Source organism: Staurois parvus, unplaced genomic scaffold, assembly GCF_062004578.1.
Source record: "Staurois parvus isolate SC_StPar_1 unplaced genomic scaffold, SC_StPar_1.0 ptg001234l, whole genome shotgun sequence".
Classification (NCBI taxonomy): domain Eukaryota; kingdom Metazoa; phylum Chordata; class Amphibia; order Anura; family Ranidae; genus Staurois; species Staurois parvus.
The window spans coordinates 310,583-382,671 of NW_028319030.1; the positions used below are offsets into that span (position 1 = coordinate 310,583).

At 48.0% G+C, this 72,089-nt stretch overlaps 1 protein-coding gene across 1 annotated transcript; it reads right to left on the reverse strand.

The window, feature by feature from the left end:
• Positions 1–16,401: 16,401 nt before the first annotated feature.
• LOC149437977 (uncharacterized) lies at positions 16,402–38,435 on the reverse strand. Its single transcript, XM_089660380.1, has 4 exons — positions 38,056–38,435; positions 34,616–34,742; positions 27,459–27,532; positions 16,402–17,553 (listed from the first exon to the last, which is right to left on the reverse strand). The coding sequence occupies exons 1-4, from the start codon at positions 38,369–38,371 to the stop codon at positions 17,180–17,182; spliced, it is 891 nt and encodes a 296-aa protein (XP_089516506.1). The 5' UTR covers positions 38,372–38,435; the 3' UTR covers positions 16,402–17,179.
• Positions 38,436–72,089: the final 33,654 nt, after the last annotated feature.

Consider the following 72,089-nt stretch of genomic DNA (forward strand, 5'->3'; position numbering starts at 1 on the left):
GGATTTGTCAATCTTAATTGAAGACGCTAAGTGTTTTTAAACATGATTTTATTTTTTTCATATGTACACTGTGCTTATGTTTAACCTCCCCATGATCTATGTGATCAAATAAAGTATTGTTAAATTCATTTGAATTCATACTACTCCGCGTGGATCTTTTAGAAACCTTCTTTTTCAGATAGGCGTGTTCTTGTCACACTATCATATTGTTTAGTATGCTGTCCCCTGGGTTTATGTATCCACACTTGTACAAGTGAGTCGGAGAGGTGCTTATGACATTAACAATTAGTGTCATTTTTGGTGGCTTGCTTTTGCTTTATTGTTGTGGTCTCCCTTTAAGTGCTGCTGCTTCATTCTCCTCAATCTCCTTCAGCTCTTCCTTGGCATCTGGGACTTCAGCCACCACTCCACACCACTTCCAGCTCCCCGCAGGCCTCCCGCTGGCTCCACAGCTCACAGGCGGCTGACTGGAACGCACTGCCAGGCACCCTCCGCTGCCACCAGCCACCAATGGGAGACAGAGCCACAACAGCAGCACGGGCAGGACCCAGGTAGGCTGTAAGGGTTATCCCTCATGGAGCTCATGACGGGTGTCCGGAGCTCCCACGCTCTGCTGCCTCACATCGTCATGTTCCGGTCCCTGCATTGCTTTTTCATTTACATGGTAATAATATATTCTTGCTAGAACATCATGTGGGACTGCGTCTGGGAGATAATGAGGTTTTGGTAATCTGTGGTTACCTCATACTTCTGTAGGTCGGGCACCAATGTGTGCAATAGTTGCAAAAATATATAGAGTTTAGCAGTGGAGATGGACTCAAGCACCGCTCTAAACTTGATGCTGCATCTGGATCTATCTTCCCAATCAGCCAATTTAATTTGAATGGCCTTCAACTCAGCCTGCTGCTCTTTACATGTATCCACCAGACTATTATGGGCGATAAATACATCCTCCATTTCATGTTCCATGTGCACCACTCGGCCTTGTAGATGTTATTCCTAGATTGTAAGCTCTAACGAGCCGGGCCCTCTGTTTCCTCTTGTACCAAATTGTATTGTAGCTGTAATGTCTACCTTCATTTTGTAAAGCGCTGCGCAAACTGTTGGTGCTATATAAATCCTGTATAATAATAATAAGAAGAAGAATAATGTTGTACGTCAGCATTAATCTTTGCCACCATATTCACCATATCTATATGTAAAGAATCACGTAATGAAATCAATATTCCTTTGAGATCAGATACTGACACAGACTGAGTAGATGCTGCGAAATGCTCAAGAGGGGGATGTTGTGGTTGAAAAATCTGGGAATCATTTCCCTTAATGTTATCATCCTGTGGGAGTCCTTTTCTAGCTTTCATAAGTTTGGCTGGGCTGTTGGTGGATGGACTGTCTGGGGGCGAGATCTCTCCAGAGCTGGTCACAGGCAAGTGAATTGCAGTGATGGTGGAGGTGGAGGAACCACTGGTGTTTGAGGCAGAGTCCTCCACTGCTGAGGTGCACATAGATGGGTCGGGGCCATCTTGGGTTTCCCATTCTCCTGCCACCTGGAAGAAATCTGTCAGCTTTAGCGGCAGTGCTTCCTCTTTTAGGCATCCTGACTACCTCTTTTGGGCATCGCAGCTGGCAGTGGGCACCCTAGTGAGCCTCTGGAGGACAATGCTCACAAGCACCACCGTTGCTGAGGGTAGATGCTGTGAAGATCGGGAGACCAGTGCTCCTTAGAATGCAGCCATTCCAGAAGCCAGAAGGATATGCCCCCCTTTTTTTTTAAACTTTTAAGAACAGCCTCTGATTTTTGGGTCTCTCAAAATGTGACAGACAGTTTCCTGACTATTTAACATCTTTCAAGACCCTGTGTGAGAATGGTGAATATGTGCCCTAGACTGTGCCATATGCTGTACCCTATACTAATACTCTACTACTGTGTGGTAGCAACAGAAGCAGTTCTTGAGGCAGAGACCAGGTTGGCCAGGACAGGAGGGACAAAAAAAATGGGTGCTGAATCGTATTCCATATCTGCTACAGACACGACATCTTCTTTGAGGTGACCTTCGAGTTGGGGTACCAGAGATGACATACAGAAAATGCCTCCCATGTTGGGGATTTGGGCCACAGCGCCTTCTGGATACAAAAGGGCCATGATGATCTCTTCCTGAAATTTTAGGAAGGATACACTTCATCCAATTGCTTTGTAAATTACAAACACGTTATACACTGCTCAAAAAAGTGAAAAGAAGACTTTTTAATCAGAGTCTAGCATCAAGTCAATGAAACTCCTGGATATGAATCTGGTCAGTTAAGTAGCAGAGGGGGTTGTTAATCAGTTTAAGCTGCTTTGGTGTTAATGAAAAAACAGGTGCACTAGATGGGCAACAATGGGATGACCCCCAAAACAGGAATGGTTTTCAGGTGAATGCCACTGACATATTTTGTCCTTACTCATCTTTTCTGACTGTTTTTCCCTAGTTTTGCATTTGGCTAGGGTCAGTGTCCCTACTCGTAGCATGAGGCGATACCTGGACCCTACAGAGGTTGCACAGGCAGTCCAACTCCTCCAGGATGGCACATCAATACGTGCCATTGCCAGAAGGTTTGCTGTGTCTTCCAGAACAGTCTCAAGAGCATGGAGGAGATTTCAGGAGACAGACAGTTCCTCTAGAACTGGACAAGGCCATAGAAGGTCCTTAACCCATCAGCAGGACCGGTATCTGCTCCTTTGTGCAAGGAGGAGCAGGATGAACACTGCCAGAGCCCTACAAAATGACCTCCAGCAGGCCACTGGTGTGAATGTCTCTGACCAAACAATCAGAAACAGACTTCATGAGGGGGACCTGAGGGCCCGACGTCAATATATCAAAAATAGTGCTGTGCTAGTCTCACCATAACAAATGTGATCCTAAACATCATGAAATGTTCCACATACTATAACTAATATAATACCATAATATATTGCTATGCATATAAATTAACGCATGTATATGTGTTTATGTGTTTAGTGCCAATTACAAATGTCCCAATCTCAAAACAGAGTCCAAATATAGATCCAATTGTGAACTAGAAAAATGCTTCAAAAGAAAACTTCACCTCCGGGTAGAAATATTCAACAGGAATTCCAGTGCCAAACCATCACCAGCTGAGCTCTCATCTTAAAAATATGACCTCCCACCAAGTGTTCGGTCAACACTGCTTTTTGGTCCTGCCAACAGGACCGAAATCGATTCCTCCTCTCCAGTTAATGCTCCAATGTTTCATACATATCTCCTCCTCCTCTCAGCTCCACCCCATGACATGAAAGAATGTTGTAGATAGTGTCTTATCCTTATTATACTTTATTAATAAAACCAACAAACATATTGCACTCACATGTATAGGGTGCCAGCCCACACTGAGGTATACATCCAATGGATAGATATAGCAATGTTCATAATTGCCTCTGTGTGCTATTCAGACTGATTTCCGTATGGACGTGGTGATGTAATCCAAGCCCCGCCCCAACACTTTTCATCACAGGGCACGTGACTTTTTCAAGGGGAATGATTGGATCATCACATACTCCACTGTACTTGTATATGCTAGCTGGGCGCCATTTTCCTGTAGTCATATAATGATTGACAATATTGCTGAAGGCCCACGTACTATTTTTGCACATGTAATCCTTTTTTTTGGCAATTCTTACTGCCTATCCTAAATGAGTATATTAATATAAAAAACCCTACAAGGTAAATGTAAATATGCAAATTATAATAATGTCCCACATCCATACTTAGGCAGAAAGAGCACAGCGTCAGATAACTAAACTGCCACATCTTCACAGTCTCTAGTGCAGGGGTATAAAACTGGTGGCCCTCCAGTCCCATCATTCTTCTGCCTTTGGGAGTCATGCTTGTAACTGTCAATCTTTCAATGCCTCATGAGACTTGTAGTTTGGCAACAGCTGGAGGGCTGCCAGTTTGATACCTGTGCTCCAGTGGATCCTGTGCTCACTGCCCGGCACTATAGAGCACGACTGACATTTGCCATTGAACCCCAGAATTGGCAGGTCCACCACGGGCCCCCTGTGCTTTTCACAGATGAGAGCAGGTTCACCCTGAGCACATGTGACAGACGTGAACGGCTCTAGAGAAGCCGTGGAGAACATTCTACTGCCTGTAACATGGTTCAACATGACTGTTTTGGTGGTGGGTCAGTGATGGGCTGGGGAGGCATATCCATGAAAGGTCGCACAGACTTCTACAGGCTAGACAATGGCACCCTGTCTGCCATTAGGTGTCGGGATGAAATCCTTGGATCCATTGTCAGACCCTATGCTGGTGCAGTGGGTCCTGGGTTATCCTGGTGCACAACAATGCCCGGGCTCTTGTGGGGAGAGTATGGAGGCAGTTCCTGGAGGATGAAGGTATTGATACCATTGAATGGCCCCCACGCTTGTCTGACCTAAATCCAATAGAACACCTCTGGGATGTCATGTTTTGGTCCGTCCAACTCTGCCAGGTTGCACCTCAGACTGTCTAGGAGCTCAGTGATGCCATGGTCCAGATCTGGGAGGAAATACCACAGGACACCATCTATGGTCTCATTAGGAGCATGCCTGAAAGTTGTCAGGCATGCATACAAGCACATAGGGGCCATACAAACTGCTGAGGACCATTCTGAGTTGCTGCAATGACATTTCAGCAAAATGGACTCGCCTGCTGCATTATTTTTTCACTTTGATTTTCGGGGTGTCTTTGAATTCAGTCCTCTGTAGGTCGATCATTTTCATTTCCATCAAGCGATGGGACATCACATGATCCAGTCCATTTCAGTAGTGATGAGCCAAACACCCCCCTGTTCGGTTCACAGTTGAACATCTGAACCTACAGAATGTTTGACTGCGAACTTCAAACATGAACAATTTAGTGAGTGGCATCTTAGCGCATCTGAGTATATGGTAAGACATCGCTTAGTTGCTAAAATCCAGATTTTATTATGAAGTCATGTGGTATTTTAGTAGTGAAATCACAGAAATGCATGAAGCTCATTATCGTCTCATATCTATGCCTGGCCATGGTAGCAGAGCACACAGGTATATGATGAATCAGGTCTGTGGACCAATAGGACCGCAACTCATTCTTTTTTGTAATAGGCAGGTTGAGGGTTAAGCAAAAAAAATTTTAAATTCAGAAACCATAATAGGTTTCTATCCAAATTGTCCGGCAAGAGCTGAATTTGGGTTTGTAGCGACATATTGTTGTGCATGTAAATTGCTTTGGCCCACAATCAAATTGTACAAATCTTCCTAGAAAAACACCTCCATAAAATCAAGGGGAGTAGTTACATAGTTAGTCTGGCTGAAAAAAAGACAAAAGCTAATCCAGTTCAACCATTACAAAAAAAAAAAGTCCTATACCCACAGTTGATCCAGAGGAAGACAAAAAAACCCAGCAAAGTATGATCCAATTTGCTCCTGCAGGGGAAAAACTTTCTATCCTGATCCCCTGAGAGGCAATCGGATATTCCCTGGATCAACTTTACCTATAAATGTTACATCCAGTTATATTCTGTGTATCCAAGAAAGAATCCAGGACTTTCCTACAGCAATCCACTGAGCTGGCCACAACCAACTCTGGAGGGAGTCTATTCCACATTCTCACAGCTCTTACTGTGAAGAAACCTTTCCGTGTTTGGAGATTACATTTCTTTTCCTCCAGACGTAAAGAGCGCCCCCTTGTCCTCTGTGATGACCTCAGGGGGAATAACTACACCGAGTTCACTATATGAACCACTGATGTATTATACATGGAGATCATATCCCCCTTATGTATTATACATGGAGATCATATCCCCCCTTATGTATCATACATGGAGATAATATCCCCCCTTATGTATTATACATGGAGATCATATCCCCCCTTATGTATTATACATGGAGATCATATCCCCCCCTTATGTATTATACATGGAGATCATATCCCCCCTTATGTATTATACATGGAGATCATACCCCCCCCTTATGTATTATACATGGAGATCATATCCCCTTATGTATTATACATGGAGATCATATCCCCCTTATGTATTATACATGGAGATCATATCCCCCTTATGTTTTATACATGGAGATCATATCCCCCCTTATGTATTATACATGGAGATCATATCCCCCCTTATGTATTATACATGGAGATCATATCCCCCCTTATGTATTATATATGGAGATCATACCCCCCCTTATGTATTATACATGGAGATCATATCCCCCTTATGTATTATACATGGAGATCATATCCCCCCCTTATGTATTATACATGGAGATCATATCCCCCTTATGTATTATACATGGAGATCATATCCCCCCTTATGTATTATACATGGAGATCATATCCCCCCTTATGTATTATACATGGTGATCATATCCCCTCTTATATATTATACATGGAGATCATATCCCCCGTTATGTATTATACATGGAGATCATATCCCCCTTATGTATTATACATGGAGATCATATCCCCCCTTATGTATTATACATGGAGATCATATCCCCCCCTTATGTATTATACATGAAGATCATATCCCCCCCTTATGTATTATACATGGAGATCATATCCCCCCTTATGTATTATACATGGAGATCATACCCCCCCCTTATGTATTATACATGGAGATCATATCCCCCCTTATGTATTATACATGGAGATCATATCCCCCCTTATGTATTATACATGGAGATCATATACCCCCCTTATGTATTATACATGGAGATCATATCCCCCCTTATGTATTATACATGGAGATCATTGTGCCAAGTGTAAAGTTTGGTGCAGGGGGGGTTATGGTGTGGGGTTGTTATTCAAGGGTTGGACATTTTTTAAAGTGATACTAAAACTTAAATTTCTTTTTAATATAAAATAAAAAACATGTCATGCTGACCTGCCCTGTGCTGTGATTTTGCACACAGCTGCCCCGATCCTTTTCTTTTCAGGTCCCTTCTGGTGCTCCAGAAAGCTGCTTGCTGGGGACACCAGTGCACGCTCGCTCCCAAGCTGCTGCTCTATGGGTCCGTAAGACTCATAGAGCTGTGGCTCAGCCCCACCCTCTTGCTCTCCCTCATTGATTCACTGGCTGTGATTGGCATCAGTGGAAGCCAATGGGCTCCCGCTGCTGTCTCAGCCAATGAGGAGGGAGAGTCTCAATACAGCCAAGGCTATCATGAACATTGCTGGATCAGAGGGGGCTCAGGTAAGGATCTGCACACAAAAGGTTTTTTTAACTTTGCATTGGGACTGCACTGGGGTAGGATGCCCAGAGCTTCCCAACGCAAACAATGTCAATGGGACCTTAATCAACCAAATCAAATCCCAAAAACTAATTAAACAAATTAAAAAAAAAAATCTAAATTATTTAAATAAGATTCAAAATGAAATGAAACAAAACAATTTTTTTCATTCTGCACCTGACTAGTCTTTTTATATGCATGGAAAAATCCTGGTGGGACATCCTGGACCATGTACACTTACCTGTGGGGAAGTCTCATGAAACTTGTATAATAAACCGATTTTTCTACATCTGCCAAGAGAATGGATTTGTTGAATTAAGAGTAGCGATGTGGGGAATCCTACCTAAAGAGTACCCAGATAAATCTAGGAGAAGAGGCCGACATGAGTATCTGTTTAATCAAACCCTGTGAAGTGGATGACCTGAGTATCTGTTTAATCAAACCCTATGGTGAAAAAGCATTGTTTGACCCACTTAATGCAATTATAGGGGGTCAGTACATTCTGGGGAGCCTTTATTTTTTTCCCAAAGCCCACAGAGCACACTGGTGGAATATTTTCTGGGAGTTGAAGACTTTGGTGAATATAAAGGATAATTTATTGATCACAGACTTCACTATTGAGATCTTTGAATGTCATCATATAATATATGTTATATTCATTTAAGTATTACACTACATTGTATGTGAAGGGAATTGGATGTAATAACTTTAATATATGAGAGGTTTCACTAACTATTGCTGATATTTTTGTGTTCGCTTTGTGAATACCAGGGTGTGTATTCCTTTTGGCTGTTAGCTAATAGGTTAGAACTGGGAGAGAATTTGTGCTTTTTATAGCGCATTTTTCATGATTTTGACAATTTATAAAAATGTATATAAAGTTACTGTAAACTTCCGTATTTATTCTAATGCAAAAAGTTCAGTTTCGGTATTCAGTCCCTTTAAAGACCATTGTGTTTAAAGGGTTTTCTTTTCAAAGAATGGGTGCAGGTACCCCCTACTTCTGAGTCACTTCTTGTTTTCACCCCCCCCCCCACCCACTTCCAAGCACCGTCCCTTGGTTCCATCCCCTATCCACCTCCAAGCACCGTCCCTTGGTTCTGTCCCCCACCCACCTCCAAGTACCGTCCCTTGGTTCTGTCCCCTATCCACCTCACACTACAGCTCCGTTTAGAGAATACAGAAGCAAGTATTATTTTGTGGTCCTAAGTATCTGTATGGAATTTGTCAATGATAAGAAGAAAAGCAGTAAAATAGATGCCTTGCAGCCAGCAGCAATAGACTCCCCAGCAACAATAGACCCCCACAACAAAATATTCCCCCAGTAATAAAAGATCCACCCCAGTAACAATAGACCCCAGCCAGAGACAATGGATCTCCTAGCAGCCAGCAACAATAGACCCTCCAGCAGCCATCAACAATAGCTTCCTCCCTCAACAACAGATCCCTCCCAACAGCAATTGACCCCACCAGCCACATAAGATCCATCCAGCAACAAAAGATACCCCACTAGCAAAATGAAACCAGAAACAATAGTTCCACTAAGCGAGCAGGCCCTTGTGGTCATAGTAAGGAGGTGAGGAGGCATTTTGGCCACTTACGGATATCAGATCACAGTGTGTGGCACTTATTGTCTGTGGTTACATTCACATGCACTTGCACTTCTGGAATTGAACATATGGACTGCTATACAGCATGATGTATTGAATTGGGACACTTTTTTCACATGTGTTATTAATTGTGTTCCCCTGCGAGGAATCACTTATTTCACTATCAATTGGTCCCCCATATTGGGGATTTTACATGTGGGGGGGTCAGGAGTTCAGTCTGTGATTGTTATGGTTTAAGCTCACGCACGTTTTTGTTATTATATGTTTATATCAGCACTTTTATTGCTACACCATTTTTGTATAACATTATTTACTATGTGGTTGAAGATCAGGTGGTAGCTGCTTAGGGTAGGGTGATCCATTTTCAGCACAGGAGGCTTCCTTTCTTATTTTTCAAAACCTGCCCCAGTCATCCAGCTCCTGTCTGTCTGGCTGCTATATTTTACCATTGTTCCCGACTCAGAAGGATGTATGTGTTGTATCAGACACACTTAGTATGCTCTAACCCAGAGGGCTAAATGACATTGACTCTGAGTACAGGTAGTCCCCGAGTTACAAACATTCGACTTATGTACAACTCATACTTACGAACGGAGGCAGCGTGACATCACTTACAGTTGCTTGAGCTGCATGTTGGTCCCGGAAACTGCTAGGCGACCATCTTGCTGCTCCCCACATGCTGCCATCTACTGTCCGGTGAACCTGTCAGCAATCCCACATCACTGCATGGCCAGAAGCAGCCGGAACTCATGTAACTGGTGAGATACGGTTTCTTATAACAATCCCGACTATGTCTGTTCTCCCTCGGGCTGGAAGAACTTGTGCATTGTAGGCACTGTGTGTGGCCATTACTCTGTGCCCACTACTATTGGGAGTATGCTCTAGTTTCCACCTGTAACTTACTGTACTGTATATAGTTGGTTAATAAAACATTTTATGTACTTTATGTTGCTTGTTCCTGAATGTAAAAACACTCACACTTGGGATGCCGGCACCGGGAAGCGAGGACAGCCAGTAAGGACTGCTCTGGTGAGGACATTGCTGGATCGAGGGACAGATGAGTGGCTGTTTTTTACAATTTTTAGTTTGACTGGAGCTCCGCCTTAAGCTTTGACATTAAATCCTGGAAGCTGATTGGTTTCTATGCAGAGCTGCACCAGATCTCGCACTCTCCAGTTTTAGTAAATCACCCCCAATGTTCACTTTGAGAGGATTTTTTACTTAGCTTAGTGAGTGAGGTGACGTTATACTAACTTCAATCATTCAGGTATTTATAAATGTTACATCTCACACCAATGGCTTGCAATGTCTCTGGGACTCCAAAAGATGTGGTCCAAATTTCCATGCAATGTACAATAGTGTATTGACTAATTCTGTGAACGTGGAAAGAGAAAATAAGTGGTTTATTGGCACACAGTAAGGTAAAAATCAAAACCTATGATTAAAAAAAAAATAATAATAGTAAAAAATGGAGAGTTCTTTGTAAAAAAAAAATCATTCTCCATTCTGGAGTGTACTTTCATTTCCTGTGACAAGAGAAATAGTTAGATGTTTAAACTGGCTAGGAGTTTGCTGGACAGCAAGTCTGATAGAACAAAGTCCTTGGTTTGCACCCAGAACTCCAGGACTAGAACTCCAACTAATCTAAGAGAACAAATACCGTATATACTCGAGTATAAGCCGAGTTTTTCAGCACATTTTTTGTGCTGAAAAACGGCCCCCTCGGCTTATACTCGAGTCAACGTCTGCAGGGGGGGCGCGAGGCTCCGTCAAGGGGGGCGCGTACAGGGGTGGGCAGAGGGCTGCAGTCTTACCTGGCTCCCACGATGATCCATCCAGGAAGCGCTGCTCCGTCCGTCACTCCGGCCACTCCCTGACTCCTGCCGCTCGGCTCCGCCTCCTCACCGGTGATTGGCCGCCAGAACTGTAGCTCAGGAAAGGTACACAGGCGGCCAATCACGGGCGAGGAGGCGGAGCCGAGCGAACCCGCGAAAATCGAGTGAGGGAAAAGCCGGTAAGTGTGCAGTGCAGAGGTGCTGCTGCAACCACATATGCTGGCTGCAGCAGCACCATACTGCAACAGGGGTCAGCAAGTGTCATTGGTGTCAGTGGGAGGAATAGTGCCGCATCATTGGTGTCACTGATACTAATGATGGGGCATTATTCCTCCCACTGACACCAATGGTGGGGCACTATTCCTCCCACTGACACCTATGATGGGGCACTATTCCTCCCACTAATACCAATGATGGGGCACTATTCCTCCCACTGACACCAATGATGGGGCACTATTCCTCTCACTGACATCAATGATGGGGCACTATTCCTCCCACTGACACCTATGATGGGGCACTATTCCTCCCATTGATACCAATGATGGGGCACTATTCCTCCCACTGACACCAATGATGGGGCACTATTCCTCCCACTGATACCAATGATGGGGCACTATTCCTCCCACTGACACCAATGATGGGGCACTATTCCTCCCACTGATACCAATGATGGGGCACTATTCCTCCCACTGACACCAATGATGGGGCACTATTTCTCCCACCGACACCAATGATGGGGTACTATTCCTCCCACTGACACCAATGATGGGGCACTATTCCTCCCACTGACACCAATGATGGGGCACTATTCCTCCCACTGATACCAATGATGGGGCACTATTCCTCCTACTGACACCAATGATGGGGCACTATTCCCCCTACTGACACCAATGATGGGGCACTATTCCTCCCACTGATACCAATGATGGGGCATTATTCCTCCCACTGACACCAATGATGGGGCACTATTCCCCCCACTGATACCAATGATGGGGCATTATTCCTCCCACTGACACCAATGATGGGGCACTATTCCTCCCACTGACACCAATGATGGGGCACTATTCCCCCCACTGACACCAATGATGGGGCACTATTCCTCCCACTGATACCAATGATGGGGCACTTTTTTATGTTATTTTATTTTTTACATTGACTAGTAGGTGCCTCATTTCACACCCTCGGTTTATACTCGAGTCAATAGTTTTTCCCATTTTTTTGCGGTAAAATTAGGTACCTCGGCTTATATTCGGGTCGGCTTATACTCGAGTATATACGGTATGTCATTGCAAAATGATAAAACAATTTGTGTGGAAAGAATACATTTTAGGTCTCCATATGAAACATCTGTATCTGTGATCCTTCGCTCTTTATCTTGTCATCATTATTGAAAGTTAATGTATAAAGAATAAGAGGACCTTTCAATATGTTTATTTTTGTCATTTTGCTCATTTATATCTATTTTACTTTAATCCTGGGTAACCCTGAGTGCAGTTGTGTTTATTTTTTAAATGTTTTGATTTTGGAGGGTTAAGATGGTCTCAGACATATATTTTACTAGCATAACCACTAGAGTTCCAGAAGGTTTTACCCCCCTTCTTGACCAGGCCATTTTTATGCTATTCAGCACTGCACTACTTGCTACTACTAACCGATAATTGCACAGTCATGCAACATTGTATGCATTTGAAATTTCCATCATGTTTTCATATAAATGTGAGCTCTCGTTTGGTGGTATTTGATCATCACTGCTTTTTTTTTTTTTTTTTTTTATCATTAAAAATTTTGAAAAAAAGGACAATATTTTTTACTTTCTGCTGTAAAACATATAAAAAAAAGTTTCTTCATAAAAGTAGGGCAAAATGTATTTTGTAAATAAAAGATCTGTAAGTGAATATTAATTGGTTTGTGTGAAAGTTATAGCGTCTACAATCTATGATATACTGGATCTGTTAGGATATTAGTAATGGCGGTGATCAGCAACTCACAGGGGTTGATTTACTAAATGCAAATATACCGCGCACTGCAAGTGAAATTGCTTTAGATCCGAGGGGAAGCTCTGAAATGAGGTGAAGCTCTGCTGATTTCTTTCATCCAATCATGTGCAAGAAAAAAATGCTGTTTTTATTTTTATTTTCCTTGAATGTTCCTCGGTTCTAGAGCAACTGCACTTTCAGTGCACAACCTATTTGCCTTTAGTAAATCAATCCCCCAGTGATAGTGCAGCAACACTAATTGACACTGGGTGAGAGAGAGACTAACTGACACTGACATCACATTACCCGTGATAATACTGCATACTGTCACTGTACTAATCACACTGGCTGGGAGGGGCTTAACATCTTAGTGTGATCAAGAGGTTAAGTGTGTGCCTAACACGTGTTCATGTGTGCAGGGGCGGACTGACAACTCATGGGGCCCCCGGGCTATAGGGGATCATGGGGCCCCTGTGTCCTTGCCCAAACTCAAAAAAGCCTATGAATAAGGTATCAGGGGCATCTCATGGGGCCCCCTACTGACCCCCAGGCCCTCGAGCAGTGCCCGAGTTTCCAAATGGTCAGTCCGCCCCTGCATGTGTGTAACGTGTGCTGCTTTTTACTAGAAATCTGTTTGCTTCTTTTCCCTTTGCAGGGAGAAGAAACACACAGATCACTCCCTTTGTACAGAGGTTTGTGTTGTTTGTCAACACAGTGCTCTGGGCTGTGATTGGACATAGCTGATCAGCAGGTCTCAGCCATGAATAATTGGCTGAAACTTGCTGAAAAAAATCCTGTTCGATCGGGGAGGGGTGCCCTGAACTCAGATGATGGGAGTGACGTACAGGTATGTAATGCGGGCAGGAGGTCTGTAAGCGGATAATAGAGAATTTTTGGGAAAAAATTGTTGAATAACAATAATAATGATTATTACTAGTATTATTAATATTATTATTTTTGTTGTTTTTGTTGTTGATATTATTTTTACTAATATTAATTTTCTTTGTAAAATATTGCTGTTGAATACATTGTGAATAATAATAATAATATTTTTTCCTTTTGTAGTTAATATTATTAATATTGCTGTTACAAATATTGTGGTAAATTATATTTTGAATAATAATAATAATTTATTATTTTGTTGTTAATGTTGTTACTATTATTATTAATATTTTCATGGTGGATTTTGGTAGTCAGCTTACTGTGTGTCAATATGCCTTTTTCTTTAGCTCCCATGTTCACAGAATTATGTGCACGGTGACGGATTATTATTTGTAATTGTACGCACAGATTTGGGTAGACAAAGGAAAATGTGTACTTCCCATAAAAGTAATGACTCATTTCATCTATACCCAGGTACGGACTGACAACTCATGGGGCCCCCGGGCAATAGGGGATCATGGGGCCCCTGTGTCCTTGCCCAAACTCAAAAAAGTTTATGAAAATGGTCCCAGGGGCATCTCATGGGGCCCCCTACTGACCCCGGGCCCTCGGGCAGTGCCAGAGTTTCCAAATGGTCAGTCCGCCCCTGTCTATACCCCTAACAGCAGACAGCATACCTGGATATTTGGTACCCGCCCTATATTATGGGATCCAACGCTTTATATTATACGTTTTGAACAAAAGGAAATAGCTGTAGGCAGCGGTCAGGATGAGAGGTCATTTAATGAACAGTTATTTATAATTACAGAGATTCTACAACCTTTCACATATCACAGGAAGTGAGTTTGGCTCATGGCTGATAAAATGGTGGATCAACCTAACAAGATCAGACAGTAAGATATTGTAGTAGCACCATGTACTGTATGTTTAGAGGAGATGAGGAAAGGCTCCCATATTTTCAGGGAAGAAATGGAAGCGTTATGGCAGCATTACTGAAGACTACTTCAACTGGAACACCCTTAAAGTCCTTCCCTCTGACCGTTACCCAATCCACCTCAGTACCCTCCCCCCATTAAATTTTTTTTTTTTTAAGGCTTTCAAATTAGTTCACTTGCTTGAGTCTCCCACCCACCGCTGGGCTTCGCCAACAATCCAGCATTTCCATCCACGCCGGCCGCAGTCCGGCTCACAGTCTCTTGAGCCCCCCTTGCTGGACAGCGAATTGGAAGCATCATCATCACCCAGTGAGAGACCACCTGAATGAGGACCCTCCCACTATTTTTCAATCTTGATGACAACAGACTCAGTGCTCAGTACATCACATGACCATGGATTTAGGTGAGTAAAAGGGATATTTAGATTAGCTGTTTTTTTTTTCTGTAGCAATTATTCAGAGGAGGATGGGGATGTGTTTGTGAAATATATGTGGTCATATGATGGAATATCTAGGCTTTTTTCTATGGAAGTGTAGCGCCCCCTTAGGTAGGTTTCTAGGATTTATATAGTCTAGTTTAGTATAGCGTGGTCTCCTGCTTAACCCCTCCCCCTCCAGAGGATCTCACCCCCCCCCCCCCTTCCTCCTGACCAGGCCATTTTTTGAGTTTCGGCGCTGCAATACGTTAACTGACAATTGCGCAGTCATACAACACTGCACCCAAATGAAATTTACGTCCTTTTTTCCCTACAAATAGAGCTTTATTTCAGTGGTATTTGATCACCTGTGTGGGAATTTTTGGAACTATAAAACAAAAACAACAATTTTGAGAAAAAAAAATTTTATTAACTTTTTGCTATTAAACATGTCCAGTAAAAATTTAACAAAAATCAAATTGTCATAAATTTACACCAAAATGTATTCTTCTCTGTGTCTTTGCTAAAAAAGATCCCAATACGTGTAAATTAATTGGTTTATGTGAATGTTATAGCGTTTTCAAATGGTAAAGATACTGGGATTTTTTTTTTTTTTTACTAGTAATGGCGGCGATCAGCGACTTATAGCGGGACATTCTGACACTGAGGGGAACTGACTTGGTGTCACTGACATCCCCAGTGACACCAATACACTGATCACTACTAAAAAAAGCATTGACACTGTAGTAATGGCACTGGGCAGCAAGGGGTTAACATCTGGGGCGATCAAAGAGTTAACTGTGTGTAGGGCGTGTTTTACTAGGGGGCGGGGTCTGTGTGCTTCACTGTAATCACACTGCTCTAGATGGCTGTGCTGTGCAGTGTGCCTGAGCTGACAGGGAGGAGAACTGTTAGTAAACAAAACAACCCTCCTCTCCACCGGTGATCACCGGAAATCACCAGGCGCCATCAAGTAAATACCGTCCGGGACCTGGTGAATGACAGCCGCGACCTCGAATGGTGGAGCAGGTAGGGCACCAGCGCGCCTCGCGCACACCCCTTACACGGAAATGAAAAATTACGTATGTATACGTGATTTTCCGCACCCCTGCCACCCTGTAGCAGTATATCTACTTTAGGGCAGCAGGGAAGCAATTAACAGAAGACTGATAGGCAAAACATAGCAGTTTTTCTGCTTAACATGAAGCTACAATTGTTACGTGGGATATCCTGTGTATCACACAGTGCTGCTGCTGTGATTGGCTCCTCTGTTTCCAGGAGAAATTGGAAGATTCTGGGTGGACAGGAGTGATCCATACAGATCAGGAGCATGAATATGGGTGCAGTTCCAGCCAATTACAGAGAGCCGTGCCCCTGAGCATGCTGGGTACTAGTATTTATACTCAGTGAACACATGGGATCTGTGTTCTTCTTCCTCTTTTCTGAGAATGGAGTTCCAGGTGGTTGGGAATGGTGGGAGGTGGCTGTCTCCCCTGGCTCCTGCTGCCAGGAGGCCTCGGGTGAGCAATTCGAGGGCCAGAATGCTGAAACCCAGGGTGCTTCTGAGAGATGACTGAGGCGGGATGTCTACAGATCCTGTCAGGTATCACAGAGGAAGGTAACCTGCAGAAAGGGCCTTATGAGTACAGACTGTTTTACAGGAATGCTGGGACTTGTGCTATTTAACCCCCTCGAGACCTATATAGTCAGCAACTGGGTGTAAGGTAGAGGGGACACTGGCTGTCCAGGAGAGCAACTCTCCACTAAGTTCTGCATATCTACTGAGGGACTTTGCTCCATGTTTGTACAGTTGGCTACATGGAGTCACTAAGGAAAGCCCACAGATAAGCTGTCCTCAATTGTCATAGTTAGATTCGGAGTATCCTATTATATCCCTTCCCTTTCCCAGTTCCATAAATGAAATAAAGACAACAGAGAAGCTAGAACCCCCAGACTGATGATTGGAGTAATAAGTGAACGTTGTGTGCACCTGGTATAAGAAATGTGGTGTGCTTGGCTGTGGGAGAAGATCTAGGGGAAAGGCTGGGCAAGATACAAGCAGCCCCTGCGGGGGTAGCTCTACATAAGAAGCACTGGTGGGAACTAGTAGTAACTTTTATTATGTATTTAGCTGTTTCTAGAAGACAGTTAGCAAAGCTTTATGTCAGCATTGGGGAAGGTCCAATTTGATCTGATTTGCTAATTTTGATCACCTATTTTTTTTTCTGCAGTGGTCTTCACACACGAGAACCATAAAAGTGTGTGTTAGTTATCATACGGAAACCTTTTAAACCATCTTTTATCTGCCAGAGCTTTCAGCCTCTCATACTCCTCTTTTTTAGGTTTTGCTTTTGTCTCGGTAAGTATGAATTCATGTGCACATTTCAGAAGGACCTTCTTGCGCTGTATACGTTCTTTCTTTGGATCCCTTGGCTGTGTCAGGCGGAATCCAACATCTTTTAAAGCTTCCACGATCACTTTCTGTATATCATTGCACCGCCCTGGAGTCTTCATGTGGTCCGTGGCGGTGTAATTCTCAATGGCCAGCACTATTCCTGCTCCCGCACGTCTAAACTTTTCTTCTAAATCTTTGTAGTCGTTCTTAAATGTGTATGTAAGGACAACAATAGGAACAAGCCCTGTCATTATGATAAAAAATAGGAAATTTCAGTTGAAAATGTAAACTTCCAAGAGTTCACTACCTTTAACAAGTTTATTTTTCTGGTCATATTAAGAATGGCCTTTCCTTTTCAGTGTGCAGCAAGAAATGTTCTTCTTTACATTCATGTCAATGGGAACCTGCATATTATTATTATTATTATACAGTATTTATAAAGCGCCAATAGTTGGCTCAGCGCTGTACATTACAGAGGGGGACAGAACATGTGACAGAACAATAACAATACAATGCAAAACATGAGGGGATTGAGGGCCCTGCTCTTTCGAGCTTACAATCTAGGAGGGAGGGGATGGTGGCACAGGAGAAGATAGCTGTGGGGGATGGAGTGGTAGGAAGAGTGGAGGAGGTCGGCAAGTTAGCAGGGGGTGGGGTAGGCTTCCCTGAAGAGATGGGTTTTCAGGGTGCGCCTAAAGGAGAGGAGAGTAGGTGATAATCTGATGGGTTGGAGCAGGGAGTTCCAGAGGATGGGTGACACCCTGGAGAAGTCCTGGAGGCAGGCATGGGAGGAGGAGACCAGGGAACTAGAGAGAAGAAGGTCTTGTGAGGAGTGGAGAGTGCGTGTTGGGCGGTACTTGGATATTAGGTCGGTGATGTAGTTCGGGGCAGTATGGTGGACAGCTTTGTACGTCAGCGTTAGGATTTTGAATTTGATCCGTTGCGCAATCGGAAGCCAGTGGAGGGATTGGCAGAGGGGGGTGGCGGAGATGGAGCGGTTGGAAAGGTGAATGAGTCTGGCAGCCGTATTCAGGATGGACTGAAGCGGGGATAGCCAGCGGCGAGGCAGGCCAGTGAGGAGGGAGTTGCAGTAGTCGAGTCGTGATATGATGAGGGAGTGGATGAGCTGTTTAGTGGTTTCTGGGGTTAGGAACGTGCGGATTTTGGCGATGTTGCGGAGGTGGAGTCTGGATGAGTTTGTTAAAGATTGGAGTTGGGGCTGGAAGGATAGGTTGGAGTCCAGAATGACACCAAGTACTCTGGCTTGTGGGGCGGGTTTGATGGTGGCGTTGTTGGATGTGACGGAGAAGTCAGTGGGGGGGGGGGGGTGGTGTCCAGGCTGGGGGGAAGACAAGAAACTCGGTTTTGGAGAGGTTCAGTTTAAGGAAGTGGAGTGACATCCAGTCTGATATGTCGCTCCGTAGGTGTGTGATTCGGGCGGAGACCGAGGGGGTGAGGTGGGGGGTTGAGAGATAGATTTGTGTGTCGTCGGCATAGAGGTGGTAGTTGAAGCCGTGAGAGTGTATGAGTTGGCCATATGGCTCCTGACAACTCTCATAATTCAGCGCAGAACCTGAGATCACATTACAGGCGCTGAGTCACATTCAAATTGGCATCTCTATGGAATAATTGTATCTTTAGATTTTTGAAATATTGTTTATCAAGGTTCAGTTGAACTTTCTTTGTTTTTCTGTATGCCGCTTTTTTTTCTTCTTTTTTTTTAAATAAAAATTATAAAAATGGCAACCCTGGCAGTGATCGTAGATTTACTGCATTCAAGGACAGGTGCATTACTGGTCATTTGTGTATTTATACAAAATATACAGTTGTGTCCAAAATTATTCAACCCCCAATGCTGTAAAGGGGTTTAGGGACTATAGTGTACATTTGGAATTGTATTCAGAATCAAATCCTACAAGGACGTTGTAACTACCCAAATGCAACTAAAATGACATCAATTGTTTATGTAATACAGTAGTAAATGGTTCTTATGTGGTTTCTTCATTGCCACAATTATTCAACCCCTTAAAGACTACCACTCTGAAGAACAGAGGTTCATACAGGTGCTTTCCATCAGGTATTGAAAACACCTGTGGATGTCACCGAGCAGCAATCAAGCATAATAAGCACCAATTAGGCAGCTTTAAAATGACTGTGATACTCAGCTCCTTCTAGACATTTACTGGTGTGGTTACAAACATGGTGAAGGCAAGAGAATGGTCCAGGAAGACAAGAGAAGAGGTGATTTCTCTTCACAGGAAGGGCAATGGCTATAAGAAGATTGCAAAGATGTTAAACATACCAAGAGACACCTTAGGAAGCATCATTCGCAAATTCAAGGCAAAGGGCACTGTTGAAACGCTACCTGGTCGTGGCAGAAAGAAGATGCTGACTTCGACTGCTGTGCGCTACCTGAAGCGTAGAGTGGAGAGAAGTCTCCGTGTGACTGCTGAGGAACTGAGAAAAGATTTGTCAGATGTGGGTACAGAAGTTTCAGCCCAGACAATAAGACGCACACTGCGTAATGAAGGCCTCCGTGCCAGAACTCCCAGGCGTACCCCCTTGCTGTCTCCAAAGAATAAGAAGAGTCGACTGCAGTATGCCAAAAGCCATGTGGACAAACCACAAAAGTTGTGGGATAGTGTTCTGTGGACTGATGAAACAAAATTAGAACTGTTTGGGCCCATGGATCAACGCTATGTTTGGAGGAGGAAGAACAAGGCCTATGATGAAAAGAACACCTTGCCTACTGTGAAGCATGGTGGAGGGTCAATCATGCTTTGGGGCTGTTTTGCTTCTGCAGGTACAGGGAAGCTTCAGCGTGTGCAAGGTACCATGAATTCTCTTCAGTACCAGGAGATATTGGATGGAAACGTGATGCAGTCCGTCACACACCTGAGGCTTGGGAGACGTTGGACCTTTCAACAGGACAATGATCCCAAGCATACCTCCAAGTCCACTAGAGCATGGTTGCAGAGGAAAGGCTGGAACATTTTGGAGTGGCCATCGCAGTCACCAGACTTAAATCCGATTGAGAACCTCTGGTGGGACTTAAAGAAAGCAGTTGCAGTGCGCAAGCCTAAGAATGTGACTGAACTGGAGGCCTTTGCCCATGAAGAATGGGCGAAGATACCCGTAGATCGCTGCAAGACACTTGTGTCAAGCTATGCTTCACGTTTAAAAGCTGTTATAACTGTAAAAGGATGCTGTACTAAGTACTAAGATTGAATGTCACTTGGGGGTTGAATAAAACTGATAATGCTGTGAGCACAGAAAAGACATTTGTGGTTATTTCATTATAACTGTTATGTTATATTTGTCTGACCTACAAGTGCCTCTTTAATGTAAATGTAAGCAAGATGACTGAATGATCAAAAGCAATGTCAAACTGGCCAAAACACTCAATTTCAGTGGGGGTTGAATAATTTTGGACACAACTGTATGTAGAAGGAGAAAATGCTGTACAATTGTATATGATCTCAAAAACAAATTAATGAAAGTGTATGTGAACACAAGAACACAAATGTAATACTGTATTTTTCGCTCCACAAGACGCACCTACGTTTTAGAGGGGGAAAACAAAAAAAAAAATATTCTGAACCAATGGACTGCAGACATAGTACAGGAAACTACTCTAGTAAAGAACAAAAGAAAAGAGCGCACAAACCTTGCATTACCTCAGTAAATTATTCATGTATTTATTAATAAGTGATACTCACAAGAGATACGTGCACATCCCATCCAGAAGGGAGATAAACTCTTGCTCCTACTGACGTGTTTCGAAGGGCGATCCCTTCTTCCTCAGAGCTTCAAAGTCAGCAAAAGGGGACCTAAATGGTTTCCAATAGCAATCAGTTTTCAATGTTCAAAGGAACTGACAGCCTCTCTGTTAAGTGTTTACTATGTGTCTTTATCTATAGGAAGCTTTTAGCCACAGTGTGTCCGTGTTTCAGTGTTTAGATCAGTTTTGCCAAAAGCTTCCAATGGATAAAGACACATAGTAAACATTTAACAGAGAGGCTGTCAGTTCCTTTGAACATTGAAAACTGATTGCTATTGGAAACCATTTAGGTCCCCTTTTGCTGACTTTGAAGCTCTGAGGAAGAAGGGATCTCCCTTCGAAACACGTCAGTAGAGCAAGAGTTTATCTCCCTTCTGGATGGCATTTGCATGTGTTGTTTAACCCTGTGTTGATTTTGGATGCTATATGCTGTTTTTACTGCTACTCTTGTGAGTATAACTTATTAATAAATACATGAATAATTTACTGAGGTAATGCGCAAAGTTTGTGCGCTCTTTTCTTTTGTTCTTTACTACAGTCATTATCGAGCTTCCCGAACTTCGTGGTAGAGCTGCACAACCTTTGATCATTGTTGGTTGAACATTATCAAATCACTTGATTGGCTCTCCTCTGATCTGAGTCCTTGAGCGCAGGAGGTGTTGGTTTTGTGGTGAATGATAGTGCAGGAAATAACCAGAGACTGCAGATGTACTACAGGAGATGACCAGAGACTGCGGATATACTACAGGAGATGACCAGAGACTGCGGATATACTACAGGAGATGACCAGAGACTGTGAATGTACTACAGGAGATGACCAGAGACTGTGAATGTACTACAGGAGATGGCCAGAGACTGTGTATATACTACAGGAGATGACCAGAGACTGTGAATGTACTACAGGAGATGACCAGAGACTGTGAATGTACTACAGGAGATGGCCAGAGATTGTGTATATACTACAGGAGATGACCAGAGACTGTGAATGTACTACAGGAGATGACCAGAGACTGTGAATGTACTACAGGAGATGGCCAGAGATTGTGTATATACTACAGGAGATGACCAGAGACTTTGTATATACTACAGGAGATGACCAGAGACTTTGTATATACTACAGGAGATGACCAGAGACTGCGGACATAGTACAGGAGATGACCAGAGACTGCAGACATAGTACAGGAGATGACCAGAGACTGCGGACACAGTAAAGGAGATGACCAGAGACTGCGGACACAGTAAAGGAGATGACCAGAGACTGCGGACACAGTAAAGGAGATGACCAGAGACTGCGGACACAGTACAGGAGATGACCAGAGACTGCGGACACAGTACAGGAGATGACCAGAGACTGCGGACACAGTACAGGAGATGACCAGAGACTGCGGACACAGTACAGGAGATGACCAGAGACTGCGGACACAGTACAGGAGATGACCAGAGACTGCGGACACAGTACAGGAGATGACCAGAGACTGCGGACACAGTACAGGAGATGACCAGAGACTGAAAACCTTTGGGGAGTGGGTACCTGAATTTGACAGGTACCTGCTCCCACTTCCGCAGAGCTGTCCTCCCTCCCCGTAGTTTTCTGGGATACATAACAGGTCCCAGAAGACTATGGGGCCATTCACAAAGTGCAGCGCTTCTCGCATATGCGCTTTGGGCACCCGGCCATGAAGCCGCAAGCTGTCACAGCCGAGTACCCACACTAAAGATGCCGGAGCCGGGGAGAGAAGACGGCCAGTGAAGACATCGCTGGACCGAGGAGCAGGTTCTGGCAGATCGAAGCAGCCAGCCCGGTATTCTAACACGGAGGCGGCAACGGGGGGGAATACTAGGCCGGCCACTCTATATTTGCTCTATAAGACGCAGACATTTTCCCCATTTTTGGGGGGGAAAAGTGCATCTTATGGAGCTAAAAATACGGTATATTGCAGCTTACCAGTCCTCAGATGGTGAGGAGTGTCAAGGTGTTGTGTCAATTGCAATTTAAATTGCAAAGCTTTTTTGGCCATATTTCTCCTATGGATCACAGGAGTGCAGTTCATTCTGCATGACTGTGGCCCGCTTTCAGCCTACAGAGGTCACTCAGCTAGTCCAGGCGCTGGATCAATCCCGACTCTACTGTCGGGATTTACCCAGCAACCTGGACCGGCAGCTGGCTCAGCCTCTCAAGTTGCTGAGAGCCTGAGGCAGCCCTTCTTGCCCCCTCCACAGCTCAGCGTTCCAGTGAGTGCTGAGGGGCAGAGCAAACAGCTGGTGACTGACAGTCCCGGTTGGTTTTCTTTTCAGAATGGAGGTGAGAACTGATTGATCTGGGGTGTCTGATTGCTCAGTTCTCAGTGCAGAGTCGTCAGGGGACAGATGCAGTATCAGAGTAATGCATTCATCTAAGTGAGTAAATATATATATATATATATATATATATATATATACACACACATATATACACAGTTGTGTTCAAAATAATAGCAGTGTGTTGAAAAAAGTGAATAAAGCTGAAAATCCTTCTAATAGTTTTTATTTCCATCCACACAAATGCATTGGGAACACGACACATTCTATTCCAAATCACAACATGAAGAAAAATACATCAAATTTGTGTTGTTCCTCTAAAACAAATTGAAGAAAAGTGAATATTAGACGGTTCAAAAAAATCGCAGTGTTTTGTATTCTTCTTTACAAACTCCAACATTCACTATATAAACTGAGAAATGTTTGAAGATTTTGCTTTCCTTTGAATGACTTCATGAATATTTGGTTGTAGTCGCACTGTTTCTGAGAACTGCTGTACATCTGTGTTGCATGGAGTCCCCCAACTTCTGGCCCCTGTGATCAGGTATTCCAGCCCAGGATGATTGGACCACATTCCACAGTTCTTCTCTATTTCTTGGTTTTGCCTCAGAAACGGCATTTTTGATGTCACCCCACAAGTTTTCTATTGGATGAAGATCCGGGGATTGGGCTGCCCACTCCATAACGTCCATCTTGTTGGTCTGGAACCAAGATGTCGCACGTTTACTGGTGTGTTTGGGGTTGTTGTCTTGTTGGAACACCCATTTCAAGGGCATTTCCTCTTCAGCATAAGGCAGCATGACCTCTTCAAGTATTCTGATGTATTCCTAGATTGTAAGCTCGAAAGAGCAGGGCCCTCAATTCCCTCATGTTTTGCATTGTATTGGTATTGTTCTGTCCCCCTTTGTAATGTACAGCACTGAGCGAACTATTGGCGCTTTATAAATACTGTGTAATAATAATAATAATTCAAACTGATCCATGATCCCTGGTATGCGATTAATAGGCCCAACACCGTAGTATGAGAAACATTCCCATATCATGATGCTTGCACCACCATGCTTCACTGTCTTCACAGTGTACTGTGCTTGAATTCAGTGTTTGGGGGTCGTCTGACAAACTGTCTCCGCCCACTAGACCCAAAAAGAACAATCTTACTTTCATCAGTCCACAAAATGTTGCGCCATTTCTCTTTAGGCCGGTCAATGTGCTCTTTGGCAGATTGTAACCTCTTCAGCACACGTCTTTTTCCCAACAGTGGGACTTTGCGGGGACTTCTTGCAGATAGCTTGGCTTCACATCGGCGTCTTCTAATTGTAACAGTCCTCACAGGGAACGTCACACCTTCTTTCATCTTCCTGGAGCTGATTGTTGGCTGAGTCCGCCCCATGTTGGCTATTCTTCTATCCATTCCAATGGTAGTTTTTCGCTTTCTTCCACGTCTTTCAGGTTTTGGTTGCCATTTTAAAGCATTTGTGATCATTTTAGCTGAGCAGCCGATCATTTTCTGCACTTCTTTATATGTTTTCCCCTCTCCAATCAACTTTTTAATCAAGGTATGCTGTTCTTCTGAACAACGTCTGGAACGACCCATTTTCCTCAGAATTTCAGAGAGAAATGCACTGTAACCAGCATGTACAACATTTGCTGCCTTCCTTCCTTAAATAAGGGCAATAATTGCCACCTGTTTTTCAAAGAATGAATGACCTCACTAATAGAACTCCACACGGCTATTATTTTGAACACGCCCCTTTCAATGAGTGATTCAATGACACAGAATCAGCAGCATGCATGTCATGACTGTTGGGTCTGTTGGATTTCTATTACTTTACTACACCTGCTAGGAAATTATTTGCCATGTAGAAATATCATTTCTACCAAAAACAGTGACTGATCCGGTTAGTGATGTCTGACTGCTATTATTTTGAACACAACTGTGTATGAGATACACAGATATATAGATAGATACAGTCAGGTCCATAAATATTGGGACATCGACACAATTCTAACATTTTTGGCTCTATACACCACCACAATGGATTTGAAATGAAGCAAACAAGATGTGCTTTAACTGCAGACTGTCAGCTTTAATTTGAGGGTATTTACATCCAAATCAGGTGAACGGTGTAGGAATTACAACAGTTTGCATATGTGCCTCCCACTTGTTAAGGGACCAAAAGTAATGGGACAATTGGCTTCTCAGCTGTTTCATGGCCAAGTGTGTGTTATTCCCTCATTATCCCAATTACAATGAGCAGATAAAAGGTCCAGAGTTCATTTCAAGTGTGCTATTTGCATTTGGAATCTGTTGCTGTCAACTCTCAAGATGAGATCCAAAGAGCTGTCACTATCAGTGAAGCCATCATTAGGCTGAAAAAACAAAACAAACCCATCAGAGAGATAGCAAAAACATTAGGCGTGGCCAAAACAACTGTTTGGAACATTCTTAAAAAGAAGGAACGCATCGGTGAGCTCAGCAACACCAAAAGACCCGGAAGACCACGGAAAACAACTGTGGTGGATGACCAAAGAATTCTTTCCCTGGTGAAGAAAACACCCTTCACAACAGTTGGCCAGATCAAGAACACTCTCCAGGAGGTAGGTGTATGTGTGTCAAAGTCACCAATCAAGAGAAGACTTCACCAGAGTGAATACAGAGGGTTCACCACAAGATGGAAACCATTGGTGAGCCTCAAAAACAGGAAGGCCAGATTAGAGTTTGCCAAACGACATCTAAAAAAGCCTTCACAGTTCTGGAACAACATCCTATGGACAGATGAGACCGACATCAACTTGTACCAGAGTGATGGGAAGAGAAGAGGATGGAGAAGGAACTGCTCATGATCCTAAGCATACCACCTCATCAGTGAAGCATGGTGGTGGTAGTGTCATGGCGTGGGCATGTATGGCTGCCAATGGAACTGCTTCTCTTGTATTTATTGATGATGTGACTGCTGACAGAAGCAGCCGGATGAATTGTGAAGTGTTTCGGGAATATTATCTGCTCATATTCAGCCAAATGCTTCACAACTCATTGGACGCTTCACAGTGCAGATGGACAATGACCCAAAGCAGACTGCAAAAGCAACCAAAGAGTTTTTTTAGGGGAAAGAAGTGGAATGTTCTGCAATGGCCAAGTCAATCACCTGACCTGAATCCGATTGAGCATTTCACTTGCTGAAGACAAAACTGAAGGGAAAATGCCCCAAGAACAAGCAGGAACTGAAGACAGTTGCAGTAGAGGCCTGGCAGAGCATCACCAGGGATGACACCCAGCGTCTGGTGATGTCTATGCGTTCCAGACTTCAGGCTGTCATTGACTGCAAAGGATTTGCAACCAAGTATTAAAAAGTGAAAGTTTGATTTATGATTATTATTCTGTCCCATTACTTTTGGTCCCTTAACAAGTGGGAGGCACATATGCAAACTGTTGTAATTCCTACACCGTTCACCTGATTTGGATGTAAATACCCTCAAATTAAAGCTGACAGTCTGCAGTTAAAGCACATCTTGTTCATTTCATTTCAAATCCATTGTGGTGGTGTATAGAGCCAAAATGTTAGAATTGTGTCGATGTCCCAATATTTATGGACCTGACTGTATATAAAGAGAGAGATAGAGAGGGAGATAGATATTTTTTATATATATACAGAAAGAAGAGTGACATGAGTGAGGAGTGCCCTGGTTTTTGTTTTCTTGGATTGCTACTAAAAAATGTGCTGTTTTGGTTCATAGCAAGTGGAACCCTTAACTGCTTGTGCCCTCTCCATTCTGACAGAGAGCTTGCATGGGTTCCAAACAAATTCACACCTTCTTGTTCAATGTCCTTGAATAACTGTCATAGCATCCTGGGCCTCTTCCTCCATTATAGGTACCACCACTATGTGATTCAAGAACTTATGGAAGGGGGGGGTGAAATGTGTATTCATCAAGTGTTCAGAGGTCCACATTGACTGGTGGATGGAAACTGGCCAACAGTTCACTGAGGCTGCCTCTGTTTTCACTGATACAAGACTATCCTGCCACTGGCCAATTTGTACACAGCTGTAACATCTGAGAAGTGAAGTTACCTGTCATATCTCTGCAGTTCATGAAAAAACTGTACACTTCATCAAGTTGCTCCTGTGGAAGTTTGTGCCTCGCACTAGAAGAAAACCAAAGAAGTTTAGTGTCCTTATATACCAACTTTCTTCAAAGATATTTCATTTTTTTTTAGATAGGAAAGTTGATTCACCTCCTGACATCTTGTATGTCTATAAATGATTGGGAAGACTAGCTGAGAAAGACAAACCTCTTGAATTTGGACTGGTGGGTAGAGGATGGGACACAAACTGCTGCAGGACAGCCCCACATGAAATGACATTCAAAGAAAATTGACAACTCAACTTATAACTGCTTGCCTACAATGTAACTCATATACTCTCACCGGCCACTTTATTAGGTCCACCTTGCTAGTATTGGGTCAGAACCCCTTTTGCCTTCATTCTTCATAGCATGGATATAACAAGGTGTTGGAAACATTCCTCAGAGTTTTTGGTCCATATAGGAATAATAGTATCATGCATTTGCTGCAGATCTGTTGGCTGCACATCCATGAACCGCTGACACAGGGCAGGATGTATCCATGATTTCATGTTGTTTATGCCAAATTCTGACCCTACCATCTGAATGTCGCAGCTGAAATCCAGACTCAGCAAACCAGGCAACATTTCTCCAATCTTCTATTGTCCAATGTTGGTGATCCTGTGTGAATTTTAGCCTCCGTTACCTGTTCTTAGCTGACAGGAGTGGCACCCGGTGTGATCTTCTGCTGCTGTAGCCCATCTGCTTCAAGGTTGGACATGTAGTGCATTCAGAGATGGTATTCTGCATACCTCGGTTGTAACAAGTGGTTATTGGAGTTACTGTTGCCTTTCTATCATCTGGAACCAGTCTTCCCATTCTCCTCTGACCTCTGACATCAGCAAGGCATTTTCCTCCCCACAACGTCCGCTCACTGGATATTTTCTCTTTTTTGGACCATTCTCTGTAAACCCTAAAGATGGTTGTGTGTGAAAATCCCAGTAGATCAGAAGTGTTTGAAACACTCGGACCAGTCCATCTGGCAGCAACAACCATTTCACCTGGAAAGTCACTTAAATCCCCTTTCTTCCCCATTCTGATGCTCGGTTTGAACTTCAGCAAGTCATCTTCCCCACATCTAGATGCCTAAATGCATTGAGTTGCTGCCATGTGATTGGCTAATTAGCACCAATTAGTTACCAAGCAATTGAACTGGTGTTTCTAATAATATGGCCGGTGAGTGTGTAGGGCAGCAAGAAAATAGCATTAAAGTCGTTGTAAACATTTATTTCAATAACAGACATGTCTACACTTATCTGCTTTGTGTAATAGAATTGCACAGAGTGACCCCCGATCCTCCTCTTCTCAGGTGCCTTGCCTGCACTCCTCACTCCCGAGCCCTGCTGCTGCATCCAGTGACACAGACAGCGGTGTGAAGGGAGTGCCTTTTGGGGGTGGGGGGACCCCTGTTCTTCTTATGTGTAGCCCACCCTGTGCCTGTTAGGGGCACAGGGTGCTCTGTCCAGATATTCTGAAGACATGTATAGGTTGGGTGTGGGGTTGTCCATTGTTCACTGCCAGGTGGTTGCCCCATTGTTCTATTGTCTTGCTCCCAGCAAACTATTATGGGATGCATGTGTTCCTGTATTGTCTACTACCACCTGGTGTTTCCCTTTGTTATATTATGTGCCTTGGTTTGGTGGGGGGTATTACCAGCAGGCCTTCCCCCTGATGGGTGGGCCTGCTGATGTGTTTCCTGTTCCTGGTTGTGTTTCCCCGCCCTGTGTATATATCTTGTGTTTTGTGTTAAAATAAAGCAGTTTTACTTCCTGTCTTTAGAAGAGTCTGGTGCTGTCTATTTCCTGTATGGTCAGCGGTGGTGTCTGTGGATTTGTGTTCAGACAGGGAGTGAGAGTCTAACGGATTTACCCAAGTGCAGTCTGGGGTCCGGTTCCATTACATTGGTGGCAAGCGGTGGGATTGTGCTTCCAAGCTGTGAACACGTCCAAACCACCTCCGAGATTCAAGATCAGGAAAGAGACGTCAGTCACCCCAGTGGAGATATGAACCTGGCATCAGAGTTCCCAGGGCTGCTGCAGACTGTTCTTGCAACATACCCCAGGACTGTGTCTACGGATCAGTACCTGGAGCTCAGGCAGCAGATTTGGGAGGTCCTTTGGAGAGGAGCCCTCCAGGCTGCTGCTATGGACAAAAGCAAGTGCTATCCAACCCCAGGGGAACGGGCCAGGGACCATCGGCAGTTACGGATGCCGTTCCTGGGAGAGCGACAACCCGGAGCAATGGGTGACTGAGTTGGACAGGCTGGTCCAGCAGGAGATACAACTGGACAACAGATATCCAGCTTTGCAATGGTACCCAGAGCAGGAATATTTAGGGGTGTCAACAGAATGCTCTCCAGAGGGATATGACTTTGGTGGCCCTGGATTGCTGTGGGAGAGCCTTACAGATCATTTTGTGTTTGGCGATGAAGGAGAAGCTACCCTGGAGGAGTTATGAGAAGGCAGAGAGGCCATGTTTGGTCTCACAGGGGTCTCAGAGCTTGAACCAGATTTGGAATACCTGCTGATGAAAGAACTGCTTCTGGAAAGGACATACAGGCAACTGCTAAAACATGTTCGGCAGCATGCCCAAGAATCAGCAGTGGAAATTCCAGAGACTGGGGATTTGATAGACTTCTCTGCTGAGGAGGAACCAGCAGAAGACCTAGCAACAGGGCCAAACAGTACTGAACTCTGCCCAGCACCGGTAACATCTTCTGAGTTCCACGGACAGGAGATGGTGAACCCCGATCCCCAGACACCAGTTCCAGAGACTGGGGATTTGATTGACTTTTCTGCTGAGGAGGAATCAGCCGGCATGCTTCCCACAGAAGAGCTGGCATCAGGGCATGGCGTGGTTGACCTCTGCCCACAACAATCAGCACCGCAGGAGATACAGGAAGAGGATGCAATCGGCACCTCACAACAGCAGCTTGAGCTGTTGTCCGTGGATGTGACTTCTGTCTCCACTGACACAACCCCAGAAAAGGGTCTGGCATTGGGACAAGATAATGTCAGCCTTACTTTGCAAACACTGGGGGATGTCAATCAAGTCAAATTGGATGAGAATACAGTTGCCACCGGGATACCCCAGGGATGCTGGGCAGTCGGCCCAGATCCTCCACCGCATGATGGAGTCGGCCCAGCCACTCGGTATTCTCCCCAGCGGCTGAGAGGACTTCAGGGAGAAGGACCAGCCCATACTTCTCCCCAGCGGCAGGTATGTTCTACGGGAGAGGCAGAGGTTGGCTGGGTGAGTAATGCTTGGTGTGGGACAATTTGCTTGGGGTACTGTGTGGGTGCTGGCATTGGGGTACTGGAAGTACAGACTAACTTCGGAGTCCATCTATCTGGGGTTTACTCCTGTGTTAGTTTCCTGCCGAAAGGGGAGATATGTGACGGGAGTGACTTTTGGGGGTGGGGGGACTCCTGTTGTTCTTATGTGTAGCCCACCCTGTGCCTGTTAGGGGCGCAGGGTACTCTGTCTGAATATTGTGTAGACATGTACAGGTTGGGTGTGGGGGTTGTCCATTGTTCACTGCCACATGGTTGCCCCATTGTTCTATTGTGTCTTGCTTGCCAGCAAACTATTATGGGATGCATGTGTTCCTCTATTGCAGTGGTTCTCAAGCTTCCTAATGCCGTGACCCTTTAATACAGTTCCTCATGTTGTGGTGACCCCCAACCATAACATTATTTACCCAGTAATTATAATTCATGAAGTGTCGTTTTACCTCCAATACTGCTGTTTCAGCACAGTAGCTGCTTTTAACACAGTAGCTGCTTTCAACACAGCAGCTGCTTTCTACACAGTAGCTGCTCTTTACACATCAGAAATATGTTTTTCTGATGGTCTTAGGCGACCCCTGTGAAAGGGTCGTTCGACCCCCAAAGGGGTCGGGACCCACAGGTTGAGAACCACTGCTCTATTGTCTACTACTAGGTGGTGTATCCCTTTGTTCTATTATGTGTCTTGGTTTGGTGGGGGGTGTTACCAGCAGCCCTTCCCCCTGATGGGTGGGCCTGCTGATGTGTTTCCTGCTCCTGGTTATATTTCCTCGCCCTGTGTATATATCTTGTGTTTTTGTTAAAATAAAGCAGTTCACTTCCTGTCTTAAGAAGAGTCTGGTCCTGTCTTATTTCCTGTATGGTCAGCGGTGGTGTCCGTGGATCTGTGTTCGAACAGGGAAGCGGGAATATAACGGAATACCCTACTGCAGCCGGGGTCCGGTTCGGTTACAAGCAGGACCTGGCCCTGCCCCCCACTTCCTTATCAGTGGAGTTGATTGACAGGAGCACGAGCCAATGACTGCTATCAATCTGCCCAGTGAGGAGAGACAAAGCCAGGAGAGCCTCAGCTCTCATTCACAGCTTTGACGATGAGGCTCAGGTAAGCATGGTGGGGGGGGGGAGGGGTAAGGGGGCGAGTCTGTGACGTAGAAGGTTTTTTTTTACCTTTTTCTTAAGATAAAAAACCTTGAGGTTTTAGAACCACTTTAATGCCGACCCCCCCCCCGCACACACGTGTTCATGCTGGTTGTGTGCCGTGAGAACGCTCTCTGAGCACTCCCACCACATGGACTAATCTGTTACCAATCAGAGAGCCAGCAAGGTAGACACCCAATCATGTAAGAGTTCTGAGAGCCAATCACAGCGGTCACATGATACAGAAGCCAAGCTGCCTACACTGTTGCTGTGCCTTCCCTATTCATGTCATAACCAGACTCTGACAAAACTAGAATTCTTCATTTCTCTCTTTCCTACTCAATGGCAATGTCATTCTTTTGCTATATGAAATCATTATGTTTCTTAACAACAATGTGCTACCCAAGGGACACCAAAAGCTCCGGAGTCAGAAACGACCCATCTTCTACCATAGTTAGATAATTAGCACAACTACCTGAACCATTCCTGTCAGTGGGACTGCGATAGTACAATGGAAAAACAGGGGGGGGGGGCCCTTAGGAATTGAATTGATATATTTTTTATTTGATGAAGATTGGGAGAAGTGAGACAAGCAGACTTTATAGAAGGCTATGTGAAGATACATATATGCTCCGTGTCTAAAAGCTACAAGTGAGACTATACAGATGTTATTTATTAGGCATAGGCTAATACACATCTGTCATACACAAGTCCCATGAGCCAAATCTGGGCCACCTGGCCATTTCGTGTGGCCTTGCACCTCTCCTGCAACTGCAGCACCCCTCTTGTCTCCTCCCCCACCTTGTTCCAAACACTTGCCAACAAAGAGGAGGACAGAACTCCTTCACCAGATGCTGTGCTTCTCTGTGCAGCCATTGAAGGGCTCATCTCTGCCCCCCTCCCTTCGTGTCAGCAGCTCTGCCCTTCTTCCTGGCCACGGCACAAGGTAGGGAGTGCACTGTGGTATATGGGATGGTGGGGAATATGACCAGATCTATGGGGGTTCTGGGGGGGGGCTTTGCCCTGCCAGCAGTGACCCTGTCCTCTGCCCTGCCAGCAGTGACCCCTGACCTCTGCCCTGCCAGCAGTGACCCCTGACCTCTGCCCTGCCAGCAGTGACCCCTGACCTCTGCCCTGCCAGCAGTGACCCCTGACCTCTGCCCTGCCAGCAGTGACCCCTGTCCTCTGCCCTGCCAGCAGTGACCCCTGTCCTCTTCCCTGCCAGCAGTGACTCCTGTCCTCTGCTATGCCAGTTGTGACCTCTGTCCTCTGACCAGCCAGTTGTGACCCCTGTCCTCCACCCTACCAGTTGTGACCCCTGTCCTCTTCCCTTCCAGGTGTGACCCCCTGTTCTCCACCCTACCAGTTGTGACCCCTGTCCTCTGCCCTTCCAGCAGTGACCCCTTTCCTCCGCCATACAAGTTGTGACCCCTGTCCTCTGCCCTTCCAGCAGTGACCCCTGTCCTCCGCCCTGCCAGTTGTGAACCCTGTCCTCCACCCTGCCAGTTGTGACCTCTGTCCTCAGCCCTGCCAGGTGTGACCCCTGTCCTCAACCCTGCCAGCAGTGACCCCTGTCCTCAGCCCTGTCAGGTGTGAACCCTGTCCTCCACCCTGCCAGTTGTGACCCCTGTCCTCAGCCCTGCCAGCAGTGACCCCTGTCCTCCACCCTGCCAGCAGTGACCCCTGTCCTACTCCCTGCCAGTTGTAACCCCCTGCCCTCCATTCTGCTGACACCCTGCCCTCAGCTCTGCTGTAATCTATCCTCAGCTCTGCTGACCCCTGTGCTCTGCCCTGCTGACCTCCCATTTTCTGCCCTCCTGACAGTTGTATTGCACTCCCAGATCGGACAGGCTAGATCCATCCCTGGTGGGGAACTCTTGACTTCTGATGGTGAGGAAGGTTTTGACATCTGATGTACAGGATGGGGGGGGGGGGTGCTCTGGACTTCTAGTCTTATAGATACAACTGGCCCTTTGAGGGCAATCATAATATTGATGCAACCTGCAATGAACCTGATTGTGACACCCCTGGGCTAACATAACCCCCCCACCTCAAATTGTGTGAGTCAGAGGTGTCCTGTAGAACACGTCTCTTGAAAGTGTGTAATATTTCATTAGGCATGTATTAATTACAACTGCAATCTGAATTCTGTAATATTTCTTGATTAAGACATTCCACCAATTTATTTGCCCAATTTATTGGTTTCTATGCAGAAATGATCCTGATTTTGAACTCTCCAGTTTTAGTAAATTAACCCCTAATTGACACTGGGGTGGGAACTGACTGACACTGACATCGCCAGTGATACTGATACAGTTTTCAGTGATAATGCTGTACACTGTCACTGTACTAAAGACACTGTACTGTGATTCGCTAAGCTGATCAGCAGGTCCCGGTCATAAATCATTGGCCAGAACCTGCTGACCGTCTTGTTCTGTACCAAATGACAGCATAGATGGGGCATTGCTCCCGCATGCGCTCCCCATACCTGGAAATGCCGGATCTCATACATGTATGTTCCCAGCGCAGAGCGGCTGGCCTGCCGCAGTAACAGTACATGGGACGGTCCACAAGTGGTTATACTTTATAGCCAATTACAGTCATGCAAAGTAGAACAAAACATACATCAAATATTATTTTTTGTCATAACAATGTATGCAAAGCTTTCTATAGATCCATACCTGTAAATAAATATGGGGGCAATAAAATTGGTGTAGTTTGGTGTTAGGTCAGAATCCTCCGCCTGGGACATTATCTGATCAAAGTCCTTAGTCAGCACCACTTCCTCATCCAAGGGGAGAAAATGACCTGCGAGTGACAACAGACAGACATAAAAAGATACCAGAGTTATAGGAACCCCATGACTGGTGTCCACCATAACGTCACACATCGGGGCCAATTTACTAAAGATTAGAGCATGACCACTTTGCAGAGTCAGTTTTCTCACTTACAGTAGCTTAGTACATGAGGAGAAAATGAAAGCACAATTCTTTTGTTCAGGATATCTTACCATCTGTATGGAAAATGAAATAAAAAATAAAGATGTTGGGTAGCCCATGATAGGAGGACTGAAGTCAGCCAGATTCAGCGCATCCTCTAAGTGCAAATTCACTTATTTAATGTGGAACTTTAACTAAAAATATAAAAACTGTCAGACAGGCAGGAATTGTAATGCAGAAGACTCATGCTTTGCCTCTTCTGCACTAAAGTTACTTACCTGCCTGTCCACCCCTGTAGAGTGAGCCGCTCACTGTACAAATTTGGTGATGCCGATCCTCACGGAACTCCCACGTGTGTGGCCAATGACGACGGGCAATGACAGCCGCCGCTTGCTGTGGTGGCACACCTGTGGATCCGCTCCTGAGTCCATAGACACACATAGTGCAGCTCGGTCCTGCCTCCCATTCCTTTCCTACAGCATTTGATTGACAGCAATATAAACCAATGGCTCCCACTGCTGCCTTTGTGTCCTGTGAATGAATGGAGGGAGAAAAGAGCCACTACAGACGGGCACAGCGCTGGATGGAGTGAGGACTCAAGTAAGAAGTTGGAGAAGGGGAGGGGGGGTCAAATAATGGGACATTTACTACCTTAAAGTTGTTGTAAAGGTTCAAGGTGTTTTACCTTCATTCATTCTATGCAGGACAATTAAAAACCTTCTGTGTACAGCAGTGCCCCCAACCCCCCAATACTTACCATTGCCTCTATCGATGTGCATAGCAGCTTCAGCTGTCCCAGGTCTCTTCCTCCTCATTGGCTGAGGAAGCCATTGGTTCCCATTGCTGTCAATCACAGCCAGTCAGTGAGTCTCCTCAATGAGGAGAGAGAGGGGGCAAGGCCAAGCCACAGCTCTGTGTATGAATGGACACACAGAGCAGCAGCTTGGCAACATGCCTACTCGGGTGCCCCCATAGCAAGCTGCTTGCTATGGGGGCACCCAACAGAAAGGAGGCATTCCTGGTGCCGGCAGGGGACCAAAGAAGAGGAGGATCTGGACTGCTCTGTGCAAAACCACTGCTCACAGCAGGTAAGTATAACATGTTTGTTATTTTACAGAAAAAAAGATCCTTTAGTATCACTTTAAAATGATCGGGATCTTTTTTTTTTCTTAAAATTATAAGCAGGGTATACTTACAATGGTTCTGCACACAACAGCCCCCGACCTCCTCCTCTGTGGTCACCCACCAGTCCTCCTGACTCCGTTCCCCTTCCGTGTGCCCCTTTAACAAGCCACTTACTATGGAGATACTAGTGCTGACTTACTCCCAAGCTGCGCTGTGTGTGTCCATTGACACACACATTGCAGCTCAGCAACACCACTGCTGCTTCCTCACAGGCTGTGCCTAACAGTAGCAGAAGCCAATATCCAGTGAGGAGGAAGAGAGAGGAGGGAGCCACTGCTCTGGGGATTGAGATTGGGCTCAGGTAAGTATTTGGGGGGAGGGGGGCAGCTGAACACAGAAGGATTTTTACCTTAATGCAGAGAATCTAAACAACTTTCTGCCTTTGCAACCATTTTAATGCAGGGAATGTATTAAGGTAAAAAATGTCTTGTTTGCTTTTCAAGGACATGAAGTAGAAAGAAAGGAGAAGGTGGTAATAACTTAAAGCAGGGGTCACCAAGCTGCGGCCTGTGGGCCAGATGTGGACTTTTTCTTGCCTTTATCTGGTCCTTAGGGGACTATTACTCCCACTGACATCAGAAATGGGGAATTAATTCTCCCACTGACACCAATCATGGGGTGCTATTCCTTCAACTGACACCAAAGACAAGATACTATAACAACTCCTGACACCAGAGATGAGGAACTAAATCTCCCACTGACACCAATCATGGGGCACTATTCCTCCCACTGACACTAATTATAGAGTACTATTCATCCCACTGACACCAATTATGTCATTTTTTTTACTCCCACTGACCACCAAGCAGGGCTTTATTTCAGTGGGAACGTAGGGGAACACAGTTCCAGCACCTCCATCACTAAATGTATGTTATGGCTAGGGCTACTGGGGTGTGTTAGAGTATCTATTGATGCTGGCTTGTAGAGGATCAGTTGTCACTTGGAGGGTCTATTGTTGCAGGGGGTCTATGATTGTTAATGAGGGCTCTATTGTGTCTTGTGGGAGAACTATTGCTGCTGGAGGGGGTGTTATCTTGCTGGGAGGGATCTACTGATGCTGGCTGCTGGGAGATCTATTGTTTCTAGCAAGGGTCTATTATTGCTGGGGGGTATATTGTTGCGAGGAGGTCTATTTTTTCTTGGGGGTGATCTATTGTTGCAGGCTGCAGGGGGTCTATTCTACTGCTGTTTTTTGTTATCAACATATTCCATACAAGTTACCCAGCACCACAGAATTATATTTGGTTCTGTATTCTTTAAAAGGACTGTACTGAGAGGTGGGACCAAGGGACAGTGCTCAAAGGTGGGTAGGGGATGGAGACAAGGGGTGACTCGGAAGGGGGAGTACCTGCACCTATTCCCTGAGAAAAAAAGCCATGCCACCAAGCCTATGATATTGTGATGGCGGAGCATTTTCTACTCCCACTGGCCACAGTCCGACCCCCTAAAGTAAACTGGCCCTTTGTTTTGAAAGTTTGGAGACCCCTGATGTAGAGAAACCTCGAGAAGGAAGAGGCAGCAAGATGAGCAATTTGGCCTATGAGGCGCGTTCTAGGAGGACATCTATAGACACCGTCCCAGACTCAGAGAACCGCTCTGTAGTCATCTTTCGTCTATAGCGTGGCAATGAGGTGGTTAATAATTGATAATTGAACATTTGCTTTAGTAAATCTCCCTCACCATGACACCATCTGTTGCTGTTTTCTCTATAGGATTATAGTCTATGTTATAGTCCATCGGTATTTTTTTTTACACCATGTTACCAACCAAAAATGCTGACATATGACATAAAGGACCTCCTTCATTGTCAGAGGTTTGTGGCAAAATGTTTCCAGTCTTTGCAACTTTCTATTCAAAAGTGAAAAATGGCAACAAATTCATTAGATTTGGGGCAGCTGAATACAATATAAAAATATTTTATGAGACATTTCATTGCCATTGTATGAACTTTCCTCCCAAGCATAATAGGTTGACAAAGAAAATATTTTATAGATTACCTAGTTGTGCAAAAGTCACCGCTTCCTCAGCTCCGTCCTTTTTTCCGAATCCTCTGTTGTCCACGATGGAGATGGTATCAGTAAGTTCATACTTGTTTCTCCTCGTTGTGATAATGGTTTCAGTTGATCCAGTTGTGGCACGGGTCTGGAATTCGTCTTCTCCAAGGGTGTAGATGCAGGAGTTGACAAAAGCCGATTTGCCATGACCGGCATAACCAAACAGCTGCAGGAGCACCCTGGTGTATGTCTGGTCCTCTGAGGAACCTCCTGGAAGATGAAAATCCAGGATGAATTGCTTGTTGTCTGCGGCGTCCATTGCTGGAGAGATTGCCCAGTGTCTTGTTTCTGTGATATTCTGTTTCTGGTAAAATTTGCTTCCACGTTTGCTGCGTACAAAGGTGATGGGAGTGTGCTGAAATGTTTCTTATACAGATTACATTCCTTGCACACAGGTATAACAACATGCCACAAACTGAACCGGGTCCTGCCCTTGTATCTTACACACAACTATAGGAAAAACTTTTATTTATTTTTTATTTTTGGATACCATAAGGGATGGTTATTTGTTTGTTTTATTATATTTCTGTTTTGTTTTTTTTCCATCTGTGTCCTATTGGGGAGATTTCTCTTCACTTCCTGTCCCATAGTCACAACAGGAAGTGGGAGGAAATCACTCCAAATTGAAAGAAGTAATGGTTGTCACCAAAGTCAGGCCTTTTTTTTCTCAGAGAATAGGAACCGCTTCCCCTCCGCCCTATAGCAGAAATACTGCTACAGGGAAGCCGGAGTGTGCAAAATCACACATATATATATACGTGATTTTGCAGTTCCGCGTAGGGGGTGCGCATGAGCAGCGTCTCGGCTGTCAATCACCGGGTCACGGATGGTGATTACTCGCCAGCACCCTGTGATCACCAAGTATTACCGACGGGGGAGAGAACTGAAAGTAAACAATACAGATCTCTCCCCTGTCAGCTCCAGCACACTGCTTTGTATGGCTCTGCATAGCAGTGCACTTACAGTGGAAAGCACAGACACAGCACACAGTAAAACACAGAGCACACAGTTAACCCTTTGATTGCCCCTCATGTTAACCCCTTCTTGCCCAGTGCCATTAGTACAGTGTCAGTGTTTTTATTTGTCCCACCACAATCCTGCTATAAGTCCTTCATCGCCCCCCATTACTAGTAGAAAAAAAAAGTTTTTTAAATTCCAGTACCGCCATTTGGATACACTAAAACTTCCACATAAACCAATTAATTTACACATATTGGGATCTTTTTCGTACCAGAATATATTTTATAGCTCGAAAAATTAAAAATGCAGAGGTGATCAAATACCACTGAAAGAAAGTTTTATTTGTGGGGAAAAAAAGACTTAAATTTCATTTGGGTGCACAATGGTCAGTTAAAGTAACTCAGCACCGTAACACAAAAAATGGCCTGGGTCAGGAGGGGGGGAAATCCTCTGGAGGGCAAGTCAGTAAGGGAATGTTATATATTTTTCTTTGTTTGTTTCTGTTTTTGTTTTGTTTTTTTTCCATCTGTGTCCTATTGGGGAGATTTCTTTCCACTTCCTGTCCCATAGTCACAACAGGAAGTGGGAGGAAATCACTCCAAATTGAAAGAAGTAATGGTTGTCACCAGAGTCAGGCATTTTTTTTCTCAGAGAATAGGAACCGCTTCCCCTCTGCCCTATAGCAGAAATACTGCTACAGGGCAGCAGGGTGTGCAAAATCACATATATATACATGATTTTGAACTAATGGTTGTCACCAGAATCAGGGCTCTTTTTCTCAGAGAATAGGTGCAGGAACTCTCCCTTTCCAAGTCCCCCTCCCCCCCACCCCTTACTCACCTCCGAGCACTGTTACTTGGTTCCACCCCTAACCCCCCTTCCCCCCCCAGTACCGCTTTTTGTAGAGAATACAGAAGTATCATTTTGTTGTGTTAAGTAATTTGTTAACAACAAGAAAAGCAGTAAAATAGATCCTCTGCAGCCAGCAACAAAATACCCCCCAGCAACACTAGACTCCAAGCAGAAACAATGGATCTCCCCTCAACCCTTATGTTGCTGGGGGGGTCAATTGTCAGTAACAATAGACCCCTCCCTAAACAGTAGATCCCGCCCATCAACAAATGACCCACCCAGGGGAGGACTGACAACTCATGGGGTCCCCGGGCAATATGGGATCATGGGGCCCCTGTGTCCTCGCCCACACTCAAAGCACATCCAAAAAAGCCTATAAAAAGGTACCAGGGGCATTTCATGGGGCCCCCTACTGACCCAGGGCCCTCGGGCAGTGCCCAAGTGCTCTAATGGTCAGTCCGCCTCTGGACCCACCCCAACAACATAAGACCCATTCCCAGCAACAATAGACATCCCCAGCACAAGAGACACCCCCCCCCTGTAAAAATACAGTAGATCCACTCCAGCAACAATAGATCCTCAGCAGCCAGCATCCATAGACCCTCCAGGACACCCCAGCGCCCCTTTGCCTCTTCATTCAATCAGTGCTGGAGGTGCTGGAATGTGTTCCCATGCGTTTCTGCTGAAAGAAGCCCTGACCAGAACTAGTGTCCCCAATGGGAGATTTCCCTTTCTATTCCTGTGCTGGTAACAACAAAAATGTTGTTTTTTGTTTTTCAATTACACTCTCTACAGTAATGGTAAATAGGATGAATAGAGAGGATGAATCTCCCCGATGGGGGCACAACCAGCAATAAACACCTGGCAGGGGTTCTAATCCATCTCAACTCTATCCAAAAATGGTAGAATTACAGGCTAAATAAAACTTAAAAATGCCCCCCCCCCCCCCCTTCTAGCACCTATGTTGGCTAACCTGTATAAGAAAGATGTATATACAGTACTTCCCCTTCTTCATCTCGCTCCAGTTGGGTCATGTGATCCGGCTCCCTTGTGTCAGCCAGCAGTGGGTGCAAGGTAAAGGAGGGAGCGACAACAATGGCTGTGACATGGGGGCCTATAAGGGACATCACCGCTCTAGGCTTTCCCAGTCATTGTTCAGCGCTCCCTCCTCTCCCCTGCAGCTGCCACTGGCTGACACAAGGGAGATCATGTAACCAGACCAGAGAGGGCTGAAAATAGGTAATAGGCATAAGTGTATAAGTACACGGCTCAAAATAATGAAAGGAAGACTTTGTAATCTTGATCTGGTCAGGTAAGTAGCAGAGGGGGTTGTTAATCAGCTGCTTTGGTCTTAATGAAATTAACAACAGGTGCACTAGATGGGCAACAATGAGACAACCCCAAAACAGGAATGGTTTTACAAGTGGAGGCAGCTGACATTTATTTCTTACTCATCTTTTCTGACTGTTCTTCACTAGTTTTGCATTTGGCTAGGGTCAGTGTCACTGCTGGTGGCATGAGCTAATACCTGGACCCTACAGTGGTTGCATAGGTTGTCCATCTCCTCCAGGATGGCACATCAATATGTGCCATTGCCAGAAGGTTTGCTGTGTCTCTCTGCACAGTCTCAAGAGCATGGAGGAGACTCCAGGAGACAGGCAGTTACTCTAGGAGTGCTGGACAGGGCCGTAGAAGGTCCTTAACCCATCAGCAGGACCGGTATCTGCTCCTTCGTACAAGGAGGACCAGGATGAGCACTGCCAGAGCCCTACAAAATGACCTCCAGGAGCCACTGGTGTGAATGTCTCTGACCAAACAATCAGAAACAGACTTCATGAGGGTGGCCTGAGGGCCCGACGTCCTCTAGTGGGCCCTGTGCTCACTGCCCGGCACCACAGAGTTCGATTGGCATTTGCCATTGAACATCAGAATTGGCAGGTCCACCACTGGTGTCCTGTGCTTTTCACAGATGAGAGCAGGTTCACCCTGAGCACATGTGACAGACGTGAAAGGGTCTGGAGAAGCCGTGGAGAACGTTCTGCTGCCTGTAGCATCATTTAGCATGACAGTTTTGATGGTGGGTCAGTGATGGTCTGGGGAGGCATATCCATGGAGGGACGCACAGACCTCTACAGGCTAGACAATGGCACCCTGACTGCCATTAGGTATCATGATACCTAATGAAGGAGGATGAAGGAAATGATTCCATTGAATGGCCCCCATGTCCCCATGCTTACCTGACCTAAATCCAAAAGAACACCTCTGGGATATCATGTTTGGATCCATCTGATGCTGCCAGGTTACACCTCGGACTGTCCGGGAGCTCAGTGATGCCCTGATCCGGATCTGGGAGGAAATCCCCCAGGACACCATCCATGGTCTCATTAGGAGCATGCCCCAACATTGTCAGCCATGCATACAAGCACGTGAGGGCCATACAAACTACTGAGGACCATTCTGAGTTGCTGCAATGAAATTTTCAGGGGTGTCTTTGAATTCAGTCCTCTGTAGGTTGAATTACCCAGTCCATATCAGTATAGATATCCAGCATGATATTTTCCCCATTGAGATCTGATGGGTTTTCAAAGTCTTCCTTTCATTTTTCTGAGCAGTGTATACACATCTTTCTTACTCAAGTTAGCATAGGTGCTGGTGGGGGGGGGGGGGGGGCATTTTTAATCACTTGGTGCCAGTGCCTTGCCAGCCCTGTAAAGGGTTTGTGGTGGTAGGAGGTGGGGGGGTTAGGGTCATGTGACTTCTGTGATTGGCTGTCATGGCAATCACATGATGGGAATCTCCCGATCGCAACTAGCAAACGGGACCTTTCTGTGAGGCACCGGTAAATTTGCTGGATGCGCACATGGTGCTCACTCTCGGTGCATCTATTGTTTACATTGGGTACACAAATATGCGGCTCCTCAACACCAAGGCCCAGCCATCAAGAGGATGCATATTTGCGTGCACTTGGCGCCGAGTTAAGGTAAGTTAGGTTTAGGCTGAAATTCTACTCCTTGGGGGGGATTTACTAAAACTGGAGAGTGCAAAATCTGGTGCAACTCTGCATAGAAACCAATCAGCTTCCAGGTTTTTTCATCAAAGCTTAATGGAACAAGCTGAAGTTAGAAGCTGATTGGCTCCCATGAACAGCTGCTCCAGATTCAGAGTGCTGAAGTTTTAGTAAATCTCCCCCATAGTGTTTTAGAAAAAAGGATATAAAACAAGAAAGGGTCTGCCCTTTTATTGGCAACACAGGAGACCACAATGCAAAGGAGTGCGTTATTGTGCAGTGACGGAGAAGAAGAGTTCGAGGTAGAGGCAATCTTGGATTGTAGGAAGAGAGGAGGTCAAGTTCAATACCTGATTAAATGGAAAGGCTACGGCCCGGAGGAAAATTCATGGGAACCAGCCCAGAATGTTCACGCTCCCAGATTAATCCGTGAGTTTCAGTGCAACCATCCACAAAGGAGATGTCGTTTTGGCATCCAGAGGCTGCCCCTAGGGGGGGGGGGGGGGGGGCAATGTCAGGGATCCCGGCACCTTGGCGGTGCGCGCGTGCGCAGAGCGCCGACTCGTCCGATCCAGCGAGCACTGAATCCTAGGCGATCGCGGCGGGGGCCGTGCATGCACACTAGCGATCGTGGCCGCACCAATGAGAGCACAGAGCGGCCTACTTAAACCTGCCCTGTGCATCTCCAAATCGCCTTCTGGTCTTGTTCTGTTCCTGATTACTCCTGTGTTCCTGATACCTTGTTGCCGACCCAAGCCTGTTCCTGATACTGCTGCCTTCTCCTGCTCTGACCCCTGGCTACGTCCTGACTATTCTCTACCTGTTCCTGATTGCCTGACCTCCTGTTACTGAACCCGGCTTGTGACCTGTTATTCTTCTGCCTGCCGCTCTGCACTGTCTGCTCCGCTGTTACTGGCCCGGCCCGTCTGACCACGCATACCTCTTCACTTCTGGCTCTCACCTGCTCTACGCCATTGGCTTCCGCCTCTACCACAGCTGGTGTTCCTCGGGGGTCGCGACCTGGTCTCAGGCTGCTTCAAGTCCATCCCCACCATCAGGGGCTCTGGTGAACCAGCAGACTGAGGCTTAGACTCCGCGCCCTGGGGGATTCTGGTCAGTGGGCTGCTAGAGGCTACTGCCAGTCGGTCGCTGACACTTGGAATCAGTGGTACTCCTCTTATAGGAAATCACAAATGTAAAATATATTCTAGAATGTCTTGTATCGTAGCTGGGGTGGCTGGGTGGGGGTCCGATCTCTTGGTCATTGTGTCACGGAACATTTCCATTATGTTATTTATGTTTCATATTCTATCTTCGTTACAACTGTGACTTAAAGAAATAACTTTATCTGAAAGTACAGGACATAGCATGCTCATAACATGGCAATATATTTCTGAAAATGTTTCATGACCTCAAGATGATGTCTCAGTTAATTACTGTCACACCTTATTTGATTTTGATTTTGTTTCTGTTTATGTGAAATGCACAATAAAGAATTATTGAAACAAAGAAATGAGTTGTAGTGGCCACTTGTCCGTGAGGAAAAAGAGTATCCTGGAGTATGAGAGTTGGGAGGGTGAGAAGTATGAGTAGTCCCTTTTGGAGCCGTGTTGGCATCTCCAGATACCATATAGGTCATTCTTTTGGAGAAATTGTTCAAGGTTACTTTTTGAGGCACGTCTTCCAGAAGAGGTGTCCATTTGTACATTGTTTACTATGTTGAAGTCTCCCCCGATTAGTAGTTGACCTTGTTTCATTGATGATATTTTGGTAATGAGTTGTTTGTAGAATCGTAGTTGGTTTGAATTAGGGCCATATACATTTACCAGTGTGAAGAGGTTATTTTCTATCAGTCCCACTAGAACGTAGAAGCGGCCGGAAGGGTCAGCATATTCTGAATGGAGTTGAAAGTGGAGTGAGTCTTTGATTGCAGTCATGACTCGGTTTTTTTTTTTGTGTGGTGAGAATCTAAGAATCGTGTTGTGAAAGTTTTGAGGTGGAAGGACGGTGTCTTAGATAAGGCGAAGTGGGTCTCCTGTATAAAGATGTCAGTATGAAGGGCGGCTAGTTCCTTGTGTAGGAAAGACCTTTTAAAAGGAGAGTTAAGTCCTCTGACAATCAGTGAGGCTATGTTAATCATCTTGTGACGGTGGTCTGGTTAGATGAGTCTGAGATGAATTATATCTGTGCAAAGTAGTTGAGCAGGTTGGTGTAAGATTTAGAGATGTTTGAACAGTGGTGCATGAAGCTTGCAGTGGTATTGTGAACCGATGTTTTAGATTCCATGTGTGGAAAGTTGGTACTCGTATGCTGGTCTTGTGAAGGTATTTGCCAAGGAAGTGTAGGGTGGTGACGGAGTATTGAAGACTGGATAGGGGTAGTAAGAAGAACAAGAAAAACTGCAGGTTAAAAAAACTTGTTAACAATGCAAGAAACATGGGTGGTCTGGATGACTACTGACATAGCGGAGCTTGAGGAAATATTCGAGAACAAGTAGTTGTCATTTAGAAATGTCCACAAAGAACTAAACAGAGCTGTAGTTATAGATAGGCCTAATCTCTACAGCAGCGGATTGGGATGAATTGCTTGGGACTCCGACTTGCTTGAAGATAGCGTTCAGGTCCAGTCACCCTCCATTTGGTGGGGCTGGTTACGGTCAATCCTACGGTCTTCGACTGGGACTATATTCCATTCCTTGAGGAGATTTATGCCGTCATCTATATTTTTGATAGCGAATGGTCTGCCTTGGTGTCTGACTATGAGTTTGGTTAGAAAGCCCCATTGGTAACTTATACCGTTGTTTCTGAGAGCTTTGATGATCGAGATTAATTTCTTCCTGTTAAGGAGGTTTCTTTGGAGAGGTCCGCATATAGTTTAATTCCTTTATGAGATGCAAGGAGGGCTGCGGGGTTTCTGGCAGCCGCCATTATTTTTTATTTAATTTGGTAATATGGTAGAAGTGAACCCTGATTAGAACATCTCTTGGGGTGGATGCTGGTAAAAATGAGGGTTTTGGTATTCTATGTGCTCTGTCAACTGCGATTTCAATCATGTTGATTGAAGGGATCAGATGCTTGATCAATTGTTGGTAGAAGGGCGTCGTTGGTGATTGATTCAGAGATTCTGTGTATTTTTATGTTGATTCTTCTGGAGCGGTCTTCTAAGTCCGCTATTTTATTTTTCATTTGGAGGCTTTCAGATTCATGATCTGTGTGTGTGTCAACTACTGTGTTATAGGCTGTGAACATTGCAGCCATTTTGTTTTCAAAGTGGTGTATACGTTTGGAGTGATCCGTTATGGCGTTTGAGATAGGAGATATTACATTTGAAATGTCGCTATGTAAGGTTTGCCTTAAAGAAATGCCCGCAGCGGAAAAAGAAGAAAAGAATTAGCGCAGGGCAGGCATGACTAGGCCCAGAGTGGGAAGGAAGACGTGTAAGGGGTTAATGTTAGTATTAGGGTTGGTAAAGGATAGCTGGGGGATCTGGTTGGTAGAGGAGAGTGTAGGTGGGGTCTCCTGCACTTTAGGGTGGAGTGTTCTGGAGAGGGGCGTCAGTTGGGAGCTGGACGTGGGAAAGAGAGCTTCCCTCTCGCCCTCCACCAGGGTGTCCTTCCCTGAGGTTTAGGTACAGTGGCAGCTGCCAGGGAGGGACAATTGGCCCAGCTGCGGCTTGCAGGGGCTGTACTGGCTGCGGAGCCGGGTCTCTGCCTCCCTGCGGGGCCCGGGCTAGTCACCAGCGGCAGGGGGGCAGGAGCGCCCATGTGCTTAGGCCTCCGGAGCACTTTTGCCCACCCCACAGAGAGCTCAGGACCAGAACGGGAGCCCCACTCGGGACCCTCCGGCCCCGCTGGCAGGGCGCTCTCCTGTGTCTGCCTGTGGGGAGGCCAGGATGAGAAGGACGGTTGGGCCGGGCTGGGTGAGTCTGCGGCCTCCAAGGGGAGGGCCTGGCTGCGGAGCCGGGTCTCTGCTTTTCTGCAGGGCCCGGGCTCCTCGGAGGTAGTTGGGCGGGAGCGCCCAGGTGCTGGGCGGTCTGCGCCTCCGGAGAGCTTTCCCCCGTTCTCCCTACTAGCCCTGGGCTCGGCCCCATGATGGGAGCCCCACTCGGGACCCTCCGGCCCCCGCTGGCAGAGCGCTCTCCTGCCTCTGCTCCCGGGGAGGCCGGGAGGAATCCGGGGAGTTCGGGGGGGCGGGGTCACTCGTGGACGAAGCCCCGCCCCCCGCCCGCACGGCAGTGAGGACGGGATGACAGCGGCTCCTCCGCTGACAAGGCACCTGTCAGGGAGGGTGCCCGGCGAGGGGAGATGTCCTGCTGCAGCTGCCGGGCTGTCTGGTGCTGCGGCCGGCGGCCCCCTGTCAGCATGGAGCAGTGGCTCCATCAAAAAAAAAAAAAAAAAAAAAAAAAATTTCCACAGGTGCAGCGCTAGGCGGAGGGCTGGCAAGTGCCCAGGGTCGTCAGGGAGCGTGGCTGGTGCTGGGCGGCAGGAGCGGCACAGACCTGCGGGACCCGTGGCTCCTGGGACTGGGAGGCCATCCAGTCATCGAGAGGAGGAGGACCGATCGGAGGGCGAGCTGTCGGAACCCGATCCGGGGGCGACAGCTGGCCGCTCGGCGCCGGTGGATTTTGGACGCGCGGCTGCTGGGACGTCTCCTGGGCAGCCTGGTGAGTTACCAATTTTTTTTTTTTTGGGGTCTGCTCTCTTCTTTTCAGCTGCTCTCCGGGAACTGTTGGGGGCGGGCTTCTGCGGTGTCGGGGGGCGGCGTCATCTCGTTGGGTATTGGTGCGGGGGTCTGCGATTTGCGGTCCGGCTGGGGACTTGTTGCGGCGCTTTGCGCTGGGCGGTAGTGGGAGTGCTGGGCCTGTTTCTGTGTGATTCCCGCCTGCAGGTGGGGATGTTTGCGGGGGCCTAGGGCAGGATAATGGGGACGCATGGGGGCCTGGTGTTTTCTTCTCTGGGTTAGGGTCAGGGGTGGTTACGGCGGGGTCCGGTGCTCTGGGCTAGGCGGCCCCATCCACGGTTTTGGGTGAGGGTGCAGGGGGTGCCAGGGCCGGGCGGCTTCACAGTGTGCCTGTGGTTCGAGGGCCCGTTGGTGTGCATTGACATTCGGATGTACGGGAGTAGATTGGGTGAGGTGTGTATGTCGGGATCTTCACGCTCTTGCTCTTGGAGCGGCTGCCTGTCGATGGGTCGAGGGTTGACGAGGGCAGGCGGGAGGACGCGGAGAAGCGGCGTTCTTTTTCGTTTATCCCGCGTGCTTTTGCTAATTGGTTGCAGGCTTTCGCGATTGTGGCCAGTGTCATTGGGGAAACGGCCCCTGAGCATTGCTCGGCGTTTTCTGTTCCCTTGACGCTATTAGCAAGGCTCCTGGGTTTAAGGGGGGATCGCTGGGCTACGGTGCGATGCACAGTTTCGGCAGCGTAGGGCGGTTTACCCGTCATTGCGCTGGGACAATATGGTCCGTGGCCTTTGGATACAGCTCATGACTCTGGCGAGGCCCTCTGGTCTGTTTTCGGGGTGGGCTGGTGGTTCGTTCTCCCTGGGACAATCAGCCTCAAAGCGTAGGGGTTCTGCTGGCGGTTCCAGTTTTGTTCGGAGGGTTTCCGCATCCCGTGTACTTTGACTTCGATTCCTCCTTTTAGCGCGGCACTCACGGTCGGCCTTGCAGTATGCAGCGGTGGTTTCGGATAAGTTGCGTAAGGAAGTGGGTTTAGACCGCGTGGGCGGCCCGTTTCCTTTTTCTCCCTTGGGGGGTTGTGCCCAAAAAGGAGCCTCATGTGTTTCGGTTAATTCCTCACCTGTCCTTCTTGACAGTGGGGTCGGTGACCGACGCCATCGATACAGAGTCAGGTGCGGTGTAGTATACGTCGTTCGATGCGGCAGTTTTCTGGGTTCTTCGGTATGGGCGTGGTGCGCTCCTGGCGTTATGGGATATTGAGTCAGCGCTTCGGCTGTTGTGGGTACATCCGGCCGGTCTTCGTGTTTTTGGGTTGTCGTTGGGAGGGCTCGTTTTATGTTGTGAAGTGCCTTCTCATGGGGTGTTTTATATCCTACGCTTTGTTCGAGCAGTTCAGTTCATGCATGGAGTGGGTGGTGCGGGATGTCTCCGGGGTGCCTGCGGTCATCCGTTATTTAGATGATTTTCTTTGTGTGGGTCCGCCAGCTTCCGGGGTATGTGCAGTTTTTGCTGGCCACTTTGCAACACATTGCACAACGTTTCGTTATTCCGCTGGCGTTGGACAAGACGGAGGGCCCGGCTGCGGTGATTACTTTCCTGGGCGTTGTTTGGATTCCGGAGCTGTGGAGGGCCGGCTGCCTGAGGACAAGCTGTTGGCCTTCAAAGTTGAGATTCGTGGGGTACTGGGCAAGTGTAAGTTTCAGCTGCGGGCCTGGCAGTCGTTGTTGGGCAAAAGCTTACCTTCGCTTACCGTATACTGCCGATGGGTTGGGTGTTCTGCCGCCGATTGCTGATTTGGCTCACCTTTTTGGATTCCTTCAACAGGCGAGCTCTGTGGATGTCTGGCCCTGGGAGCTATTTTGACCTGGATTTGTTCCCGGATGCGGCGGCTTCCGTGGGATATGGGGCCTTTTGCTGAAGTCGGTGGAGGGCAGTTCCATGGCCTGCTTCCTGGTGGGAGGCGGGGGGTTTGTTCTTCGTATCTTGGTGCTGTTGGTATTTTTTTTCCGGTGGTGCTGGTGGTTGCCGTGTGGGGGGAGCATTTTTCGGAAGTAAAGGTTCATTTTCGGTGTAACATTTTGGGGGTGGTTCGGGTCATCAATCGGGTCTCAGCTTCTTCGCGGTCGGTGGTTGGCCTGCTTCGCCATTTCGTGTTGCGTTGCCTGCAGCTGACCATTTTTCTTCATGCTGTGCATCTCCCTGGGATTGAGCAAACTCTGGTTGTCGCTTTGGCTCATTTTCAGTGGGACACATTCCGAGGGTTGGTGCTGGGGGAGGAGCACCGCGGGGTTCCTTGTCCCGACTGGCTGTGGGATTTTGCCTTGGGGTCGTTGCAGGCTGGATCCGGTAGTCGGGGAGTGTGGCGACATGGTCTGCATACTCGACTTAAATGGTGTGGGACCCATCGTTGGTATGGTGTGCCCGGGAACATTCCAGTTAACCAAGGTTTAACTGGCAGGTGGTGGTGCTGCACTGCGGATGGTATGGTTGTCTCCGACCTGGTTGGTTGCGTCTGGAGGCCTAGTGGCATATGGTTGTCCGCAGGTGCATTTTTACTGGCGGGAGTGGTGGACCTGCTGCAGCGGGTCAATATTGATCCGTGGGGGCCTGAGGTGGGTTCGCTGTGTTGTAATTTTGGCACGGAAATTAGAGCGGGGGGTGTCGGCTGCTGTGTTTGATTGCCGGTTGGCTGGTTTGGCCTTCTTCTTAAGTTGCTGGGGTGTCTGGGTTTTCACGAAAGCCTTTTTGGGTTCGACAGGCCCTTCGGGGTTCCCGGAGGGCTCATCGCTGAAGGGATTCACGGCATCCGGTGTCCGTTGAGTTGCTAGGGTCTTGGTTTGTGCGCCTGCGGTCTGTGTGTCTTTCGGGCTTCGAGGTGTTTGTTTCGGTACGGCCTTTGCGGTGGCCTTTTGGGGGCATTGCGTTTTGGTGAGTTCGGTAGTCCGTCTACATCAGTTATTGGGGGGTTATTGGGGGAGGTGGTCGTGTGCTGGGTTTACTGGGGTGGAGGTGCTCGTCCATCGGTCTAGGACGGACCAGTTGGGGCGTGGTGCATGGGGTGCAGTTCTTTGCTCTTCCAGCATCTTATGTGTGCCCAGTGGGTGCGGTGCCAGATTTTCTATCCCATCGTCCGGTGGGGCAGGGGTCCTTTTTTCCAGCACGCTGAGGGGTCCTCTTAATTCCCTTTGTGTCAGTTTTCTGACGGTGTTTCACGGCGGCTGGTTGGATGCGTCCTTGTGTGCTTCGCATTCGCTTTGGATGGGGGCTACTACGGAAGCTGCCGGGTGGGGTTTGTTGGATATGGGTCGCACGTATTGGTAGGTGGGATTCACGGAGATTTCGACTGTGCGTTTGTCCGCATCTGTTGGGGGTCTAGTGGGGTCTCGTGTTCTGTTGTCATGGCCTGGGGGGAGTGCCTGTCCTGTCTGGGTGATGTATTGTCCTGGGGGTATTGCTTGGTATTGCTTGTCCTTTTCTTTCAGAGGGAGCGGTGTGGCCTGGTGTGGATCCTGGGTCACTCCTATGTGTTCTTGGGGGGCCCGGTGGGCTGATGTTAGGCCTACTGTTAGGCAGCTGGGGTTGGCTAGGCAGGAAGCTTCTGTCGGCTGGATGGGTGTGCCGGGTATGTTGTGGGGTCGTGTGCTGCAGGGGGCAGCGTTTGACTCGACGGGATGGCCCACTGGATGTCCTGGTGCTTCCTGCGGGTGGCATCGATCTGAAGGTCGACAAGGAGGTGGGGCGCTTCTTTGTCCGTAATGGGGGGCTAGTGGTCCGGCATCTGGAGCTAGAGGTGGATACTTGGAGGTATCTTTGGAGTGCTGGGGTACATCTGACTGCGGTTGGAGCGGATTTCTGGTCTCTGGGTCTAAGGGATGGAGTTCGGAGGGGTTTGTTGTGGTGTGGCACGCATGGGAAAGGGCTCACCCAGCGTGCTGTGGCGGTGGTTGGTCTTTGGAGGCGGTTCTTATCTTGGAGGTGCAAAATGGTGTGGGACCCATCGTTGGTATGGTGTGCCCGGGAACATTCCCAGTTAACCGAGGTTTAACTGGAAGGTGGTGGTGCTGCACTGCGGACAGTATGGTTGTCTCCGAGCTGGTTGGTTGCGGCTGGAGGCCTAGTGGAAAATGGTTGTCCGCAGGTGCATTTCGGATCGTTTTGGTGGTGCCTTCAAAGACCAACGACAACTCTTTATGTTTTCTGTTATAAGGAATGGTTGATGTGTTTAAACTTGATTGGTTAATAAAAGGCCGTGCTGGGCATTTACTCCAAAATTGGTGTTGTGTTTTCTGTTAAGTATAGTAAGTAAAGGGGATTGGTATGGAAGCGTAATGGTGGTGTAGTGGGTCTGGATGAACCTATCTCGGGTGCACTAGTCAAGAAATGCCCGCAGCGGAAAAAGAAGAAAAGAATTAGCGCAGGGCAGGCATGACTAGGCCCAGAGTGGGAAGGAAGACGTGTAAGGGGTTAATGTTAGTATTAGGGTTGGTAAAGGATAGCTGGGGGATCTGGTTGGTAGAGGAGAGTGTAGGTGGGGTCTCCTGCACTTTAGGGTGGAGTGTTCTGGAGAGGGGCGTCAGTTGGGAGCTGGACGTGGGAAAGAGAGCTTCCCTCCCGCCCGCCCTGTTTGGTGCATGTTGTGTTCCTCCTGAGAGGGGGGTGATTTTGGTTCCTGGGCGGTGGTTGGTCTTTGGAGGCGGTTCTTATCTTGGAGGTACAAAATGGTGTGGGACCCATCGTTGGTATGGTGTGCCCGGGAACATTCCCAGTTAACCGAGGTTTAACTGGAAGGTGGTGGTGCTGCACTGCGGACAGTATGGTTGTCTCCGAGCTGGTTGGTTGCGGCTGGAGGCCTAGTGGAATATGGTTGTCCGCAGGTGCATTTCGGATCGTTTTGGTGGTGCCTTCAAAGACCAACGACAACTCTTTATGTTTTCTGTTATAAGGAATGGTTGATGTGTTTAAACTTGATTGGTTAATAAAAGGCCGTGCTGGCCATTTACTCCAAAATTGGTGTTGTGTTTTCTGTAAGTATAGTAAGTAATGGGGATTGGTATGGAAGGGTAATGGTGGTGTAGTGGGGTCTGGATGAACCTATCTCGGGTGCACTAGTCATGAGAACAACATATTTTTCATCGCCAGTTCTGACAAGGGTTGATCTGAAGCTGGAAATTCCTCAATTGCGGATTGTAATTGTAATGTAGGAATAGGAATGGCATCTGAGGAATTAGGATCCGGAATTACAGGGCCTTCTATTCTTGGTCTAGATTTGGCAGGACTTCTGTATGTGGGGGATAGAGGAGGAGAGGACTCAGCTGGATCTCCATCATACAGGGGAACCAGGAGCCTGGGGTCCGGAGTATAGCTGTGTGTGGCTGGATCAGTAATGGAGTCTCTGTGCTGTGAGGTGCTGGCATCATTTTGGCTCCTTGTATACAGGGCCAGGTAAAAGTCTGTGAGCCGCTGAGGGTGAGCAGGGGACTTTCTTCTTCTGGGCATGATGTTGGAGGGTGTCGGGGAGTTATACCTCTTAGCGATTTATGTCGGAGTCCTCTCGTCGCTCTTAAAACTCGCTGCTGTAGCGGTGAGGCAGTGGAGCTGTGCTAGCAAGCAGCCATCTTAGGTGCCGGACACCCATGCACCTCATAACATGCTTTAAGACTGCGCATGCCCCATGCAGTGGCGACAAACTGCATACATTTTTAATATCCATAGGCAACACTTTAAAAGCATTTACAAGCTACCATTTTAGATTTACAGAGGAGGTCTAGTGCTAGAATTACTGCCCATGATCTGACGTTCACGGCAATACCTCACATGCACGGTGCAACCGCTGTTTACATACTGGCACAGGGTCAATGCTCGAGCATTCAGGTACAAGCGTGCGCGGGGGGGCGAGGGTGCTTTTTTTAAGTTATTTTGATTTTTTTTTACTATTTTTACACTGTCCCTTTCATTTTTTTGATCACTTTTAATGCTATCACAGGGAATGCAAGTATCCCTTATAACTTCAATGGGCATTGTTATATATTCTTTTTTTAGGAATCTGGGGTCTATCAGACTCTGGATATCTCCTCTGCCCTGACATTATCTAATCTCACCAAGATCGGTGTGATCAGATGCTTTCCTAATTTACAAATGGAGCTGTTTAAATTGCAAAATTGAAGTGATGAAATGCTTGTAGCTTCCGGTTTGTCAGGAATGGACTTGCCAATAACGGTGGGACTCACCTGCCTTGTGGGCTGCAGTACCAGGGCTGGCCAGCGGGTGCTCTCAGCAATCAGATACTCACCCCTGCAGTCAGCCAAAACACCTGAAGCTGATTGCAGGGGTTGTATTTAAGGGATGGCCAGACTCACAGTCAGGGCCTTGGTGTGTGTTTTTCCATGGGCCCCTGTATCTTGTAACCTGCATTCCTGTTCCTGCCTGACTTGTTGCAGACCCTGCCTGATCCTGACCTCTGCTGACTTCTCCTGTTTGATCCCTGGCTTGTGACCCTGACCATTCTCTGCCTGACCCCCTGTACCTACCTGCCCGTTAGTTGCTGTACCCGGCTTGTGACCTGACTACTCTCCGCCTGCTCCTCCTGTACCTACCTGCCCAATAGTTATCGACCCGGCCTGCCTGACTACGTTGTGCTCTATATGTGTATGTACCTGTGTATCTGTATCAGTTTAGGTTTGGGTTTGTTTCACCTTGTTGTATGTATTTGTGTTAGCTTGGGGTTTGGTGCACTGCGTTTATATTTGTATTGTTAGTCTTTAATAAATTGTCTTATTTATACCATATCTGAAGCCTGCGTTTCCCTGTGTCAGTCCACACACCTCTGGTCATACCCGGAGCCCTGACATTACACCAAGGACAAAAACCTGACCAGAAGTGGCTGCACAGGGAGGCCATCTTGGCTTATTGTTGGTGGGAAGGATGGATCTTGATGAGGTTGTGTATTTATCTCTGCTAGTGTTTGATGACAGAGAGTATGCTTATCAGACTCTTAAGGAGTATCCCCGGGATCAACTGCTAGAGTGTATAAGGATCGCTCATTGCCTAGTAGATCAGGGCACAGAGTTTTCTGAGGTACAGCCATTGATCCAGGTTTGTGCTGAGTTGGCTCGGACCTGTACCCCTGAAAGCAGGAATGACTTTTTTCCGCCATTTAGTGTGGATCAAGTGGAATCACTGGTATGGTTGTTGGAGGATGATCCAGATTGTTTCCATGAGCATTATGCAGCATGTCCATCACATGTGCTTATGGATTGCATAAACGCAGTGCAGTCTTTGGTCAGACAGGCTTTGTGTAAGCTGAGTTTTGTTCAACCCATACTGCAGACATGGACAGATTTGTTACACCCAGCCTCAGTCAGCTTGCCACATCATTCCTCTGCTCAAGGACTTGCCAGTTGACTCAGAGCCCGCTGTCGTGCCAATTGACTCAGAGCTCGCTGTTGTGCCTGATGACTCGGGGCCTGCGGTCTTGCCAGATGACCTGGTGCCCGCGGTCTTGCCAGATGACCCGGTGCCCGCCGCCCTGCCTGGTGGCCCGGTGCCTGCCGCCCTGCCTGGTGGCCCCATGCCTGCCGCCCTGCCTGGTGGCCCCGTGCCTGCCGCCCTGCCTGGTGGCCCGGTGCCTGCCGCTCTGCCTGGTGGCATGGTGCCTGCCGCCCTGCCTGGTGGCCCGCCCTGCCTGGTAGCCCGGTGCCCGCTGCTCCGCCTGGTGCCTCTGACCGGTGTCCAGCCCGATGTGCCTCTGTCCGGTGTCCAGCCCAATGTGCCTCTGTCCGGAGTCCAGCCTGATGTGCCTCTGTCCGGTGTCCAGCCCGATATGCCTCTGTCCGGTGTCCAGCCCGATGTGCCTCTGTCCGGTGTCCAGCCCGATGTGCCTCTGTCCGGTGCCCAGCCCGATGGGCCTCTGTCCGGTGTCCAGCCTGATGGACCACTGTCCGGTGTCCAGCCCGATGGGCCTCTGTCCGGTGTCCAGCCCGATGGGCCTCTGTCCGGTGTCCAGCCCGATGGGCCTCTGTCCGGTGTCCAGCCCGATGGGCCTCTGTCCGGTGTCCAGCCCGATGGGCCTCTCTCCGGTGTCCAGCCCGATGGGCCTCTGTCCGGTGTCCAGCCGGATGGGCCTCTGTCCGGTGCCCAGCCCGATGTGCCAGTCTTTAATATCCCGCCAGTTACCGGACCCGGGCGGTGGAACATTTTACCCAGCTAGGACTGTTTGGAGCGCCCTGAGGCCGCTCCTTGAGGGGGGGGGGGGTACTGTCAGGAATGGACTTGCCAATAACGGTGGGAATCACCTGCCTTGTGGGCTGCAGTACCAGGGCTGGCCAGCGGGTGCAATCAGAGACTCACCCCTGCAGTCAGCCAAAACACCTGAAGCTGATTGCAGGGGTTGTATTTAAGGAATGGCCAGACTCACAGTCAGGGCCTTGGTGTGTTTTTCCATGGGCCCCTGTATCTTGTAACCTGCATTCCTGTTCCTGTTTCTGCCGACCCTGCCTGATCCTGACCTCTGCTGACTTCTCCTGTTTGATCTCTGGCTTGTGACCCTGACCATTCTCTGCCTGACCCCCTGTACCTATCTGCCCGTTAGTTGCTGTACACGGCTCGTGACCTGACTACTCTCCGCCTGCTCCTCCTGTACCTACCCGCCCGATAGTTATCGACCCGGTCTGCCTGACTACGTTGTGCTCTATATGTGTATGTACCTGTGTATCTATATCAGTTTAGGTTTGGGTTTGTTTCACCTTGTTGTATGTATTTGTGTTAGCTTGGGGTTTGGTGCACTGCGTTTATATTTGTATTGTTAGTCTTAATAAATTGTCTTATTTATACCATATCTGAAGCCTGCATTTCCCTGTGTCAGTCCACACACCTCTGGTCATACCCGGAGCCCTGACACGGTTTCTTAGACTATAGAGATGATTGGCACCATACTGGTCTCCAATCAGCTCCATGGTCAGCTGGCAGAAACACCGGCTGCATTCTCAGGTTCCCCCGATGGCACGGGACTGCCTGAGAAGGCTGTGGAGGGCAGCGGGGGAGGGGGGCATCATCTCCCACTGCTTGTAAAAGCAATCCTGTAGCTAATTAGCCACTAGGATTGCTTTTACATGAAATCCGATCGCCGTCTGAAAAAAAATGATTCCAGGATGATGCCTGCAGCTGTAGGCATCATCCTGATATAAGCAAGTCCAGTGATGTACCAGTATGTCGCTGGTCCTTGTTGGGTATATATGCTATGTTCTTTTTTTTTTGCATGCAGCCTGTGGGCTGCCAGAAAAAGTGTGTAGTATGCCCACCATTAGAATATACCGCCCTGCATCCACGCACTTCTAATAGTGGGCATTAGGTTACATGGTGCCACTTGTGCCAATTCCAAGATTGTACAAATGTCTAAATAGTGGCACACTTGAAAAAAAATTGTCCACGTATAAGTGGTACCCCATATGGAAAAAGGATGACACCAAGTCCCAAACTATCTTGCCACTATTCCCCATGCAGTCTGGGCATTCGGGGGGCTCTTTTCCCTTGTAAAGCCAAAACTTATATGTATAGCCTGTTGCCGTCTCACAGGTCTTATACATCTTGGCCCCATATCTGGCACGCTTGCTGGTGAGAAATTGTTTGAATGAAAGGCGACCAGAAAAATTAATAAGGGACTCATCAATGCAGATGTTTTGCTGGGGAGTATAGACATCTGTAAATTTTTGGTTAAGGTGATTTGCGAGGGGCTAAATTTTGTGGAGCCGGTCAAATTCAGGGTCACCCCGAGGATGACAGAGTGTATTGTTGTTGAAATGCATAAAACATATTATATACTCTCATATCTATGCCTGGCCATGGCAGCAGAGCAGACGGGCATGTGATGAATCGGGTCTGTGGACCAATACAAATGCAATTCATTTTTTTATGCCCATGTCGAGGGTTAGGCCCCCCAAAAGTTTAATTCAGAAACCGTAATGGGTTTCCATGCGAATGGTCTGGCAAGGTTTGAATTTGGGTTGGCGGTGATAAATTGTTGTGCATATCAATTGCTTTGATCCACAATCAACGCATACAGATCTTCCGTGAAAAGCAGCTCCAAAGAATCAAAGGGAGGAGTTAAATTTGCTGTTTCCACCTGAATTCTAGGTTGGCCAGTGAATGGGGGATGTACGGGTGCTGCAGAATTTGTGGGCTGCCAATCAGGATTTGCAAGCACATCCAGAAGGATAATAGGGGCTCTGCGGGCCTGTGTGCGAATTCTTGGTGGTTGCAGGACAATACTTGTGCTCGCCACTGCACCAGTTTGTACTGGACTTGATGGAGTCACCAAGCCACCAAGTGATACTGCAGTGCTGGTATGTGAAAGACCAGGATGTACTAGACCGCTGGTACTCGCCAGTTCACCGAAAGGTAGCGCGGCACTAGTACTGGCACTCTGCTGCATATGAGAGTCATCAAAATTTACCGACAAGTGCTATCAGAGATCAGGCCTGATTCTGCCAACACTGCGGTTTTGTGTGCAATGTATCAAGAAGTGACAGCGACCTACTGGCACTGCACTTGCTGGGAGAGAAGAGGGGGGGTAAGCGTAGGGGCTAAACGCAGGTGCTGGCAGGTGCCGGGGCTGATCCTGCTAACACTGCATTTTTGGGGGCACTATACTAATGTGAATGCTGGTATAGTGCTGGTCTGATCAAAGATATTGACCCGTTCAGACACTTTACTAGCAATGGAGGTTTATTGTGTATGAACATGTTCCTGGCAATCAAGGGGTTAAATGTGATGACTGGTGTACTGATGGGCAATCTGACGCCATCTGGGAGGGGCGTGAAAACCATGGTAGCGCGAATCACATATATATACGTGATTTTGAGAACCCGTGCCACCCTGTAGCAGTATTTCTGCAATAGGGCGGCCAGGAAGCCGTTACAGAAGCCATTTGTGTTAAGGAGTTGTGTTACTTTAACTGACAATTGCGCGGTCATGCAACGCTGTACCCAAATTAAATTTATGTCCTTTTTTCCCCATGAATTGGGCTTCTTTTGGTGGTATTTGATGCCTGTGCATTTTTTTTTTATGCGGTATAAAAAAAGCCCGACAATTTTGAGAAAATAAAAACAATATTTTGGACTTTTTGCTATAAAACATGTCCAGTAAAAAAATGTAAAAAATCAAATTTCATAATAAATTTCGGTCAAAATGTATTCTGCTCCATGTCTTTACTAAAAAAATCCCAATACGTATAAATTAATTGGTTTACGTGAAAGTTAAAGCGTCTACAAATGGCGGTATAGATACTGGATTTTGTTTTTTAAATACTAATAGTAGCGGCGATCAGCGACTTATGGAGGGACTGCAGTGGACATTTTGACACTGGGGGGGAACTGAGTTGGGATCACTGACATCTCCAGTGACACCAATACAGTGATCAGTGCTAAAGAAAAGCACTGACACTGTACTACTGGGACTGGGGAGGAAGGGGTTAACAATGAGAGGCAATCAAAGGGTTAACTGTGTGATGGGAGTGTTTTACTAGGGGGGGGTGTGCTCAGCCATCTCGAGCAGTGTGCCCAAACTGACAGGGAGGAGAGCTGCATTGTAAACAATGCAGCCGTCCTCCCTGTCGGTGTTTGCCAGCAATCACTGGGCTCCGGCGGGCAATAACCCCGTCGGGACCCTGTGATTGACTCCCGGGGCCGCGATCAGCTCGTGTGCGCCCTCTACCCGGAAATGCAGGATCACGTTTATATACGTGATCCTACGCACAGGGGCCGCCTTGTCACATTATATGTACTGGGGGCAGTCCCCTATTGGTTAAATAAGAATCAAAATGGAATGAAACAAAACTAATTTTTTTATTCTGCACCTTACTAGTCTTTTTATATACATGGAGAAAATCTGTTGGGACATCCTGGACCATGTACACTTACCTGTGGGGAAGTCTTAGGAAACTTGAATAATAAACCGATTTTTCTACATCTGCCAAGAGAATGGATTTGTTGAATTGAGAGTAGTGATGTGGGGAATCCTACCTAAAGAGTACCCAGATAAATCTAGGAGAAGAGGCCGACATGAGTACCTGTTTAATCAAACCCTGTGAAGGGGATGACCTGAGTACCTGTTTAATCAAACCCTATGGTGAAAAAGCATTGTTTGACCCACTTAATGTAATTATAGGGGTCAGTACATTCTGGGGAGCCTTTATTTTTTTCTCAAAGCCCACAGAGCACACTGGTGGAATAATTTCTGGGAGTTGAAGACTTTGGTGGATATAAAGGATAATTTATTGATCACAGACTTCACTATTGAGATCTTTGAATGTCATCATATAATATATGTTATATTCATTTAAGTATTACACTACATTGTATGTGAAGGGAATTGGATGTAATAACTTTAATATATGAGAGGTTTCACTAACTAGTGCTGATATTTTTGTGTTCGCTTTGTGAATACCAGGGTGTGTATTCCTTTTGGCTGCTGGCTAATAGGTTAGACCTGTTAGAGGATTTGTGCTTTTTATAGCGCATTTCTCATGATTATTACAATTTATAAAAATGTATATAAAGTTACTGTAAACATCCGTATTTGTTTTAATGCAAAAAGTTCAGTTTTGGTACTCAGTCCCTTTAGAGACCATTGTGTCTAAAGGGTTTTCTTTTCAAAGAATGGGTGCAGGTACCCCCCACTTCTGAGTCACTTCTTGTTTTCACCCCCCCCTACCCACCTCCAAGCACCGTCCCTTGGTTCTACCCCCCTACCTACCTCCAAGCACAGTCCCTTGGTTCTACCCCTCTACCCACCTCCAAGCACCATCCCTTGGTTCTACCCCTCTACCCACCTCCAAGCACCGTCCCTTGGTTCTCCCCCCCACCCACCTTCAAGCACCATCAATTGGTTCTCCCCCTCTACTCACCTCTAAGCACCGTCCCTTGATTCTACCCCCTATCCACCTCCAAACACCATCCCTTGGTTCTCCCCCCCTACCCACCCCCAAGCACCGTCCCTTGGTTCTACCCCCTATCCACCTCCATGCACTGTCCCTTGATCCACCCCAGTAACAATAGACCCCAGCCAACGACAATGGATCTCCTAGCAGCCAGCAACAATAGACCCTCCAGAAGCCATCAACAATAGATTCCTCCATCAACAACAGATCCCTGCCAACAGCAATTGACCCCACCAGCCACATAAGACCCCCCCCCCCAGCAACAAAAGATACTCCACTTGTCATTACATACTTTCAGTGTGGGAAGCACTGGAACTATGTTCCCCCTTGTTCCCGCTGAAAAAAAAGCTCTGGTGTCCAACTCTTATAGCCACTTGAATTCTTGTTTTGATTTTCTATGCACATAATTACCACCTCTCCAGCCTGGTCTTATTACCCTGATCCCTCAGAACTTGCCTACTGATATTATGTTTGTAGCACCCTCCTAGTTAGCTAGGAAGAGCTAGAGTTTAATTTCTTGTTAGAGGCTGAGTAGTGGCCTGGTGTGATAGTTAGCAGGGTCAAATTTGGGTCAGGGCTGAGAGGCTCTGCAGAGCAGCTCCCTGATACCTCTGACTGATCTAGAGAATTGGAGGAGTCTCTAGAGCTCTGTGGACAGGTGTGAGGAGAAGACAGTCTGCACTCTCAAGGGATCCTGGCCAATACTAAACAGGAGGCTTGGCAAGGGGTCAGGACAGCCCTTAAGAGTGTCTGAGCCTGTTCAACAGCAGGAAAGTTTGGGGGAAGATGAAGTGAGAAGGATGAGGTGCAGAAGCCTGGGAGAGGGCCCAGTTGGAAAAGGGCTGTCAGGAATGGACTGGTCAGCAATGGTGGGACTCACCTGCCTTTTGATCTGCAGTACCAGGGCTGGCCAGCGGATGCTCCCAGCAATCAGAGACTCAACCTTTCAGCCAGCTAACACCTGGAACTGATGATACTGGTGTATTTAAGGGATGGCCAGACTTGCAGACTCTGCCTTGGTGTTGTGTTTGTCCTGGGCCCTGTATCTGTCCTGCATCCTGTTTCTGTTCCTTTGCTACCTGTTCTGATCCCTGGCTTGTGACCCTGACCATCCCTCTGCCTGACCCTCTGTACTACGCTGCTTGCTACCTGTTCTGATCCCTGGCTTGTGACCCTGACCATCCCTCTGCCTGACCCTCTGTACTACGCTGCTTGCTACCTGCTGAACCTGGCCTGTGACCCCGACCATTCTCCGCTTACTCCCCCTGTACCTACCTGCCCAATTGATATTGACCCGGCCTGCCTGACGACGCTTGCTTGTATGTACTGTTATCTGTGGGTGGTTGGTTGGGTTTGTTTGCACTGTATTATGTTTAGTATTGCACTGCGTTTATGTTTGTATTGTTAGTGTTAATAAATTACATTGTTTATCACATATCTGAAGTCTGCGTTTCCCTGCTTCAGTCACACACCTCTGGTCACACCTGGGAGCCCTGACATTACACCAAGGCCAATCCTGACCAGAAGTGGCTGCACAGGGAAGCCATCTTGGCTTGTTGATGGGAAAGGATGGATTCTGGATGAGGTTGTGTATTTATATCTGCTAGTGTTTGATGGACAGGGAGTATGCTTATCAGACTCTGAAGGAGTATCCCCGGGATCAACTGCTAGAATGTATACGGCTCGCTCATGTTCTAGTAGATCAGGGCACAGAGTTCTCTGAGGTGCAGCCATTGATTGAGGTTTGTGCAGAGTTGGTTTCATCTGGTTCCCCCGAATGCAGGGATGAATTTTTGCCACCATTTAGTGCAGACCAGGTAGAGTCCCTGGTGTGGTTATTAGAGGATGATGTGGGTTACTTTCTGGAGCGTTATTCCACATGTTCACCACAGACACTAAGAGATTGTATAAACGCAGTGCAGTCATTGACCAGACAGGCTTTGTGTAAGCTCAGCTTTGTTCAACCCCTACTGCAGACATGGACAGACTTGTTGCACCCAGCCTCAGTCAGCTTACAAAGACCCAGTCCTGCTTCTAACTCTACTCCTGTATTCCCATCAGCTCCTCCAGTTACAGCCCAGTATACTTGGCTATCTACCGCATGTCAGTACCCTGTTCCCACTCGCTGCACCTATCCTGCCTTTAACCCTGTAAAAAAGCCCTCTGTAGCAACTGCTCCCTCTCCTGTTCCATCCTCCATTTCTTCTCTGTCTCCAGCTGCTCCATTCGTTTGCAGACCTGCGTTTACTTGCAGTGCTGCAGTAGTTAAAACCAGAAAAAAGCGAAAATTCTTTCCAACCAATACCATCCTGCCAGTATCCAAACCGGTGAACCTGCCTTCCGTGGTTCAGCCTGAAGCCTCTACTCAGCCTGAAGCCTCTACTCAGCCTGAAGTCTCTACTCAGCCTGAAGCCTCTACTCAGCCTGATGCCTGTACGCAGCCTGATGCCTCTCTTCAGCCTGAAGCCTCTACTCGGCCTGAAGCCTCTACTCGGCCTGATGCCTCTACTCGGCCTGATGCCTCTACTCGGCCTGAAGCCTCTACTCAGCCGGACGCCGGCATTCAGCCTGATGCCTCTACCCAGCATGATGAACTGATCCAGCCTGACGATCCTATTAGGCCAGTTGACTCGATGCCCGCTGTTGATCCAGATGATCCGGTACCTGATCCGGTGCCCGCTGTCGTGCCAATTGACTCAGAGCCCGCTGTCGTACCTGGTGACTCGGTGCCCACTGCCTTGCCAGATGACGCGGTGCCCGCTGGCGAGCCAAATGACCTGATGCCTGGTGACCCAGTGCCCGCTGTCATACCTGGTGACCCGATGCCCGCTGTCGAGCCAGACGATCCAATGCCTGGTGACCCGGTGCCCACTGCCTTGCCAGATGACGCGGTGCCCGCTGGCAAGCCAAATGACCTGATGCCTGGTGACCCAGTGCCCGCTGTCATACCTGGTGACCCGATGCCTGCTGTCGAGCCAGACAATCCGGTACCTGATGACCCGGTGCCCACTGTCGTGCCTGTTGACTCGGAGCCCACTGCCTTGCCAGATGACGCGGTGCCCGCTGTCGAGCCAAATGACCTGATGCCTGGTGACCCGATGCCCGCTGTCCAGCCAGACGATCCAATGTCTGACCTAGTGCCAGCGGTCATGCCAGTTGACTCGGAGCCCACTGTCGTGCCTGGTGACTCGGTGCACGCCGCTCCGCCTGGGGGCCCGAGACCTGTCGCTCTGCCTGGGGGTCCAGCACCCGCCGCTCCACCTAGGGGTCCGGCGCCCGCCGCCCCGCCTGGGGGCCTGAGACCTGTCGCTCCGCCTGAGGGCCCGAGACCTGTCGCTCCACCTGGGGGTCCGGCGCCCGCCGCTCCGCCTGAGGGCCCGAGACCTGTCGCTCCGCCTGGGGGCCCGAGACCTGTCGCTCCACCTGGGGGTCTGGCGCCCGCCGCTCCGCCTGAGGGCCCGAGACCTGTCGCTCCACCCGGGGGTCCGGCGCCCGCCGCTCCGCCTGAGGGCCCGAGACCTGTAGTTCCGCCTGGGGGTCCGGCGCCCGCCGCCCCGCCTGGGGGCCCGATGCCTGTCGCCCCGCCTGGGGGCCCGATGCCTGTCGCCCCGCCTGGGGGCCCGATGCCTGTCGCCCCGCCTGGGGGTCCGATGCCTGTCGCCCCGCCTGGGGGTCCGATGCCTGTCGCCCCGCCTGGGGGCCCGAGGCCTGTCGCTCCATCAGGGGGTCCGGCACCCGCCGCTCCGCCTGAGGGCCCGAGACCTGTAGTTCCGCCTGGGGGCCCGATGCCTGTCGCCCCGCCTGGGGGCCCGATGCCTGTCGCCCCGCCTGGGGGCCCGATGCCTGTCGCCCCGCCTGGGGGCCCGATGCCTGTCGCCCCGCCCGGGGGCCCGAGGCCTGACGCCCCGCCCGGGGGCCCGGTGCCTGCCGCTCCGCCCGGGGGCCCGGTGCCTGCCGCTCCGCCTGGTGGCCCGCTGCCTGCTGCTTCGCCTGGTAGCCCGATGTGCCTCTGCCCGGAGTCTAGCCCGATGTGCCTCTGCCCGGAGTCTAGCCCGATGTGCCTCTGCCCGGAGTCTAGCCCGATGTGCCTCTGCCCGGAGTCTAGCCCGATGTGCCTCTGCCCGGAGTCTAGCCCGATGTGCCTCTGCCCGGAGTCTAGCCCGATGTGCCTCTGCCCGGAGTCTAGCCCGATGTGCCTCTGCCCGGAGTCTAGCCCGATGTGCCTCTGCCCGGAGTCCTGCCCGATGTGCCTCTGCCCAGAGTCCTGCCCGATGTGCCTCTGCCCGGAGTCCAGCCCGATGTTCCTCTGCCCGGTGTGCCTCTGCCCGGAGTCCAGCCCGATGTGCCTCTGCCCGGAGTCCAGCCCGATGTGCCTCTGCCGGGAGTCCAGCCCGATGTGCCTCTGCCCGGAGTCCAGCCCGATGTGCCTCTGCCCGGAGTCCAGCCCGATGTGCCTCTGCCCGGAGTCCAGCCCGATGTGCCTCTGCCCGGAGTCCAGCCCGATGTGCCTCTGCCCGGAGTCCAGCCCGATGTGCCTCTGCCCGGAGTCCAGCCCGATGTGCCTCTGCCCGGAGTCCAGCCCGATGTGCCTCTGCCCGGTGTGGCTCTGCCTTGTGTGCCTCTGCCCGGAGTCCAGCCCGATGTGCCTCTGCCCGGAGTCCAGCCCGATGTGCCTCTGCCCGGTGTGCCTCTGCCCGGAGTCCAGCCCGATGTGCCTCTGCCCGGAGTCCAGCCCGATGTGCCTCTGCCCGGAGTCCAGCCCGATGTGCCTCTGCCCGGAGTCCAGCCCGATGTGCCTCTGCCCGGAGTCCAGCCCGATGTGCCTCTGCCCGGAGTCCAGCCCGATGTGCCTCTGCCCGGAGTCCAGCCCGATGTGCCTCTGCCCGGAGTCCAGCCCGATGTGCCTCTGCCCGGAGTCCAGCCCGATGTGCCTCTGCCCGGAGTCCAGCCCGATGTGCCTCTGCCCGGAGTCCAGCCCGATGTGCCTCTGCCCGGAGTCCAGCCCGATGTGCCTCTGCCCGGAGTCCAGCCCGATGTGCCTCTGCCCGGTGTGGCTCTGCCTTGTGTGCCTCTGCCCGGAGTCCAGCCCGATGTGCCTCAGCCCGGAGTCCAGCCCGATGTGCCTCTGCCCGGTGTACCGCTGCCCGGAGTCCTGCCCGGTGTGCCAGTCTTTGATATCCCGCCAGTTACCAGACCCGGGCGGTGGAACATTTTTCCCAGCTAGGACTGTTTGGAGCGTCCTGAGGCCGCTCCTTGAGGGGGGGGTACTGTCAGGAATGGACTGGTCAGCAATGGTGGGACTCACCTGCCTTTTGATCTGCAGTACCAGGGCTGGCCAGCGGATGCTCCCAGCAATCAGAGACTCAACCTTTCAGCCAGCTAACACCTGGAACTGATGATACTGGTGTATTTAAGGGATGGCCAGACTTGCAGACTCTGCCTTGGTGTTGTGTTTGTCCTGGGCCCTGTATCTGTCCTGCATCCTGTTTCTGTTCCTTTGCTACCTGTTCTGATCCCTGGCTTGTGACCCTGACCATCCCTCTGCCTGACCCTCTGTACTACGCTGCTTGCTACCTGTTCTGATCCCTGGCTTGTGACCCTGACCATCCCTCTGCCTGACCCTCTGTACTACGCTGCTTGCTACCTGCTGAACCTGGCCTGTGACCCCGACCATTCTCCGCTTACTCCCCCTGTACCTACCTGCCCAATTGATATTGACCCGGCCTGCCTGACGACGCTTGCTTGTATGTACTGTTATCTGTGGGTGGTTGGTTGGGTTTGTTTGCACTGTATTATGTTTAGTATTGCACTGCGTTTATGTTTGTATTGTTAGTGTTAATAAATTACATTGTTAATCACATATCTGAAGTCTGCGTTTCCCTGCTTCAGTCACACACCTCTGGTCATACCTGGGAGCCCTGACAAGGGCTCACCTCCAGGCAGTGGTGCTGGAGAGGAGGAAAGCTCAGACCTCATCAGCCCCCAGAGAGAAGTCTACCTGTGCAGTAGGGAAGTAGCTGGTGCAGTGGAAGGCCTGGAAGCAGCTATCAACCCACCAGCTCATAGACATAGGTGAGTAATCCTACACCCCCCAGGCCAGTTGAGGGGAAAGAAGCACTCTGGTGGGAAACTGGATTATCTCCTTGCCCAGGACTGTTTCACATCAAAGTGGCAGGCACAGGATCCCCTGTCCAGGGATTCCTTCAGACAGCTGGATAGAGGAGGTTTATATAGGTGGGGTCTGGGGTGGTACACCAAGAGACACTGGAGAGCTCTCCAAGAAGAGGATTTTTTGTCTAAAAGACTTGTACATAGTTCCAGGAAGTTGTCCTCAATTTCAGTTCCATTAGGCATCCCATACACCCCTTACCTCATCCACTTTAAATTCCCTTAATAGAGCCTAACCCCCCCCAAGCTCAAGGACTGTTTGCTGTCTCTGGAATTGATGCATGTTGTGTTAGCAACAAACAATCAGATTTCAGTCTGTTGAATCCCATATATTGTTGTTTCGGCAGATACCATTGCTTTTGGTAGTCACATGACAATCTAAACAGACAGAATATACAAACAAATAGACAGTGCTTTCTTTATTTAGTACAGACTTAGACATGAAAGAATCTCCTTGGACCAGTTGGATAGGGCTTTCAACAACGTAGTCTGGAAGAGGTGCCGCTTCTTTCCTCCATGTATATCTCTTCAGAGGGATATGACTTCTCAGTTGCAGGACTGTTAGGCTTGTACCTGAAAGACTAAACAGTCTACCCTCTGGACACACGTTAGGAGGTCGCCTCTTAGGGGCAGGTTAGGTATCCATGAACCATATTAATATAGCACTCCACACCATTGCATTTTCTGAGAAGAAAGCTCTTTATGCAGCAAACCCAGGGACACGTTCTTCTTGATGCTTACAGTACTACATAGCATTTCAAGGCAAGAAAGCAGAACTTGTCCCCTTTTCATCAGCTTACTGCGTCTCTCCTTTGACAGCACACAATGTGCACATATGTAAAGGCCCACTCCCCAGACCCACAGCCTAGGTTCCCAGGCCAACCCTGAACTTCAGTGGGCTCCAGGATGTGTGGTGGAGGACAATAAACACATAAGTCCCCAAGTACCATCTGGGATGCCAAAACCTGCCACAGTCATCCAGCTCCTGTCTGTCTGGCTGCTATATTTTACCATTGTTCCCAACTCAGAAGGATGTATGTGTTGTATCAGACACACTTAGTATGCTCTATCCCAGAGGGATTATTATTATACAGTATTTATAAAGCGCCAATGGTTCGCTCAGCGCTGTACATTACAAAGGGGGACAGAACATGTGACAGAACAATAACAATACAATGCAAAACATGAGGGGATCGAGGGCCCTGCTCTTTCGAGCTTACAATCTAGGAGGGAGGGGATGGTGACACAGGAGGAGATAGCTGTGGGGGATGGGGTGGTAGGAAGAGTGGAGGAGGTCGGCAGGTTAGCAGGGGGTGGGGTAGGCTTCCCTGAAGAGATGGGTTTTCAGGGTGCCCCTAAAGGAGAGGAGAGTAGGTGATAAACTGATGGGTTGGGGCAGGGAGTTCCAGAGGATGGGTGACACCCTGGAGAAGTCCTGGAGGCGGGCATGGGTGGAGGAGACCAGGGAACTAGAGAGAAGGAGGTCTTGTGAGGAGCGGAGTGTACGTGTTGGGTGGTACTTGGATATTAGGTCAGTGATGTAGTACGGGGCGGTATGGTGGAGAGCTTTGTACGTCAGTGTTAGGATTTTAAATTTCATCCGTCGGAAGCCAGTGGAGGGATTGGCAGAGGGGGGCGGTGGAGATGGAGCGGTTGGAAAGGTGAATGAGTCTGGCAGCTATATTCAGGATCAACTGAAGCGGGGATAGCCAGTGGCGAGGCAGGCCAGTGAGGAGGGAGTTGCAGTAGTCGAGTCGTGATATGATGAGGAAGTGGATGAGCTGTTTAGTGGTTTCTGGAGTTAGGAACGTGTGTATTTTGGCGATGTTGTGGAGGCGGAGTCTGCACGAGTTTGTTAAAGATTGGACTTGGGGCTGGAAGGATAGGTTGGAGTCTAGAATGACATCAAGTACTCTGGCCTGTGGGGCGGGTTTGATGGTGGCGTTGTTGAATGTGATGGAGAAGTCAATGGGGGGTGGTGTCCGGGCTGGGGGGGGAAGACAAGAAACTCGGTTTTGGAGAGGTTCAGTTTAAGGAAGTGGAGCGACATCCAGTCTGATATGTCGCTCAGTAGGTGTGTGATTCGGGCGGAGACCGAGGGGGTGAGGTGGGGGGTTGAGAGATAGATTTGTGTGTCGTCGGCATAGAGGTGGTAGTTGAAGCCGTGAGAGTGTATGAGTTGGCCAAGGGAGGAGGTGTAGATGGAGAAGAGAAGGGGCCCGAGGACAGAGCCTTGAGGGACCTCAACAGAGAGGGGGAGTGAGGGGGAGGTGGTAGCATTATAGGTAACGCTGAAAGAGTGTTGGGACGGGTAGGATGAGAGCCAGGAGAGAGCAGAATCTCTGAGGCCGAGGGAATGTAGTTTTTGAGGAGGAGGGGGTGGACTAGGCGCTCGAGGAGTTTAGATGTAAATGGGAGCAGGGAGATGGGTCTGAGGTTGTTTGGGCTATTGGGGTCCAGGGAGGGCTTTTTAAGTATGGGGGTGATGTGTGCATGTTTCAGAGGGGAGGGGAAAGTGCCGGAGGAGAGGGAGAGATTAAAGATGTGGGTGAGGGAGCGTAGGATGGAGCGGGAGGGAGGTCGTAGGAGTTGTGAGGGGATAGGGTCGAGGGGGCAGGTGGTGAGGCGGGCATCAGAGAGGATCTTGGAGACTTCCTCAATGGTAGTAAGGTCAAAGGTGCGGAGTGTTGGGGGGGCTTCAGTATGAGGAATGTAGGGTGGGGTGGAAGTGGAGGTCAGAGCAGTGGTGGGGCCGTGGGAGAGGGGTGATGAGGGGGTAGCTGTGTGAGAGGGGATGGGTTGAGAGGGCGTGTGAGTTGCAGCGATGTCCTTGCGAATTGTGTCAATCTTGTTTTTTAAGTGATTGGCAATCTCAAGGGCAGTGAGTGAGGTGCTGGGTGGAGGTGGGGGTGGAAAGAGTAGAGAGTTGAAGGTGGAGAAGAGTCGGCGAGGATTGGAGGAGAGGGCCTTGATGAGGTTCAGGAACTAGGCTTGTTTGGTTGCGTGGAGGGAGGAGGTGTAGGTGTGGAAGGCAGATTTGTAGCGGGTGAAGGCTTGTTGGGATTTGGTTTTGCGCCATAGTCGCTCCAGGGCACGACTGCGTCGTTTGAGGGTTTTGGTGTGATCAGTCTGCCAGGGCTGGAGCAGTCGGGGTCTGATGTTGCATGTGGTTAAAGGCGCTAGTGAGTCAAGGGCTGTTGACAGCGCGTTGTTGTAGGCAGTCATAGCCAAGTCAGGGCAGGACAGGGGCAGGATGCTGTCATGGAGTTGATCAGCTGCAGAGTGGAGGGGGGCAGGGTTAAGGTTGCGGAGGTTACGGCTGGTAGTAGTGTGACATTTGGAGGGGTAGGCATTGGAGGACGAGGAGATAGAGAAGGTAATCAGGTTGTGGTCAGAGAGAGGGAAGGGGGTGTTAGTGAGGTTGTGGGGAGCGCAGCGGTTGGAGAAGACGAGATCAAGGATATTACCGTTGGAGTGGGTGGTGGATTGTATGCACTGTGCAAGTGCAAAAGATGAGGTGGTTAAGTGGAGGAGATGGGATGTGTCCGGGTTGTCGAGGTTGACAGGGATGTTGAAATCCCCAAGGATGATGGTGGGTAGCTCAGAGGAGAGGAAGAAGGGTAGCCAGGAGGAGAAGTCATCCAGGAAGCGGGGTATGGATCCAGGAGGCCGGTATATCACAGCAATCTTCAGGGGGGTTGGGGAGAATAGTCGGACGCAGTGGGGAGGGATAAATGGCATTGACTCTGAGTACAGGTTGCCCCCGAGTTACGAACATTTGACTTATGTACAACTCATACTTACGAATGGAGGCAGCGTGACATCACTTACAACTGATTGCACTCCACACTGGTACCAGAAACTGCTAGGCGACCATCTTGCTGCTCCCCACATGCTGCCGCCTACTGTCCGTTGAACCTGTCAGCAATCCCACATCACTGCATGGCCAGAAGCATCCGGAACTCGTGTAACTGGTGAGATACGGTTTATTATAACAATCCCGACTACGTCTGTTCTCCCTCGGGCTGGAAGAACTTGTGCATTGTAGGCACTGTGTGTGGCCATTACTCTGTGCCCACTACAATTGGGAGTATGCCCTAGTTTCCACCTGTAACTTACTGTACTGTATATAGTTGGTTAATAAAACATTTTTTGTACTTTATGTTGCTTGTTCCTGAATGTAAAAACACTCACACTTGGGATGCCGGCACCGGGAAGCGAGGACAGGCAGTAAGGACTGCTCTGGTGAGGACATTGCTGGATCGAGGGACAGATGAGTGGCTGTTTTTTACAGTTTTTAGTTTGACTGGAGCTCCGCCTTAAGCTTTGACATTAAAACCTGGAAGCTGATTGGTTTCTATGCAGAGCTGCACCAGATCTCACACTCTCCAGTTTTAGTAAATCACCCCCAATGTTCACTTTGAGAGGATTTTTTACTTAGCTTAGTGAGTGAGGTGACGTTATACTAACTTCAATCATTCAGGTATTTATAAATGTTACATCTCACACCAATGGCTTGCAATTTCTCTGGGACTCCAAAAGATGTGGTCCAAATTTCCATGCAATGTACAATAGTGTATTGACTAATTCTGTGAACGTGGAAAATAAAAAAAAGTGGTTTATTGGCACACAGTAAGGTAAAAATCAAAACCTATGATTAAAAAAAAATAATAAAAAATGGAGAGTTCCTTGTAAAAAAAAAAATCATTCTCCTTTCTGGAGTGTTTTTTTCATTGCCTGTGACAAGAGAAATAGCTAAAGATGTTTAAACTGGCTGGGAGTTTGCTGGACAGCAAGTCTGATAGAACAAAGTCCTTGGTTTGCATTATTATTATTGTTGTTGTTTCTGTTGTGATATTATTTTTACTAATATTAATTTTGTTGGTAAAATATTGTTGTTAAATATATTGTGAATAATAATAATCATTATTTTTTTTCTTTTGCTGTTATTATTATTAATTTTGTTGTTACAAATATTACTGTAAATTATATTTTGAATAATAATAATTTTATTATTATATTTTTTTTGTTGTTGTTAATGTTGTTACTATTATTAGTAATATTTTCATGGTGGATTTTGGTTGTCAGCTTACTGTGTGTCAATATGCCTTTTTCTTTAGTTCCCATGTATACAGAATTATGTGCACGGTGACGGATTATTATTTGTAATTGTACGCACAGATTGGGGTAGACAAAGGAAAATGTGTACTTCCCATAAAAGTAATGACTAATTTCATCTATACCCCTAACAGCAGACAGCATACCTGGAGATTTGGTACCCGCCCTATATTATGGGATCCAACGCTTTATATTATACGTTTTTAACAAAAGGAAATAGCTGTAGGCAGCGGTCAGGATGAGAGGTCATTTAATGAACAGTTAT

Bases quoted from the DNA above. Each gene is read 5' to 3' on its own strand.
- LOC149437977 (XM_089660380.1), bottom strand. From the start codon at position 38,371: ATGGACGCCGCAGACAACAAGCAATTCATCCTGGATTTTCATCTTCCA. The intron at 34,743-38,055 runs GTAATCTATAAA...TGTCACTCGCAG, and splicing joins GGTGACTTTTGCACAACTAG to GTCATTTTCTCCCCTTGGAT. The intron at 27,533-34,615 runs GTATGGATCTAT...GTTTTCTTCTAG, and splicing joins GCCCCCATATTTATTTACAG to TGCGAGGCACAAACTTCCAC.